At 43.1% G+C, this 60948-nt stretch overlaps 1 protein-coding gene across 5 annotated transcripts; it reads right to left on the reverse strand.

Annotated features, from left to right (window-relative positions):
- Positions 1-41461: 41461 nt before the first annotated feature.
- On the reverse strand, positions 41462-60730 carry TACC3 (transforming acidic coiled-coil containing protein 3). 5 transcript variants are annotated; one of them, XM_084285640.1, is made up of 16 exons: positions 60672-60730; positions 57098-57278; positions 56805-56950; positions 53341-54384; positions 52073-52166; positions 51436-51628; positions 50693-50745; positions 49702-49841; positions 49502-49613; positions 48635-48787; positions 45376-45452; positions 45252-45295; positions 44186-44346; positions 43270-43376; positions 42937-43057; positions 41462-41638 (listed from the first exon to the last, which is right to left on the reverse strand). In XM_084285640.1, exons 2-16 carry the CDS (start codon positions 57275-57277, stop codon positions 41570-41572), a joined length of 2694 nt encoding a protein of 897 aa, XP_084141766.1. In that variant the 5' UTR covers position 57278; positions 60672-60730; the 3' UTR covers positions 41462-41569. The 5 variants fall into 5 exon arrangements, with proteins under 5 accessions (XP_084141766.1, XP_084141767.1, XP_084141769.1 ...); XM_084285641.1 differs by lacking the exons at positions 57098-57278; positions 60672-60730 and adding an exon at positions 57035-57068; XM_084285643.1 differs by lacking the exons at positions 56805-56950; positions 60672-60730 and having other exon boundaries at positions 57098-57137.
- Positions 60731-60948: the final 218 nt, after the last annotated feature.

Below are 60948 nucleotides of genomic sequence, written 5' to 3' on the forward strand. Positions count from 1 at the left end.
CGTTGACATCAGCTTCTCGTTTCCCATCTTCTTTAATCTCCTGGCTGTATGCAAACTTTTCCTTGCAGTGCATAAAAATGAACAAGTCAACGAGTCTAAGGAATTGTTTGTAGAGGTGTTATCTAAAATATGAAATGCCTGGTAGCTTAGAATTTCACTGCCTATTCCAGAACACATATTTCCATGTAAAACAGCTACAAAACATCTTCTGGGCACTCACAGAGGAAGCACCAGTATGAGAAGAATTTCTGATCATTTCTTGTGCACTCTGATGTGGCCCCGTGGGTTCAGCTGAAGCAGGTAGATGAAGTTGCCAAGAAAAAAACTGTGCATTGACCACTTCCCCCTTGTGCTACTTGTCAGGGATACCAAGAAGACAAGCCCCAGCTGGTCATCCAACTCACTTAATGAGCCACAGAATCACACTATACAAAACCATTGCTCTGCATGTATTATTTTGGCTGATGAAATATCCACAAATCAGTTCAGAAAGTCTTGGAGAACAGAGCTGCAGCATTATCAATTCTTCTTCCACCAGCCTTTCTGTTGTCACAAGAAGAAGCACACAGGCAGGCCTTTTCACATGCCCCAAAGTGTCTGAGATGCTCATCAAAATGAGCCATTCATCCTCCCAGTGCTGCATGAAGACATCCCTGCTCCTTGGCTACTGCATAAACTTTCTGAATACAAGAACATGCATGCAATTACCAGCAGCTCTAAGGTTAGCATAAATCAAAGTGAGAAGTCAGCTGCCAGTGGCACTTCAGATGCAATGCCCACGTCTCGAATGGAGCTGAGCTAAAGCAATAACCCCATCCAAGTCCCTGAAAGGGCCATGGCTCGTAATGGGTTGGCACAAAGCGACATTATGCCACAAACTGCACCTGCTTCTAGAGCTACTGTAGCAGTAGCAAATAGAGATGCCACCTGGCAAGATGGCATTTCCTGAAGCCTGCAGTGATGAGGCAGAAAAAAAAAAAATCCCAACAAACAGATGGTGTCTGCAGAAATGGGAACTATATGGAAACAACAAAGGGCATTACAATGACGACAAACACACTGCTCTCAGCCCTCTCTAAACTGTCACGCACATCCTTAGTGGGTGGTACAGACAGGCCAAAATTCAGGTGCCTTCTCGCCCCAGAGAAAGGGATCTTGTTTTTCAAGTTCATTGCTCCTCAAACTGTATTAAAAAAAAAAAAAAAGAAAAAGAAAAAAAGAAAAAAAAAAAGAAAAAAAGATTAGAATCACAAAGACCCACTGAGCAGTGTCTGTCCCTGAGCATAAAGAGAGCAAAAAATAAACCCCAAGGACTGACAGTGCTAGAAACGGGCCATCTGCGAAGGGATGTAAATGTGACTGTGCCCCCCAGATCATGGCTTACAGGCTTGGAAAGCAGAAACATGCTGACTGAAAGCAAGCAATTAGTGCCAAGGAGAAAATAAAGTATGGGAATACAAGAAGTGGGGAGGTGGTCGAATTTGCAAGAGTAAAACAAAAGATTGTTTATACCGATGAATTCATTGCAAAACTTGGAAGTAACAAATAAACAGAGGTGCCTCTGCCATGGGATATTGATTCTGAGAGTGTCCAGCCTCTGTTGCAGCCATCAGTTACAGAATAAATGGTCTGAAAGGAGAATTACTTCCTGACCCACAATAGTTTTGCCCTGAAACAAAAGTTTATGTCCTTCCCATAGCACTTGTTTATCTAGTCTTTAAAGTGTTATGACTACAATGCTCAATAGTCCTGTCCTTATTTCCATATGGACAATTATTCCTTGAGTCATGACCCCTGAGATTTCACAATAAGGTCAAAACAATAACTGCATCTCAAGGATCTGAAAGAGCTTTACAAATGATGGAGAAGATCCTGCCTCCCCTGGCAGGAGATGTCCCAGGTTCATATTTATGGAGTTTCCAAAGTAGCAGACTCCTGGGACACTGAAGTTACCTCCCCATGGGAACAGGCAGGAGAAGGAGAGATGTAGCTCTCCAGATACCTAAGGAGCATCTGGAAAAATTCAAACATCTTAAACCATTCACACAAAAGTAATTATCTGCTCATAAATGGTGAGACATTCTAGAAATACCTGGACCGCCTCCCCGAGGAGTTTGCCCTACAAACATCTCAAAGGAAAAGCTGAAGTGGTCTCACTACTTCCAAGGGCGGCAGGCCACGCATTTGTGTTGTTGTTAGCTGCCCAGGATGGTCACTGTCCCTGCCTCAGGCAGAAGCTCTTTTCTCCCTGATATCCCTTCAGGGAGGTGCCACACACAAAACCTTTCTGCTCAGGATTCAGACAGACCAAAGTCAGCTACCACCTACAGCTTGGGCCACAGCCTGGGAGATACACTTCATACTTGTCCCGGTAGAAGAACCAACACTGACGTGTTGTTCTTCCCAGAAGGACACCAAAGCTTTCTGTATCAACTCAATATACACCCGCCTTCTGCCGAAGTTTCACAGCCTTCCGGAATAACAGCAGAGTGACAAGATCATATGTGATACACGAGTAAGTTTCCAGGGTTTAAGCTTCTCTTCAGGCAGGGATAAGCTTAAAGACATTTGCCCCCTTTTTGTCTCTGAAGAACATTGTGCCCCACTGCTGCTGTGTGACACCTCCAGGGGTCTCAGCTCAGTGCTGTGAGACCAGGGTGAGTGACCCAGCAAAAGACAAAGAATAAGAAAGTCAAGGAGATGGAGAAGCAGAAAGATAAAAAGAAGAGAACAAGAGGATTCAAACAAGAAACACTTGACAAAAAATCTATACAATTCATGGAGGGAAAAAATAATAAAACTTAAAAACAGAAGAGTCTTGGCACAAGGGCAAACATGAAATTATCACAGCCCCAAAAATGGATCCAGTCACAATGCCAGATGCAACACAGGATCCAGAACAGAGCTTTCCAGCTCCTATCTATTTCTGGGATAATCAGTACCATGGGGGAAAGGGAAATAGAAACACCATAAAGTTTATCTAAGGGATGGAAACACACCCAGCGTTTGACATGAGAAAAGAAAATGTGCTATCATCTAGCATGTGTACTGCAGGAATGGCCACAGGCCCAGGCGGGATCAAGGCCTCTTGCGCTGAACTGCGTGAGTGCACATGGAAAGGCTGAAGAGAAAATACTCTCTCACCATCTGCTCTGTCAGCATCTGAACTGAATATGCAAGGACCGGGGGCTTGTTTTTTTTTAAGTCCCGAACAACTCATGAAGGAGTGAAAAGCCTCCTCTGATCCATAAAACACAATTCAGCAAACATTTTTGTGTTTTCCCGCCTTTGATTGAAGCACATCACAGAACATGAAAAGCTGTAGCCTCAGCTGGTCTAAAACACTACTGAGCTCAGGTGAAACATACCACTTCACTACCACTGAATTAGGTTTCCAAAACATGCTGATCTGTTCCAAAGATGATGGAAGATAGCAAAAAGTGTCCTGTGAGTATGAAAGTATTTGGGACAAAGGCTGCAAAGAAAGGAAAGTTTGCACTTCTTGTAACCAAAACAACTGAGCTTGAAAGAGTGAGAAGAGAGAGGGGAAGAGGACCTGAGAAGAAAACCAGGTAGACCAGGATTTCAGGAGTGACTACTGACTGGATACCTTATTTCTAAAGACCTCACTTTAAATCAGACCAGGCCCATGTGTAAATAAGAGATTCACCACTGGGAGAAGCAGCAGGGGAGTAGATGGCAAACCTAAGAGTCGGCATAGCTGGTGTCTAAAAGTACCCAAGTGAACTAAAATTCACTGCATCTGCATTTCAATTCCCAGGCCAAGCTGTCTTGACTAACAGTATATCCTCTCTGAAGGAGACATTGACTCCCATTCTAGATGGCACACCTCCTACCTAAATTTAGACATCTATGACACAGCTGTCAGTTAATCAAGAAAAAATAGACTTTTTTTTTTTTTTAATTTGCAGTTAATGAAGAAAAGGAGACTTTCTTAGGAGATCAGTTTTAGGCAACTATTTCATGATATCCCACTCCTTATCAACTCTACTAACTGCACTGTTTCCATAGCCTGTAGCTCCAAAGTAGGCACCAACACTGTAAGTATCAGCAAGTGGCCAGATAAATTCCAGCCTGTATGTCTCTTTCTACTTCAAGGAGCCCAAGTTCCAGCCAGGACCTCAGTATACAGCAATATTAGGTAGGTCTGAACACCCTGAGGCACTGGAATCACAGTTACAAATTATTTCAGGGCTCAGCTCCTAACCTGCACCAGAGCTAAGAAACCACTGGGAATCAGGGACACATATGTCTCTGTGGATCAAAATTCCCTAGTTCTTGGAAATGTAACAGCAATGAACTCTACCCACCTTCCAAGGGTTTCAGTGGAGTTATTGTGGTTTCAGACTCCCTCTGACATCCACTGTTACTGTTCTGCTGACCTCAGTGGTCCTGGGATGCAGCCTACATTTGGGGCAGGATGAGAATTGGTACCATGGCCTTTTTCCCGTTCCCAAGAACCAGCCTATAATCAGAAACTGGCAAACCTCAGAAAGTCTGGCATGCCATCCAAAAAAGTTCATACGAAAACATCAGGGACAGGAACCAGGATCCAAATCTGCTGAGAGCAAACAGGGCTTCTTACCAGAGCAGGGCAGAATGTGCTAGCAACAATAGGCATTTTGTGGTGTTTCACTTCGAGCCCCAACTGGAGCCAAGGAGCACACACCATCTGCAGATGTAGTTTAGAATGCAATGAACCTTTTTTTTTTTTTTTTCCACATACCAGAGTAAAAGAAAAAAGGCTGGGAAAAGGCTCTGAGTTGTCACTTGTATCTATTCAAATATAGCTAGTCAGTCACTAATGACAACCTACATTGAGACATGTCCAAAACGCAAACCAGCCCTTTGATGGAGGTTTAAAAAAGTCTGAATAACAAGGTTTCTTTTCTTTCCTCTCCCCTTCTTTTTTTTCCCCTCAGTTCTTAGGGTCCCCAGATCAGAAGCAGGAGTGCCAAAATACGAGGGGAACTGCCCATCCTGCCAGGTTCCCTTGAAGCAATGAATGCTGTTATTCTTCATTTCCCCCAGTGTACTTTCACTGAGGTCTCTACTCGCTTAAATTTGTCACTGTCTGCTGGGGGTGCACACATGCACCTCCCCAGTTATCAAGACAACATGTTAGTTTGCCCATGTATTGGTAGTTACAGACAGTGGTGGGCAAACTTAAGAGAGGTATTAACTGCTAAAGCTGGAAACAGACATCAGCTTGCAGGGCACAAGGCCTTTCGTCTGCAGCTTACCTGGGACATTTTGATGGAATTTAAGTCTCTTCAGATCTGCCCTGAAAAGGCACCTGTGTGTCCCACAGCTTGCCAATATTTTTCAGTCTAGATAATCTAATAAAATCTCTTCGCCCTACAAACTCGTCTCTTCTTTTGACGCCAGATTATCACATTTCAGTCTCATAAGGACCTTCATTTTGGACGATAAAATCAGGGTCCTGGACAGTCTGGTGAAGAAAGCATCAAGTGATGCTTCTGCAAATGGACCCAGCAGTTTCCCACTGAAGTCAGAGAAAGCCATAACCTTCCCCTGCTGTGGGCAGAGAGTAAAGATCACCTTTAAACCCTGCCTGCAATTGGTAGTGAATGCAAGAAGTCAGGCAGAGGGGAATTGTGGGGTGGTCTTTGATGGCTGTTCAGCCACTGACTATTTCTGGTGTGATCATGTCAGAGTTTCCACCACTGTGGCTGTTTCCTCTAATTGTGTAAGGGAACACACACACATACAGCAGAGTCCTGCCAGGCTGATAAGATTAAGCAAATTTTTAAGCAGCACCATTCCAGGAGAGAAATTCAAATGTCCAAGTTTGCCTTTTACCCCTCACACCCTCCAAATGTGAGCAGGAAAACCAAAAAAAGAAAGCCTCAGGTACTTCTAATTATCGGTTTAAACCTTAGCACTGCAATAGCTAGGAAACACTGCAAAGCTGCTGTAAATACTCAGAACTAACTCAACGATTGAATGCAGGAGAATTCACTGAACCAGGCTGAGCCAAGAAAGAAATTATACCCTACATGACCTGCTGAAGAGTCATTTCATCCTTATCATTTTAATTCAATTCTTCCTTTTGATTAAACAGTTTATTTATTTATTTATTTATTTTCAGGATAAGGAGGAGATTTCAAATACCATTACTTGGAAATTTTCAAACAGTTATTGTCTTGCAAAGTCTCTCTCTGGACACCCAAGGATTGAATATAGCTCAGTACTGGAAAATGAACATTTGTAGATCCAGGAAAGTCCTATGGACTTGAAGGAAGGCCTGTGTGGACATCAGATCATTTGAAATCTGACTTCAGCAGGATGAGGATTAATCCCAGTGTTTTTTTCATGAGATCTGGAAACTTTTCTCCTCCACCTTTCCGTAGCTGTCATGATCTCATGCCGCAAAGATACTGCTGCATCCCATCAGACAGTTAAAACGGCAGTTGGGTAGCTACAATTAATAGTGATAATACAAATAATTCTGACAGACATCACATTACTCACAGATTCATAAAAACACCCCATATGCTGGAAAACAACTTTGCACCAGGCAGGCTAAGACTAAGAAATAGTGTCCATCTTTTTGCAGCAGCTGATCATTAATTCTGATACACTTGGAACATGTAGCCTGTTTCCATCATGATCAGGGTAATGGTCATGAGTTCAGACAAGCAGAGCTTTGGTATAAAAACAGAGGAGTCCTGACAATTCAGCGAGAGGTTTTTTCTTGCATTCTCTGTGCTTCTAAGTCTGTTGCTTTTTCTCCCCACTTATATTTAGCTCTCTTAAAAGAACTGCAGAATAAGCTTTATTTATATCCACAAAATAAATCCAGAGGGAGTCAAAGGGCTGATGAAGAAAACTGTATGAGGCTGCAAAGACAGCCAATCCCTTGAACATTGTGAATTCAAATCCAGAATCAACAAGTTTGTTAGCAGCAAGTGATGCATGGGCATGGCGTGAATGAACTCCAAAGAGTACAGTGGGACATCTATGTGTTAAGCACAGAGGATAATAAATCATAGCTGTATTTATATCATTAGGGTCATCCCAAAGGAATTCAGGACTACAGATTAACATATGGAGATATTTTCACCTTCCTAAGAAAGTAACTGCCTCAGCCTATGCTTTGTCAAGAGAGAATAACAGAATCACTAGGAGCAGAAGTAGAGCAAAAAAATTGCACCCAGGGAAAATTTGGCACAGAATCATAGAAAATGGCTGAAAACAATCCCAGGGCTCCCATCGCACCTTCTGTTGCCTCAAGATGAGATCTAAACCCATTCCCACAGATTCCCATAGCAGATCCCACAGCTAACACCATCAGTGCTTCCTTGCCTTTCTACTGTTTCTAATGTCCAAATCAATTTTCTCCTGTAATTTATGTTCACTGCACAGCTTCGTATGCATGCAAAGCTTTATTAAGAAAAACTTTAGATTTTCAACTCCGGAGTGTCAGCCAGCCAAAATCTGAATTATTATTCTTTTGTAGCTATAGGTTAAACTAAACATGGAATCTAACTATCTCCACTTGTCCTTAAGGGAATGGACATCTGGGGTCCCAGGCCTGTAGTGAGCAGTCAAGCAACTGGACAGCTCTTACTTCTCTTTATTCTGGCAAGAACCACTGCATGAACTTGAATAAATTACACCTTTGTCTGTATATCACATAAAACAAGAAGAAGTAAAGACCGACTCAGAAGTAAAAGGCTTCAGAATAATATTGCTGGGTTAGGGGGCAAGGTCCTGAGCAAATATATCCCAGGCCTGAAGGGGAAGATTGCAGCAGGATAGCAGAAAGGTGGGCAAAAGAGGTGCTGAAGCCTCTTCTGGGAGGCCAGGGACTTGTTCCAGTCCAGCCAAAATATGATAGAGCTCTCTCTGAGCTTTCTGCTCATATTTTCAGGGCCTCAGAAAATGGCAGATCAGTTCAGCTCAGCCCTCCCTAAAATGGCTGCCAGGTCCCCTGGTCGGGGTGGGGCCTGGCCTGACCCTTCGGAGTCCTTGTCAGGTTTTGGTTCTTTTTGGTAACTTGCATGGATTTAAAAGCACATTTTGATAACATGCCTGGCTTTCTTTTCTTTCAAGGGTCTGCTACAGGAATCTACCCTTTTTGCTGCTGCACTGGTTTAGCTCCCTCATGAACTCTGAACTCCTCAATTATGAAACCATAGACAATACAAAAGAGAGTATGAACTAATACATTTTTTTCTCCCTGCGTCTAGCAGTATTTTGGCTGCTCCAGCAGACATGTATTTGGACCAGCAGCTAATCCTCTTAATAATTTCTCACCACTTCATCTGCAGACTTGAACAAAGTGTCTGTCTGATCCCCGTGGTAGGATCTCTCAGTATGTGCACATCAGAGAGCCTGTGAAAACAGCAGCACAAAACGCTTAGCGTGCCCCCCCGGCTGAAAAAGAGAGCTAGAGAGATGTCCTGTGTCTCCACGAGAGCCTGCTGGTGGCAATTTCTAACCAGCTTAAAACTCTGCCTGTCTTTAGCACTGCTCCAGGGGTGCTGCGCCCAGCTGCAAGCCACTGTGAAAACATTCACCAGCCAGCGGGGAGCGACTTGTTGCTTCAGGGATTCTCTGTGTTGATAATTCATGCATAAACATTATTCATCCCTTTTGGCAATAGATGCCTAGCATGAAAGTCAAGGCAAAGGTTCACTTCGCCCGTCCAATCCAAACTTTCCACGTCCCTCCCACCCTTGTGTTTTGGCCTGTTCCTCTTCCCCCGAGCTGGAGATGCTGCTCCAGGGATGCGATAAGGCTTGAAATGGGGACAGACAGGAGGGACTCCTTAGCCCCTGGTTTGAAGTCTGCAGTGCCGAGAAGCAGTACCTGAGCCCACGTGGAGCATAAGTCCTGATGTGATCTCAGCCCATGGCCATGGTGAGAGAAGGGAGCCAAGAGGAAGGGTTTAGAAAGAAGTAAGGGAAGGCTGGAGCCACCTCTCCAGCTCTATTTGCCAGTGCTGGTGCTTCAGCCGATTCACCAGGTACAAGAGCACCTCTCTGCAGTCTCAGGGTCTCAGGTACCTCCTCCTGAAGTAGCTTCAGTTCATGGGTATGCATTACTCTCCAGTTCATTGCTTTCTTCTGCTTCATTCCATCTGTGAAAGCAATTTGAACAGTGTACAAATCAGGCTTCAGGCCACATTTTCCAGTATGTATTTATCAAGTCAGGTAAAATTTGGGTAGCAATCAGCAATTCAGAACACTTATTACTCAGCTTTCTTGCCATAGCTCCCTGTACAGAGAAGGTACTATGATTCTAAAGCTGCATCCTGTAGCTAGACAACTTAAATTTGGCCCTTCATCAACATTGTCTTGAAGACGTGGTCCCTTTATTCCATGAAATATGAAAGAAATTTTTGAGTTTCTCTATGGGGGCATTTTCTTCCTGACTTGGTCCCTTCCTTTCATCTAATGGACAAACAAAACTTCTGCTACCCATATCAGACATATTGGGGTTTGCATATATGACTGCTTCATCACCAAATGCCACCCTCCTCCATGCTTCCTTTCCTGCAGGTTTCCTGCCCTCATGCTGCTTCTAGCCACCTCCTGGGGATGGAATTTCCTTCCTGCTGAGATGTCTCAGGCCCCACAAACGGTGGCTGCTGCCAGCCAAGTCCTTCCCTAGGCATATAAGGGGTTGTCCCAGGGCCGCTAGCACTGGGTGTTTTCAAAACTCCAGTGAATTAGAAGATATAAGTATGTGCAATTGCTGCAATATTCTCCAAAATTTAGCAGATGGGAAACCAGAGTTTGAGGCCAGCATTGAAGTGAAATCGCAGCATCTCCACCTGACTTGGTTGTGCTGGGTTTGCATGTCAGGCACTGCCCTTCCACAGCACTGCAGCCTGACGTACCAACCAGGCAGCAAAACAGAGCAATCTGCACCTTTCACCTCGGCTGTCTGCTTTTCATTTTCCCCTTTAATCACAAGCAGATTTCGGCTATCAAGTGTGAAAGTTTAGCAGACCTAGAGCCCCCTGCAGAGGCGGAGATCTAAACTCAATTCACAATTCATTTTGTGCCTGCTGATATATCTGATCACTAGTTTAAAAAAGGGGATTTACTGGATGTTTTGCCCCCATAGAGAGAAAGGAGAAGGGAAGATTTACACTCACAGGAAGGTAGTGAAGCAAATACCAGCAGTACTATAGACAGTCTCCCCCTGACTCAGGAACAAAAAACCCCTTCTCTACGATAAAAATAAATACAAGAAAAATGTGAGTGGTTGCTGATACACCCAGCTCAGCACCAGCTGGCCTCTTCTTGTTTTCCTGCATTCTGCATGTGTACAGTGCCTTGCACCATGAACAAATTACAGCTTTTCTCCAGTTCCTGTGGGGTATCAACACCATAAATCCCACCAGCAGACGAAGTCAAGGAAGAAGCAGATGCAGGTTGACTCTGCAGGACAAGCCTGCTCCAGGGAGGGATTCACGTGGAGGTTTCTCATGGTGAAAACCAGGAACCCAGGAAGTGTTTCCAGCTGGAGGATGCATAGTTGGCGCAGCCTTTATGAGGCAGTGGGTGGCTTTTCAAAGCCAAATCTAACCTGGGGGATAATGCAGAGCTTTGCAGCCCTGCAGAAATACATGTACTTTTCCAGGTAGGACAGGCTCTCCTGGAGTTGTTTCCATCACTGTTCAGTCTGTCGGGATGGAGTGGTGTGAAGCATACATGGCAGGACAGGTCTGCTCTGAATCATGTACCAGAGCACAGCAGGGAAGCAAATGAAGCAGGGAGCAAATTCCTCAATGCCTGAGGAAGAAGTATATATGTTAGAAGACTTTTTCTTTTCTTGCCAAAAAAAAAAAAAAAATCTTTAACAATCATCAATGTCAGCTTTGCTTTCCTCACTCTTCTTTATTTCAATCAGTACATATAGCCCCAAACACTGTTGCACTGGGCATGTCTGTACACAGCAGAGGAAAATGCCTTTCCAGGGCAATTCCATGCATTTGATCATGACACCCTGCCATGCACACATAGCTGTGAGAGAGGGGGAACAGACACAGGGGCAAGCGACGATTTCCAGATCAGAACCCAAATCTGCCCACGGGGATGGGCTTGTATGAGCAGGGCTGTGGGGATTTCACCACCAGCCTCCCAACTGTCTGGTCCCCTTGGGAAAACCCTGCAGACAGCCACAGCTCCTGCTGCTTGTTTTCTCCCACTCTGCCTGGCAGCTTCCCGTGCACGTACCTCTTGATGTGTGCTCCCAAGGCTTTATTTGCCATATCAGCCACCCCCACCCTGGAGTCTGAATTTGCTGATGAGTTTTTTGTGCTCAACATACCAATATTTCACAACTTCCATCCAACTTAAAAGTCACCTCTCCATTCCTCATACTCATGCACTCTGTGTGTTGCTCTGATGCTCAAACTGCTTACTATTTTTGTGCCCAGCAAGCACACTGAAACCTGATTTCTTGTAGTCTCCAGAAAGTCATAGAAACAAACTTCTCTAAGAGCATATCTATGTGATCTCTTTTAATCCAGTCAACTCCTCTGCAATATGTCCATTCTCTGAAACGTTATGTAGCATCAATATTATCACTGCTAGCATTATTTCTCCAAAATTCAATCATGATGTGCAGGCTGGACCATGGCAGCAATGAGCTCAGGTGCACGTGAGGGTACTATTAGGGCCTGCAGCCTCGTTTGTGATCACTCACTTTTAAGATCTGCCCTCCTGGCCCCACCACACCTAAGATGGGTCTGAAATCTTTCCATGCACATTGAATTTTAGAGAAGTTTAACTATTTTGTGAAAAATTGGGCAACAGCTGAGAAATACAGTATTTCTGTACCCTTACATTGACAGAGCACTGTTAAGTAGCACATGTTGTACATGGTTAGTAACTCATGTTGTATTACGACTCCCCACATTTAATTTGAATGGGGATCAAGGGTGAAAAAAGTGCAATAACTTGGTAAGTCTCTACCTCAACTCATTTTGCCATGCAGTGGCAATAATCCCAAATGACTAAATATTTTTTACTACCTGACATTTCCTACGGCTAACTTCTCCTAAGATGCAAAGGCCTCAAAACAAGACATGTATAAACTCACCATTGATGTAGATGGGAAGGATTTTTGTAGGAAGCTAAAGTGGCAATGGGATAGGGATATTTATACTGAATTTTCTGCTTTTGCTAATAAAACTGCTGAGGCATCGTATCAGTTGCTGTCAAACCATGACTGCAGACATCACCGTAAGCCATCCACACCCCTGCCAGCAGAGGCTGTGACTTGCAGCAGGCATAGCCCCTGCAAAAAGGACTCCCTGGCTTGTTTCTGTGGCTCAGACACATTGTTCTCCTAACTGCTGCCCTAAATAACTTCTCTGCAGTGGCCAGCTTGATGGTGGTCGTAGCCACCTGAGGAGCAGCAGACCCATATCAATCTGCAGAGAAGGACTCGAAAGCAGCTGTGCCTTCTGGAGCCACCCCAATTCATTCAGAGGGCTGAACAGCCAAAACCACTTGCTCAAATTACCACAGTATTGGCTCACTAATCCCAAATTAGATACACAGGAAGCACAGCAATTTTCAAAAGAATCTGTTTCTGCAAGTGGATTCAGAGTCACTCGGGAACATCACCTCTCTGGACCCATGCTGGTGTGGGGCCATGGCCCCAGTGGATGTACAAAGAGCCTTGAGTTCATTCCCCTCTGTGTCTCCCCATGCTCACCACATTGTAAATATTGTGCTGATACCCTGCAGTTGTTATGAGCATGGGGCTTTGTTCTTGTATGTGATATTTTCCTTTCCAAAGACAAACATAATAAGCAGGTTCCTAATGTGCTGGAAATGCTAGGGATGGTCTGTGCTCAAGATAACAGTTCATTTGTGTTGAATGACAACCATCCTAAACTGCTCCAGCTGGGAAATGCTCATCGATGCTGGGAAACTGATGCTGGAAGAGTGGCAAAAGCAGGGGACCCATACAGCAGGGATCCACCCTGATTGCACAGGCCTCCCAAACTTTACCCCCTTCGGAGGCCACCCATAAACTCCAAACACACCAAAGATGCTAAGTGCCCTTGGCAGCTCTACATGGACCTGCTTAAGCAGGGGTTTCAACCAGATGACTTCCAGAGGTCCCTTCCAACCTCAACTGTTCTGGGATTCTGTGAAAAGGCAAATTCTGGAGAAAGAGCTGACATCATAACTCAGTAATATTTGTGTACACTGAAGGAGAGCAAAAATTATATTTTGGACCTCAGGTTAAGAATCTCAGGATGCAGATGGGCCAAGTCTTCCAAAAATGCCAGTTGCTTTGACTGGCGTCAAGCCCTTGCCAAATTCGGTAGCAATAAACTTTCTAGCCATGGTCAGTTAAGCTAGGGATGAAGAAAGGACAAGGAAGAGGAACACTAGCAGAGGAACACTAGCGCTGGTGAGCACCTTGCTGGCTAAAGGAAGCCTTCCTGCAAACTTAATTGAAATGTGAATTCTGCCACTGTGCAAGGCTTGAAATCTGAATGTTTCCTGACGTCCCACACTGCTATTAAAATAAACCGAAAAGGTTTCCAACAAAGCAGCACATTTTATATATGCCAGGAAGAAAATGAATAAAAAATGCATATCTTTGTTTCTCCTGACAGTATCCCATTGATGCAAAGCAGCAAGCAAACCACAGCAACAATCAGTGCTCTGCAAAGAGGTGCCCATAACTGAGCAAGGAGGAGGTTTTGCTCCCCACCCTTGGACTACCCTCACTAGAAATCTGGATTTCCATGTGAATCTCCCTCCCCACGATGGAGACATCTCAAGGCCTATTTGCGTGCAATGGCTCTTGAAGGGAATAAGCACTTTAAACTGGCCCTGGCACCATGGAAAAGAATCAGGAAACTTTAATTAAGGGAGCAAAAACAAGAAATCACCCACAAGACATTTTTGTATTTACTTTCACTAAGTGCAAAAATGAACTTCACAGGAATTTCATCCCACAGGAATTTCCAATATTTCAGTATTTGTTTCCGTTATGACTCGGGACAAAATGTTGAAATATCAAAATGTTTTTCGTAGAATAAATTGTTCTGGGAAGCAATATTTCATACGTCACTTTGACGTGCTTCAGGCTTGATCTTGCACCTGGATGAGCTGCTGAGAGGTCACCAGACACATGCCCTATGGTCCCAGCCTCCTTAGTAGACAAGCCTCAGCGCGTTTGAGACTTCCCACCCCAAAATGCATCAGCGGGTCCCATGGCAAAACACAGAAACACAACAAGGCAGAAGGCAGTAATTCATTATGGGGTATGTAGTCCAGCTACAGGCTTGGTCTATGTAGGAGAATTAGCCACCAGGTCTCCATCCTGTGTGAGCTGAGCATGCATAAATGTTGAACACAGCTGAGCCCAAATGTTTCATTTCAATATTGTTGGCTTGTTTATTTTTTTTTTTTGTCATAAAAAAATAGACAGTTCTCAGACAGCTGTAATAGTGTCTTGGTTTTTCAGCACGCCAAAGACATCCCTACCTCAACCTGCACAGCAGAACTCAGTCTGTCCATCTCTTCCCTCCATCACCATCTTCAGGGGACTAAGCTTCTAGCTTAATCTTGTCACTTAAGCTCTCTCCTTGCCCTGGATGTAGCTCTGTTAGAGCTCCTGCGCATAGATCAAATCTCCAGAGAGGATTCATCTCAGCATAAGCTGATTAAAAGAGAGGCATCCAGTCCACACTCACCCATGTGCTTTTCCATCATGAGGAGCAATGACATCCAGCAAAGGACGTTCATTCCTATGCACTACCTCGAGGTACCTCCTTTGAGGCACCCCATGGAGGCACCCTCAGCATCCAGGTTAGAGGGTTACATGAGGAGAAGTGCATCCCACCTAATGTCCGCAGCACTTTTTCTTGATAAATCTGTCCTCCTTTTGTGGTTGTTTGTCACAGCCCTGCCTCACAGAGGTTTCCAGGTATCAAGATGCAGAGCAGCAAGTGGGGCCAACATACAGCAATCCACTTTTTCAGAAAAAGAGAAAAATCTCAACTCAGAACAATAACAAAAAATCCTAGAGGTACAAGGGCCCCTGTGACTTTTTTGTATTAGTCTCAGTATCAGATTTCACATTACCTGGCAGAAAAGGATGGCAGAACTGATTGTGCCTCTTAATTTTTCTAACGTGTCTGGCCTAAGAACTGCTACTGTATATTTTCCACATCTGATATTTTCTCACATATTGTTTGGTGCTCTCCAGCCATTGCCTTTCTGGGAATTCAGGTGACCTGTGGGGTTGGGCAGGAATTTCCCAGCCAAACATCACTCTTCCAGACATTTTTGGTATCAAGATAAGTAAGTCCCACTTCACACACACACTCTTTTTACCTTTGAAACCTTAATTTCTCCTGGAGCAAGCGTGGACCAGGAGCTGGCCAGGACCACACACAGCTCTCCCAATATCCCAACCTGATGAAGAAGATGGGGATGGAGGAGGCAACCAGCACATTGTGCAGAAGGGAAGGAGATGAAATCCAGCCATTGACAGGAAAGGACCACGAAGCCTAAGCTCAGATGAAAAACCCTGAGGAAATGAGTGGAAGTTTTGACAGAGGAAGGACAAAGTCCCATGATCTGCATCCTAGAGCCATGCATGAGGTTTTCCTGCAGGCATGGGCCCTGTTTGGGGCAGAGCATGAAGGCTGGCATGCCCATTGCTTCCTCTCAGGCTACTTGCCGGTCTCTTTCTAGGCCAAAGTCTTTTGGGCAAGATACCTTATGCCAAAGCCACCTTACAAAAGTGGGCTCCTCACCGCTAGCTCAGTCCCAGGGCTGGTCCAAGCCCCTTGCAGAGCTCCTGGTGGGGTGGAGGGCTGTCCCCAGAGGTTGGCTGGAAATAAATCAGCGTTGCATTTGTGTGGGTTTCGTGGCAGGTGGAGTAATCACACCTCACTGAGTTTGTTCATTGGTTTCCACCATAACTCATGAGTCGACATGTCACAGGCTGCGAGGATGCATCTAGCCGACGGACAGAAATGGTGCATTGGGCTTAGTTCTTCCAATTTGCAATTGTTTTGTTCCAAAGACAGGCCTTCACCCAGCAAAAGGTGCTGCCTGCAGGCATAGCTCCTTCCTGCAGCCCACAGCCCTCCGTGCATCCCTTCCAACAGGCACTTTCTCCACTTATAAACAACTCTTGCTCTTCCCAGTATTTCCAGGATGCATGAAGATTTTCCTACACATCCTCCGTGGCCACAAACACACTGTGTATGTTGCAGGCTTAATAAACAAAGAGTATTTGTTAAGCTTTCCATCAGATCACTCCCACCGAGACACGGGACATTCTCAAGTCCAGTCAGTGGAAGCTTTTACTTAGGAAGAGACAGGGGAGGACATCTGCTGCAGCAAACCTCAGCTGATAGCAATTGGGAGAGCGCCTTTATCTCTTGTAATGGTATGCTAATTCAAACCAGAGCAGATTTCCTCGGATACCATGGTAGCAGGCTCAGATTGTTGTGAGAATCAGAATTGTTTGCAAGAGCCGATGCGCCTGACCAGACCTAAACTCTAGAAATGCTGTCACCTGGCCAAAAAGCACCTGACCTGCTGACAAAAGGGGGTTCAACTGGTCCCACTGCTCTGAGGCCTGCCCATTCGGATGTCCAATCCCATGTCAGCCCAGGACTTCACCTCTTTTTCCTTGCCGGAGTGCCAAGAACGCTCAGTCCTCCGCTCTGCAAAAGGCTGAAGCACATGCCTCTCTTCCCAGCCAAGCATCAAGGAAATGATGATTTCTCTGCCTTCCAGTAACTTTTTAATAATGTGCAACTTATCTAACTTGGGACAGATCCCGTCATTTTGCATCAGTGAAGATTTATCCCACAGCTGCCTGGTAGGAACAGATGAGGGGCTGCCGTGTCTCAGGAGTTATTTGCTGCCATTGGGACAACAGGGCCGAATGCTGCCCTCTCCTGAAGGAGAACAAGGGTGTATGTTTGTGGCATTGGGCTCAGGGGGGTTGGCTCCCAAAAAATCCCTTGTCTCAGTTTACTTGAATGAGCGAAGACACAAGAGAGTCAAAGGATGCTTCTCAACATGTGTCATTCCTCGGGGCTGTGGGAATCAGGATTTACAGATGTGATGTCCCCTCACCAACTCCAAAAAGAAATGTCCAAACACACCTACTTCTGTGCTAGTGGCATTTTTGCTAATTTTGCTAATGGCATTTTTCCTAAATGCCATTTCCCATCCATTTTTTCCTAAATGCCATTAGGAAAAGTATTTTCACGTGTTCATTTTCAGGATTGCCACTCTGCAGATGTGCAGTCTCCACCATTGTAGGGAGGGTTGGCCTGAAATGGGGAACACCTTGTTTGCAGAGGCAGCACTGGAAAGCAAGAGCATCAAAGTGAAGGAGGAATGGAGAGATCTGTCAGAAATACTTTTGTCCATTCAGGACAGCACCAATACCTCACAGCAATGAGTTCCACAGGTCAACGGCAGCATTTAGGAAAAAAAAAAAAAAAAAAAAAAAAAAAAAAAAAAAAAAAAACTGTTCCCACATAGTTATCACCTCAGAGTTCAAATTTTTTGGAGATGGCCATGGTGTTGCAGCTAAACAGAATAGGAGAACCCCTGACAACTTTAACACCAGAGCCTTTTGACTCTGATCTCTTTATCTGTGGTGTCTTCCTACATCACCCCCAAGGCTGAGGCTGTATACCAACACAGCATCTGGCTGCGGGTGGATTCACTCTCTCTGCAGCTTCAAAAACTAAAATAATAATAAAAAAAAATCCCAGTGCAGGCACAGAAGCACCAGAACTAATTTTCCGGCAGATGCAAGAGACCGTCAACTAATGTAGGAAATTAAATGTTTAAGGAAATTATAGAACAAAAATATAAACTCTTGAATGGGAGCCAAAAAACACAAATTCCATCATTTATCAAAAAAAAAGAAAAAGCTCTAAAATGAGCCTGAAACAGTGTGGGGACGACTGAATGAAAGGCTATATTCAGGCGGCAGCACTGTTTAGCTTACTTTTTGGACCTTTTCCCTTTATTGATGCTGTTGGGAGGCCCTCATTCCAAAACCTCTAATGCCGTCGTGTTCTAGGATGAGTTACTAAAAGCAACCGTTCTTCTGCATATGAAAACATTTGATTATTTGCATGTTCAGTGTCTTTAATGCCTCTTTTGTGCCTCTGTTTTAGGGGGTGAGGCAGATGAGGGATCTTGAATTTCAGCAGTATTCTGATATAAACTTCCTCCAAGAGAGGGAAGGCAAAGAAGAAAAAGTCTTTGCAAGCCTGAAACGGAGTCAAGGAGGGCTGGTTTTCTTGATTTACTTGAAGGGACTGATGAAGGTGTTTATTCAGGACTTGTGGAATCCTGCCAGGCCTTAAATAAGGACTCAGCCCCAAAGTTTCGGCATTACCTAGTGCTCCTCCTGCCACATGACACAGAAATGTCCGATCTGAACCACCCCAGACAGTTGCCGTAGTGGCATGAATACTGGGAACAGGCACAGGACCGATGACGGGCTCAGAGAGCTGCTCCATAAGCATCACAGAAAGCAGTGAGAGTGTATTAGGGGGAGCATTTAGGGGCAGAAAACCTTTTGGCAGGTCACAGCAGCCAAGTCCAATGCTTTGCCATGTCAGTTTGGTTTTCTCTCGCTTGGGCTAGAAAGTTATAGGGAAGCTGGAGGCACCTGGCCAGCTGCAGACATGTTAGCATACTAATGCTGGTAAATGCTGTCTAATTGACTTGTGAAACTCACTGCTGCAAGGCATCAGCGTGACTCCAGGTATGAGCGGATCGTGGCTCATTCCCTGGTAGGTTGGCTGGTGTTGAAACAGTTCCTGGCGTTGTGGGAGATGCTACCACTCTGCGAAAGCAGATTAGATCTCAGTTAAAAGTGCTGCCGAGCTCCACTGTGCAACTGCAAAGGGCTAAGAGCTCATAAATCACCAGTGGCCAGGGCTCAGCGGAGAAGTGGTAATTCATTTAGCCATGATAATTCAATTGCCAGTGATTTTCTTCCTCTAGCCAACAAATCTAGTAGGAATCCACAAGAGAATTGCTTGCATTTGTGGCTAACAAGATTAGTTGGTCATAATAGCCGGCATTAAACAAACAAAAAACAAGAGGTTTGGAAGAAATCAAAATCTTCAGGGCTTAAACCAATGGCTGGGGATTAGGAAGAAATTTCTCTGATGTTCAGTTATTCCTAATCTCTGGTGGCTTCTTACATCTCTTGCCAGAGCATCTACCCTTTGCCCAAAAAGTCCTGGCCTAGGCACAGCTCTGTCCTGCTCCACCATGGGCAGGGCTGGGTCTGCAGAGGACAGCCGAAGGAGATCGCTTTGTCCCCCCAGACACCCCGGTGGTCCTCGATCCCTCAGCGCTGTCTCTCTGCGTCCCCTTTTCAACACATCAGCTTTTGGCAGCAGAGCTCAGCATTTACCCGCCGAGGTGCTCCGAGAGCTCTGAGCTGCCTTGGTTTTCTCCGTGCTGACTTGCTCAAGTGGCGCTGCTTTTACTGGAGCTTTTATTGTCGGCAAATAGAGCCCAGCTCCGCTTTCCTGGGCCAGCAGCACCATCTACAGCCCGCTCCCACATCTGCAGCCTGCTTCTGCAGGGAATATCCTCCCTCCTTCCATCTGCAGTTGAGGAAAAAAAAAAAAAAAAGAAAAAGAAAGAAAAAAAAAGTCACAAATAATTTACTCGTGTTTGGGTAGAAAGAGAAGGTGACAGAGAGAACAACACCTCTGGGGCTGGAAAAGGTAACACGCAGCCATATACAGCTTGTGTAGTGTAATAAAAACGGGAAGGTAGGCGTAGTAGTGTTAGAGGCAAAAAGGATATGTTCCTGGCTAGACAAGTTATCTGCTGGTAGCTTGTTCCCAGGTAGTGCTGCATGTATCTGGAGGAGGAAGCTGGTCAGCCAGCGGGGGGTACAAGCCTTGTACAGTGCTTTCATCATGTGAAAAGGGGGCGGCAGCTTGGGCAACGTGACAAGAACGGCTGGTGATGGAGCCAGGACCACTGTGGATGCTGCTTCTGATTTCCTGGCCAACAGCCGGGTCATTGCTACTTCTCCAAAGGCAAATGAAGAGGGTCATGGGGTTCAGTGTCCTAAAAACATCCATCCAGTCCAGAACAAGAGTCCCTTACACCACGACAAGCGCTGGTGCCGTGCAGGGCTTCCAAAGGGCACTTAAGGAGCAAGTTTATATCCTATAGAAGAAAACCATATGAAATCACTCTAACATGCCACTGGAAGAGAGCAGGAGCAACCCAGGGCACAGCCTCTTGCAGATCTCTGCAATAGGAAGCAATCTGAACAATAAAGCTCGGGGACAATGCTAGCAAGCAGAGCATGCCCCATGCTCACAGAGGAAAGAAAAAAAAATAAAATTAAAAAAAGAAAAAAAAAATGCTTCCTTCTGTCTTTGGGTCTCAGGGGAAACTCTTCCTGATGCCCCAGCACTTTAAGCTCCCCAGGCTGGCCTTTGAGACAGCACTCAGCTGCTTAGAGGAGCCAGTGCTGAGAGCATGGGTTAGAGCAATGTCTTTCCCAGAATGAACTGGAAACAATTAGATCCTGAAAAATGGGTTAGCCAAAGCACTGGGGTTTGTATGGAAAAGGACAACCCTGCGTGGCCCCAGTGCTGCATGCCACCACTGAGGACAGCAGCTGGGGACATCTGCATCATGATGTACGCAGAATGGCAGGAGGAAGAGCTGGACACACACACAGATTAGTCCTAAACTAACCTATCCTGCCTCTTTTTGCAGCAAATCCATGTTTTGCTGTGTTGTTACAGGAGCCATGGACCAGTAAACCCAGGGGAACACATAAATTTCCCCCTTGTCTTCTCTTCCTTCCTCTCGGAAAGCAGGATCTGCTGTGCTGCCGACAGCTAAGTTAAACCCCACCAGTGCTCATTAGATGAAATTGTCTGGGACAGAGATTGTACCTTGTGGTTACACCCATATTAGTAACCTAGATGGGACCAAGAGACCAACACATGGTTCACGTGCCATCCCACAGCTGTCCACGGCCACCCATGCAGGAGCAGCAACCACCAGGTCCTGGAGCCACGACTGCAAAGCCAAAGCAGCGCTCCTGGAAGGAGGGAGCAGAGATTTCCCAGGAGATGCTGAAGTGCCAGGACCACGCATCTTTGATCTCATTCACTCTTTCTCTCCGAGTAACAAGGGACTATACAGGAATAAATCAGCATAGTAATGGTGATGCTAATTGCAGCTGAATCTGGGATGGACTAAAATTTACATTCTTTTAACACCCCAATTTAAAACACTTTTTTTTTTCCTTTTTTTTTTTCCTTTTTTTTTTTCCTTTTTTTTTTTTTTATGAGCGCAACTCTTATTTGAAAGATCAACCAGCCTTTCAATGCTTTTGAAATTTTGGTTAAAATATAAAGACAACTAACAGGACTGATCCTGATCTCTATATCACAGTATAATCAACACTACCTCCTTTGTTAACGTGGAGCCATTCTGAGTGACTGAGGTCAGAATAAGGCCCCGTATTCAAAAGTGTGCCCTTTTAACAAGAGGCAGAAAATACACTTCTGTTCCCATTTTTCCTTGGCTGAGCAACACTGCGCTGTTAAATAACTGGCATTTCAATGCCTGTGTGCAGTGACCACATTCCTGAGTGAGCAAAGAGCTATGAAGTATGTGAAACTGCTAACGCTACGTATCAGGATACATATACGTGTGCTGCTTTGTTACCACCGGGGTGAGACTTCCACTTTCTGTACCTGAGGACCTGTAGCTCTGTCTCAGGAGACAAGCTGGATGCAGTGTGTGCCATCTGTGGAAGACCTTTCTTTGATCTTTGCTTTGACCAAAACTAAAAGGGCTTCAGGATGTGTCTCTTATGCACAGGAGAGCACAGCCCAGATGCATCTGGGCTAACACATGAGTCCAGGTCACCGAGTGCCTTAAAAATATAATTAGAGTGCCCCAAGTGCTTAAGCTTTCCTGTTCTCACGTGCTCCTCTTGCTGATGGTTTTGGTGCAGGTGGAAGGTGTGCTTCACCCCAGGCAGAGGAGTCAGGGGAGATTGCCAGTTTTCCCACTCCTGTTTTCCCAGCTCTACTGCAGACACCATCACAGGGGATGCAGTTTGGAGAGGACACTGTAATGGAGATGTAAAAGAACTGAAACATTCTCTCACACCCATGCTGTTCTAATACATGGCCCAGAGCCTCGTCTTGCACCAGCTACCGTTGAAGACAGCAGCTGTGTAAAGATGGGCAGCATCCCCCCTCCTTGTCCATTCCCTTGTCAGTCTGTCCCACTGCCAGCAGCTTTTTTTCCCTTTTGTTGGTTGTGGTCACCAGTCTCCAAAGTGAGCACATACCAAGCCAGAGACCAGTCAAACCACCCGAGTCTCATCAGTCCATGCAGAATCTCAGATTTTGCATTGGTTTGGTGTTTTGTGAGCTTTAGATATTTCTGATTACAGAGAAGCAGTGATAGCCCTTAGGAAAATGTTTTAATTAAGGACACAGTACCCTCTCTTTCTACTCTCTTTCCACTAAATCGTCTGTAGGTCCCAAAAGTACCCCAGTCACAACCTCTTCAGCCTTTGCCTGAGGTCTCAGCCCTGAGGCCAGGAGCTGGTCTCATCAGCAACATCCAAAGTTACTCTCTCTCATCTCTGCAGAACACCTCTCCAAATCCCTCTTTCCCCCATCCACATGTGGTCTGTTCTTCACACCTGCCTGTATGCATCCCAGTCACTTCACACCTTCATCCAGCTTGAAATGTTTGCCTGGAAAATAAGCATTTTGGCAAGTTTCCTCATTATAGCCTATTCTCACTTCTTTCTGAGGCTTTGTTCAGGAGAGAGTAGAAAGCTCCAGGGGCTTCTTTCTGGAGTCCCAGCTTAAACCTGAAGAGGATTTAGCTGTGGCAAAGCCATAAGACTGCATTTTGATTTGGGAAATTGCTCTGCTCCTAATAGGAAGACTCAGAGACCAGGCCTGGAGGTGCACACGCTTGCCTCTATGCTGAACTTAATTTATGGTGTGTTGTCATATAAAGAGCTGTTAAATGGAGTGCTAATCTTCTCCTTTAAGGGGGAGCTATAACAACAGAGGGGTATGAACAGGCTCGTGCACTTGAATCAGCCAAGACACAACTCTCCAGGCCTTCTCCCCTGTAGTGAGGCAGGGTAAATGCTTATAGCACTGCTGATGGCAGTGGATGGAAATACATATTTTCTGATATGTTAGATATGCATGCATAGGAAAATTTGCTTTCAGTTTTATAATATACAGGTATGGGCAGAGTTTGGCCTTGCTTCTCTCGTAGAAACGTCATGGCTGGTTGGAAGCACCCAGGTGGGACTGGAGTGTCCCCAAGGACCCTAGAACAGTGATCCTCAGTGACACTGGTGCAGGTGTATGGGGACATGAGAAGGGAAAGGCTAGACCCCAGGAGGAGTGCTGGATGGCTCTGGATTCCCCCCCCCCAGCAGTCAAACTTCCTCCAAGAACCACATGGAAGGAAGTTTCAGATGATGATGGGAATCAACCCTGTCTTGGTGCATAGGATTTCAAAAACCAGTCTCTCTCCGAAAGAAGTGCCAAAGGAGGGGTGGTGCCAAGTTCTGGGTGAGGACGCAAGGCCACAGTGGCTTTTAGCACCAGGAGGGGTGCTTAGCAGTGATTCCCAGGTCCAGCAGCCACCTGCACAGCTGTGAAAAGATGTACTCGTGTACAAATCACTTGACTCGAGGCTGGAGGCCAGCAGGCTTCACCACCCTTCAACATTGGGCTGAAAGCATTTGGTTCCTAACATGTCACCAAAGAAAAGCATCAGCTGCTGCAAATACCGAGAAGAAAAACCTTACCTTTAATCGTGGCTTCAAAGAGCTCACCCAGTGACAGGCAGGGCTGGAGCCAAGCTCCATCCCACACTCAGCCCCAGCAGCTCGGGAGGTGCTCGTGATGCAGAGGTGCCCTGAGCAGAGAAAGGGCTGAGCTCCCCGAGCGAGTGGCCAGTGATGTAACTGGGCAAGCACGCAGTAAAGTAGCAAATAAGTGGATCAAAAGTAAATAGTAGATTTTATGTAGCTGTTATATTTATTCTGCTGAAGTGTTTGGATGCCAGATTGAGGGGAAAGGGAGGGGAAGAATTTCAATTTACTTAATGGGACCTGGCTCCAGTGTACACATCCTTTCAAGCCTTGTCAGTCACCGTTATAAAAGGGGTGGCAAGGTGGGTGAACGTGCCAGCTTTTCAGTCTGGCAGATTTGTGTTGGGTTCAAGGCCACTCACTGATTCCAGCACTCACTACTTTCACGTGCACCTTTAAACAGCCCCTGGGCTCTGTGCCCCACAAGTCGAGTGAGCAGGCGAGGCTGCCAGCTTGTGCTGAACAGCAAAACCATTGAGACATCACAGCGGGGCAGAAAGGTCCCCAAAACACCCAGCATGAACCCCAACCTGATTATTTCTTTAGAGTACAGAAGTTTTTAAATGCATCCAGAAATCTCCTGAGCCAAGATATAGACTTAGATAAATGGACAGTCTCTGCTTGGAGCAAAACCCTCTCCAGTGTGTCCAGCACTCCCTTTAGGGACAGGTCAAGCAGGGGACCAAAGCATGGATGGCAGACAATGGTTATATCCTGGCTGCAGTGATGGGAAGCATGTTCATGCAAGGGCAGTTTTTCCATAGGTCAGTTTTCATCATTTGGTATTCATGGGTTGGAAGTTTGGGATTCCTCATAGCCACAACTCTGCTTAGATGCTGTTTATAATGTTAATCAAAACAGACAAACGAACAAAATATGGTATCTGAGAATATTCTGGCTCTTTAGATCAAATTTGGATTAATGCCAGTGAAATGACCTTTCCACTGACAAATGGCACAACCTTCAACTTTTCATAGTTTTGGGGGAACTCATGTCCAGCTCATCATTTTTATATATAAGGAATTAGGGAGAAAATGCATTGTTTTTCTCTGTTTTATCTATCACATCATATTAACTAGTTAAAGAACACACAGATAATTACTGACATAGATTTGTAACCCACACTTTGTACTCAGATTATGTCACTATATCGTATTCCTTGCTAATTGATGACAATATTTTCAATCGTGATAACACAGAAATGAACCTTTATACAGTATATCTGGAGATTTTATTTCTCACTGAAACAAAGAGGTTAAAATCCCTGCTTCGAAATGTGACCTATTCACATCAGAGTCCTCAAAATCAGCAAAATCTACCAATTAGATGATCTTTGGATAAAACCTGAAAGTAATTGAGGCTTTAGCTGGATTTGGTAATCTTTGAGGTCCTTTCCAACCTAAATGATTCTGTGACCCAATGATTCTACCTCTGTCCCCTGTGACTATGATCTCTGATCAACCTGTGGTGTAAATCAGGGCTTCCTTTTAAGATTTCCACACAGTTATCATCTTACCAGAGACACACAGTAGGAGGCACAGGAATTATGTTATTTGAGCATACACATCCTATCCACCTCTCCTAAAGCATTAGTGACAATATACAAAAATACCACCCACACAAACCTGTGCTGGTAACTCTCTTCTACTGGCATGTCTGCAAGAAGAAGCACAATAAATACAAGCAGGCTCTCATTTACTACAAAAGAAGAGCTTTTAACCAACATTACTATGCAGCACACAGAAACAGTTGGTAGAGCTAAAGAGCCTGGAAAGTTTAGCCAGGCCCAAGTCCGCACAGTAAAGCATCACGAGATTTTAGTTTTGTTTAAACCTTAACCAAAGAGGTACAGAAGCAAGTGTCTAAATTATAGCACAGGCCAACAGAAATATGAAGGAAAAAATGTGAAAGTCATTGGAAACACGTCGAGAGTTGAAGGGCTTGCTGCCCAACACCAGCTATAAGAAATGATTTTTTCTACTTTGAAATGTGCTACAGAATGGTTCTGGAGCAGCCAGAGAAAACCTGTGGGCTTCCAGAAAGAAAATCAATGAGAGCAAATGTCTGAATTTTGCATTTACAATCTCTTGATAAAGTTTTCACCTCAGGTGCCGCCATCACCCTTCAGCTGGCGGATCTCCAGCCAGACTGACCACAGAGACACCAAGCTGGCCAGACATTTATGCCCTATCTTGCCTAAACAGCCTTCTGTCCTGATACGCAGGATCTTCTCCATGTCCATTGGAGGGGACCGTCTTGATCATTATTTTTTATTATTATTGTTGTTGTTGTTTTGTTGTTGTTGTTGTTACTATTATTATTTTATTGTAGCTTCTTTGGGCTTTCTGCAATACTGAGAGACTCCTGGACTGAGAGATCAAGATCCACCAAGATGCCACGTGCTTGGGATGAAGTGCATTCCCTGGATATCCCCCTGGCACTGTAAGGCAAGCCAGGAACCATTACTACCTCCTCCCACAATGGGGTAGCTGGTCAGTCCCCACCACTGCTCCATGCAGCTCCAACACCTGGTAGCTGCTGGCACATTCATCTGCCCCAACATTTTGGTGCAATACAGGATGAGAGGAAATGATGGCATTCCCTGAGGAACAGAAAATAGTTTCAGCCCTAGGTGAAGGTAGGTGAAGGTTTAAAAGAAGTTGCTGCTCAGGCACAGAAGGAAAAAAAAAAAAAAAAAAAAAAAAGGAGTCTGCTGAGCCATAAGCTACTAGCTCTGGTTCTTCTGCTCTGCTGATGTTCTGGTTTAACCCCACAGGCAGCTCAGCACCACACAGCTGTTTGCTCACTCCCCGGCTATGGGATGGGGGAGAGAACTGGAAAAAAAAAAAAAAAAAAAAAAAAAAGATAAAACTTGTGGGTTGAGATAAAGACAGTTTAATAGAACAGAAAAGGAATGGAAAATAATAATAATGATAAAAGAATATACAAAACAAGAAATGCACAATGCAGTTGCTCACCACTTGCTGACCAATGCCCAGCCCAGCCCTGAGCAGTGCCCTCCCAAGTGTTTTTGTTCAGAATTATGCCATACAGTACAAAACATCCCTTGGGCCAGCCTGGGCCAGCTGTCCTGACTCTGTCCCCTCCCAGCCTCCTTGCTGGCATGGTAGTATGAGAAACTGAAAAATCCTTGACTTAGTGTAAGCACTGCTCTGCAACAACAAAAACATCAGGGTGTTATCATCATTGTTCTCATGCAAAATCCAAAACACAGCACCACAGGAAGAAAATTAACTCTGTCACAGCTAAAAGCAGGACACCTGGCCAGGTTCAATAGACAAGAGGCATCATGGGCTGTGCTTCTGTTGGCTGGTGGTTGTGGACACTGGATGCTGCCTGCTTTGTCCTCGCTGGACCCTCTTGTTCTCTCGGTACCCAGACACTTGGTGAATCTCCTTGACCAGACCTGCCAGTTGTATTCACAACATAGGCTTACAGCAACGGAAACATCTCTGCCTCTTCAAAGAAATCCCAGTAGCATGTGAAGGTCTGGCCCAATGTTTTTTGGCTGCTTAGCAGATGCCATAAATAACTCAAACACATGCTTTAACAAAGTCTGGTCCTGTGGATTGCCAGACTAGGAGTCCTGCCATTGATCTGACAGAGAAGGGGACCAAATGCACACATAAACACGACAGATCTGAAGGCTGAGAGCAAAACCCAGCAAGTGATAGGGAAGAAAGGACCCCATCTCCTCACAGCTGGATCCCTGAAGTTTAAGCAAGGCTCAGTCCTAACCTGTGGGCACCCGGGAACAGGCCTTAAAAGCTGCTTAAGGCAGGGTCACAGCATGGCTATGGTGGTAAGGGACTTCTGGAGATGTCCTATCCAGGGCCCCAGCTCAAGCCAGGCCAGAGCAGGTTGCTCAGGACGCCACTGGCACCACAGGTTGTCTCACCAGCACAAGATGTTCACATATGGGGACCAAATCTCTCCCTTTCTGTCATCAAAATGTTCACTACCCCTGGAGAAGGGCCCGGTGCAAGGCCTGATCTGCAGGCCCACTTGGAGTAGTGCTGCTGGGCCTGGTACACGTGCAGAAAGTCAAAACATAACCCCAGCTGTAATCCTTGTCCTTACCACAGTTTTTACTCTTTCTTTGGGTTAAAATAAATAAATAAATAAAAATCTCCAGTGTAAAAAACATGAGTTACATCAGCATGTGATCTGTGAAACGTGCTGACAGAGGCTGGGCCAGAGCCACTCTGGAGCTGCGTTAGCAGGCAAACGATGTGGAAACCAAGCAAACCGGTGCCAGGACTCCTGACAGTGGTGGGTTTCCAGAGGAAAAAAAACACCTTCAGACCAATGTGGGAGCAAGCACAGAGTTTATAATGGAGCTGCTAATGGGATAAAGTGGAGGAAATGCAGACACAGCTGATTGTACTGTCTCGCTGTGAAGAAAAGCAGATGAATCGAGTGGGGCATGGCTGCTGAGAACAATATTCAATGTGAAGGCTGAGGAGTCATTTGATAAGTACTGGGATTCCAGCAACCAGAAGAATGTGGAGAAATACTATTGTTTGGGCATTGTTTTTTTTTTTTCCTTTTTTACTTGAAACCAAGGAATGGAGGACAAAGTAAAGAGTTCTGCTCCACAGCTGAGAACTTTGGCATCTGCACACAGACCGTGAAGCACAAACACTTCCTGGCTCGACAGAGAACTCTTTGTGGGACCCAAGATTTTCAGGAGGAATTACTGAGGGCAGCAGAGCTAGAACTCCAAACAGCAAGGCCAGCAGAAATGTCCAGGGAGCGGATGCTTTCTGCAGCCACTGAGCTGAACAAGTGCATGGCTTCAAGTGAAGGGAAGTTGGGAATCAGGACAGTGAGATGTGCTGGAGGATCATATATCACAGGGCAGTGATGTAGAAAAGAAAAAATAAATAAATAAAAAATGAGTACCTAAGTTCTGGATAACAGCTGAGGGAGGAAGAGAGATACTTTGTGTTCCCAAATAGCCTTTTCTTGCCAGAAGCTAGGCAAGGAAAAAGCAGTTTTATTGATGGAGGTGTTGGGGTTCTCCATTGCAATGGCAGGTGTGGAGCAGGTCTCCAGACTGGGTGGAATTAGATGGGATTAGAGGAGGTTTTCCTCCAGTCGTCTTCCCCATACATAAAGTGGTTTTGCCCCAGGAGAAGGATAACACTAGGGAGAGGTGATCCTCAACCATGGTCCCAGTGCTGTGCAGGGGGAACCTTGGGGTGGACGCAGAGCAGGAACAGGCTGACCCTGGAGCTCTGACACCCCTGGCATCCCGGGAACTGAGGGAAGACATTGTGCCCTAAAGAAAATGTAAATGTGAAGCATCTGAAGGCTGAAATGTGAAGCTCCCAGGCCTCAGGATGGTGGGCATCCCCATGAATGGGCCCCATCTGTTGGCTTCATGACCACGAAGTTGTATTAACTCCCTTCCATGCCAAATGTGAGACACAAATATCCTAAATGTCTCAGCCTCTGGTCCTCAAGCACCCCCAGAAAGCCACCTAAGGGGCTAGTGGTGGCTCCCATCACTCAGCTGGATCCCTTCTCAGCCAAGCCCACTCTAGGAGCATTCCCAAACCGTGTTTCACAGCAAACAGGGCCAGAATAACAAGAGCCAATTTCCCCAGCCTCCTGCCCTATATAGCATCACACCACGGATGGGCAGTAGCATTATTGTGGTTATCCTAACACAAGTGTGTGACCACTTAACCATGTCCTGTTCCTCGAGACGGTGGCACATCAGCCACGGTGTGTCAGGCTTAGGACCACAGTCCCTGGCATCACTCAGCCACTTGCTGGCAAATCTGAGGCAGCCCCATCACTGGATGGCAGAGAGCATTTTAAGGCATAATCAACTTTATTATTTGATAGTGACTTGTTATGCATGTACAAAAGTTTTTTGTTTGTTCCTGTTGTTGCAGTGTTTATTCCCCAAACTTTCAATAGTGGGCTTTTCATAAAGTGTTTCCCCAGCAGTGGGAACTACATATACAGCACAAAGCAAACACTTGCAAGATAAACATCCTTCACATCCCGTGCTGGTCCTAACCCCTTGGAGCTTGCCATTACCTCCCTTGGAGCAATTTAGCACAACTTAATCAAAGTTAAAAATGATACTGTGTGATTTTATTTTTTGTACTTGCTCAGCGAGCTTTTATTGGCAGTTGCTGCCAGGATCTGGGATCCTGCCAAATTCCCTGGTTATATTGCTCCAGTGTGGACAAACAAAGAAAGCCTATTTAAAGCTTCTTGGAGGCAAATAAGGTAAAAACATAACAAAATAAAACAACAATGTGTAATTATTTCTTTCCTTTATGAAGGGCCTCCTTTGGAGTCCTTTGAAATCTGTACCTTTCCACCTACGAAAGTCACCCAAGTGTATTATTTAATATTAATAGACATTCCTGAACCAGAATGCTACAACCAGAGGCACAAAATCCAGGGGAAAGAGGCTATCTGTATTTGCATTTCATATTAAACTCTCTGAGCCAAAATAACAACTTCAGCTCCTTGGCTTTCTTGGTAATGTTGGTTGCTTCACATCATGACTCAAAACAATTTTGTATTTAAATTAGTTAAGTGCAATTATATTAACTAAGAATTCTATATTAATTAAGAATTTAATGCAAATTATAGCAGATCTCAGTGCAAAATTGTGATGGGAAGGTTTTCTGGCCAGAGGGGAAGTGGAGAGGAGGAGAAAAAAGAGGGAGACGTGCAGATAGGATGGGAGAGGAAGAGAAGGAGATGTAGAAGGATAGGAGTACAGTGGGAACAGGAGAGAAGGAGGAGAAGATCTCTCCCTGTTGGACAATGATATTTGGCAGTATTTTGGAGCCAAAGCGCCTCCTGTCAACAACACACACAATGTACTTTTGAAAAAGCAGAAGCGTACATGTAGTTCCTTGGCAAATGGAAATAACCATCAACGTACAGACAAACAGGTTTTGGAGCATATGGTTTTTGAACGCATAAGAAACTCCAGCTTATTTGTTTTTTTTTCAGGTCACCTCCAATTTATTATGCAGAGTCAGTTGCTTTCTGGTGTGCACAATCCCAAGTCACAATAAGAATAAGGGAAAAAAAAAAAAAACAACAACAACTCTCTCCCAACAGAAAGGTCTGACAGCAAAAAAAGAGCTAAGAGCTGAGAAAAGCTTCTTTTTTCCTCACCAGTGGCTGCAAAAAAGAGATTAGTGGGAAAATAAAGTCCCCGTTTTGCTGCTCCCTCTCACTCAGCAAGTTTTGGTCTGAGAGAGCCTCTTAAAACTTTTTTTTACAAAGCTTGAAAATGTTAAGTCTAAGTTAAATTCAGGTCACTTGTAAGAATTTCTTGGGGAACGTCTGAATTTCCACCTGTAACAGAAAGCAGGGGCTGAGATTTTTGCCTTTCTTTCTAGACCACTTTATGCAAGTCAAAGCTAGAGTAAGTATTCACAGGGTGGCCAAGGCTGGCAGGGACCTCTGGGGCCTTCTGCTCTGAGCCTTGCCCCAGCAGGGCCACCCTGAGCAGGGGTCACAGTCTTTAATAAAGGTTTCTTTATTCCTTTATTTATTTCTTTATTTACTTCTGTGCAAGTTGTTGTCTCTTTGTTGCTTTTGTCAGGGTGGCTGTATCTTGGAATAGGATGGAGGGAAGGAATTGGGATTGGAAATTCACCTCATAAAGCTGATGGCTCATGTCAGCCCCATAGCCAGGTGGACCATCTTGAGCAAAAAGCCATGGTTGTGTCCTGCAGACCTTTAGCATGGCCCCGACTTACCAGTCTTTGAAAGTCACGGTCCTGAAAACCTACCAAATCCTTCCTGTAACTATCCCTCGCTCCTGCCGCCACTGATCTGTGGCCCTAATCCAAGAGGATCCCTTGTGCCACCTCCCTACTTTTCTTTGAGAACGATAGATCATTTCCCCACTGGTCTAAAAAGAAAGCTGAGAGTTGAAAGCAGTCCATTGATCCATCTGCAGAGCTGTGAAGAAGATGTAAAGGAAAGGCAGCTTGCTGTGACAGCAGCCTCCCACCCTGGAGCTGTCTCGTGCAGGAGGAAACAGCTGGGACAGAGGCCAGCTCTGGGCCAGAGGAAATGTCTGACTCCACTGCAGTGACACCTGTTAGCTTCCACCATATATATATGTATATATATATATTATTTATTTATTTATTTTTTTGTAAAGTTACCCCTGGAATCATAAGTTATATTACCAGGTACTGCAGGAAAGGGGGAATTGCAGCAAAATGCAGCTTGGTGGCAGGGATACCTCACAAGTCTGCTATCTCCCCACATGCAAAGTGTAGAGTAGGGGGGAGGAATAGCACTTGGGTCCTCATCATGAACAAATACCTCATTCCCACTGAAATCCGTGCAAATGACATGTCTAACAGCCTTAAGGAACTGGCTGTATAGGACCAGGACATTTCTAGCTTCCCGTGCATGACAGTCGTGCTGAAACGTGCCTTGGACCTGTTTATTACAATTATTACAATTATGAACAGCCAGCACAGAAACCTAGCTCCTGCCTGTTCCTTGCTGCAGATGGCGTGGATACGTGGCCTTGCAGTTTGTCGTCTTGTTTTGATGTTCCAAGGGAAGTAGCAACCCTCTTTTCACTTTTTCTTATTTGCAGACCTCTACTGGCAGTGCAAAGCAGGTGTGAACTACAAACTGGAGAATTAAAGCACACTTACACTATTTATTTATTGAGCCTCAACTTTTTGGGAACCACTCATGCTGGCTCTTTCTGCCCTCTGTCCCAGCAGACACCCTGCAGCATGCTGCCTCGAGCCCTGGAGTCTATCACCATCCTCTGCCATGAATTCACAGCCCAGGCCCCTCTTAGCACACTCGTAAGGACCTGGAGATGTGCTTGCTGCTACCAAAACGCTTCACAACCCTGCCTGAGCCATACCATAAAACCTGGATCTCGGTTTTGCCCATCCAGTTCATTTCTCCTATGATCGCTGGTAGGTTTCCAGCTTTTCATTTCGTATTTTACTCAATATTAATCAAACTACAACCCAAGCTGCTGTTCATTTTATTTACAAGAATCCACTATGTAATCATGGATCCACAGTTTTATCCATTTCTTCATCATCCTCTGGATTTCACAGCCACGTAGCACAGCAAAATGCAACTGAAAGATGCAGCCTGAATTAATTGCTTGGTTGCTTGCCAGGAGTATGAAGTTCCCATAAATTATATTTCTTACAAAGCTGAGAAACCAAATATCGCTGTAAGCAAAGCAAGCAATTAAGTGCACAACAGTTTCACACCTGGACAGGCAGCATAGGTACCTTAACTCCATGCCTACAGCAATCAAGCTGCTTTGCTCCCTGTCCACCCATGCGAATCAGCTGAAAAACACCTGGCAGCTCTGCAAAGTGCTATGCCACTGGTGGACTGGGACTCTTATTTAGCTTCGGGAACACTTCTCGGAGCTGGTAAGATCCTGAGCTGCGTCTTAGCATAGTGGAGAACATGCAAAACCCTCATCTGGAGGTTTGGAGCTTGGATCAGACAACAAGGAATGATGCTTAGAGAGATGTGTATGTATGTACTGACCCGTGGTCTTATTTATATTTTTGTATCTAAATAGGAAAGGACAAATATGCCACCAACATTTCCAGTTGCAGGGTTGGTTTTTTTTTTATCCTGCTCACATTAGGATGGATGCTTAGATTGGACCTAATCCCGAGTAATACAAAGCATCCTCCTCCTTCGGTCTCCATGGTCTGCCATTACCTAAAGCCCAAGCACAAGCTTTCCTGGGGTGCCTCGGATGGGATTTATGGTGGAAGAGGAGAGCAGCACTTGTAGGAACGAATTGCAGACGCCAAGCAGACAAACCAGCTCTGGGCTCTGCCTTGAATAATTGTCACTCGAAGACCTCAGGCACCAGAAAGAAGTTAACAACACTCCCTGCTCATATTGAGTCACCCCAAGTATTGAAATGTCACAAGTTTGAGCAATGGGTTTGTCAGTGCCAGCTAAATAAACAGTGGGTGATACAGCACCAGCTGCTGGGGGCTCTGCAACAACCAGACAGCCTCGCCCTAAGTCCTAGCATCAGCCACCACTTTGAGACTCTTTAAAAGCCTTCATTTTACAGAAAATACAGGGTGTTCCCATTTTTGTTTAGAAAAAGCACATTTTTTCATTGCCAGTTGCTCACCCAGTGCTACGAAACACAGCCCAGCTTTTTACCCCCACATCCCAGAGCTGCAGCCCCAGGTTTGGAGGTCATCTTGATTAAACCAAGACTCAAATAAAACTTAAGAGCTACTCACAAGTCAGCCCCTCGGCTGAAATGTATTGGCATAAATGGACACCAAGGGCCCTGGCATGATCTTTTCCCACTGAAAGGCTCTCCTCCAAAGCAACCCCATACAGCTTGCCCTGGGAAATAGGGACAGGCTGAGAGAAACACGAACTTTGCCACGGTGCCAGCTGTGAGATGGCTGACAGGGGAGATGTCTGTGGGGCTGGCAGGTTCAGAGGTACCACGATGTACGGCCAGACTCTGCTCATCACCCAGAACACTCGTCACAGACAACGTGAACAGTGCAACAAGAAGATCTGCTTTTTTTTAAAAAAAAAAAAAAAAAAAGTCACCTCCATTCAATAGTTAAACCCACAGCCAGTCCCCATGTCCTGGATTCCAGGCAGACCAGATCTCAGCTGGAGATTTCAGATTTGAGACCCAGATATAAGTTCCATTGTTTGGAAACAACTGCTGATCAAAACACTGTTTTGGAAAGGATTTTATTTGTTTACAGAAATCTCCCTAGAAACTCCAGCAGATATTTTTCTACCAGATGTGATGCTTCATTGTTAATTAGTTCATTTATCAGAACAACAGCTTTTCTATCACGAGATCTGGGTGGCTAAAATTCAGAGTGCTAGCTCCAGGCTGCCCCTCAGACGGAAAATATTAGTAACAGGCTCAGCTTTTGGAACTGAAAACCTCCCAGTGCATTGTGCAAAGCAGCAGCCCTCATCAATTTCCAGCTACCACTGTGCAAACGGAGGCATGGAGTACCAAAGCAGCTTTTCCAAGCGCACGCTACAACTCAGCACTTAGATCCCAGCACTCAAATTTAGCCCCCCATTGACTAAACCCCAGCTTTATTGCAAGATACAATTAGAAATGTTATTGATTTACTGCAAGAACCGATAAAAAATGTTATCGATTAATGCTATAGATTATATTCAATGACATTCTGCCTACAGGCTACAGGGGACACAGTGAACAGCAGCACTGAACAGGCCGGCAGCAAGATGCTACTGAGGTTGGGAGAACAGAAAGCAGCCAGCACACCTCCATGCCCTCAGCTTTGCTGAACACACTTCAGGAGCTAGGCTGAGGATCTATTTTTAGACCAACATTTACCTCTCTTCCAACCCAAACATAATTCTCCCTCATCACACTGACGATGCTTTCAAAGGGAATGACAAGTCGTGGCGCCACGCTTATAAATAAAACCATCAGCTGTTGGGCAAAGGCTCCTGCACAGCTCCTCAGCACAAGCCAGGATAACGCTTGTCACTCGCTTCCCAAATGCAGTCCCGGTGGGTTTGCTAATGGAAAGAACGGCAGGGGCTGGCTGGTTTAGGTGCCAGAGCCAGACAAGTGGTGGAACTTGCTGCATGATGGAACTTTACATAACTAAGTTCCCAAAAAATGTTCTCTTTTTCCTGTGTCTGCCATGCAATGCCTTTTTTTTTTTCCTCCTTAATAGTACCTGTTCTCTTAAACTAGGGACAAATCCATGTCCAGAAATTCAAGGAAAACATTTGGGTTCCCTTACTGCCTGACGCCCTCCTATACTCTAGGCTGCACAGCCCATTCCCACTATTTAATATGGACTCTTTGTTCCTTGTATCCAGAATCACCTTTCTGCAAGTTTTGTTCTCTTTTTGGCTAGCTACAAGGGAATAAGAGAAGCATCTTGAAGAACTGGTACAAAAGGGAGTTAACTGAATTTGAAAAGCTCAACATTTACTTATGGTAGAAGGAAAGAAATACAGGCTTTTGATTTGGGGAGAAAAAGGCAATGCAGAGAAACTATATTTCTTTGTAGATGAAATTGGACAAAAAAAAAAAATAAGACATCGAAACAAATTAAAAAGCATAACTGGCTTGAGGATACAATATAGCTCAACATGCTCCCAAGACAAATTGAAGAAAAGCATTGAATGGTTCATTAGACAGCTCCATGCCATCCTACCACATTTCTTCCACAAACATCTGAATTCCACCTTGCTGTTGCACAAGAGGGTTAGCCACCAGATCTGGGACTAGAGCAACACAGTAGTGGAAGGGCTCGAAGACCTTTCCCCCCAGTCTTGCACTGCAAGTCCAAGGGATTTAAAGAGATGCAGGGAGGAAGATTCACCAGATTTATGTCCCAAGCAGCTCTTTTCTTATGCCTAACAATGTATATGACACATGAGCACACTTGGTGCTCTGTTGCAACCCATGTTTGCTCCATCAAACTGTCACAGCTGCTTCTGGGACACTGGGATCATACACAAGCTGGGCTCCAGCTCCATCAGCGCTCTGGCAGGTGACACCAGCCAGGAGCCAGTCTCACAGCCTGGCTTCTCCTCTCTAGCACACCACGAGTCAGGAAGGACTCCAGAAGACAGATAAAGTTACACCACAACCCTCTTAAAACCAGCAGGATTTCACCACTGGGAAACTCTCTCCCAGCAGACTCAAAAAAATAAATCTAGAGTCTGACAGAGTTATGTTCCCAGTCTGCAAATGGCCACCGAGATGTTCAGGGAGTAAGACATCACTGGCAAAAGCCTGACAAGTGCTGAAAAGCAAATACCTGATGTAAACTGCTGTTACTTTTAATGATATGAGTGTCAGTAAAACTAGGAAGAAACTCACAGGAATTCCTTCACTCCTGGGCAGCATTTAGTTTGCCAGTACTAACTAGGCATACAGGAAAGAAAAAGACATCTAAGAAAGTAAATGCTGTGACCAATCCATTTTACAAGCTCAAAAAAAAAAATCACAGGAATCTTTCAAAGCCAAAGAAGGATCAGTTATGCCATGATCGAATGACTTCTGACAAGGCTGAGCTCCTCATTCAGCCAAATACAGCATGCTGAAGCTAAAAGCTTTCTAAATCTGTTTTCTGGTGGAAAAAGAGTATTAATTTCTATTTTCTGCTTTAAAATATTGTTTACTGGTTCAGGTAGCAAATCCTTGCTCCAAAATGAGGAAAACACAGATGTCCCATTATTTGTCTGGCTTTCTTCTGTGCAAATTACAGTGTTTGGTTTGTGTTTTTAAATGTGGGACAGAAGTGAATTACATCTGCTTTGGAGTTATCAGTTCCAGCCTTAGAAGTGAAGCTGGTACATTCAAGTGTCCATCTGAAGTCACAGCAACAGATTCAGCCCTGCATGGTTCAAGTTTCACACTGAGATGATTCTCCTGAAACTCTCCCACATTACACTATGGCATTTATTTAAACCAGAGCAGTGCAAAAAGGACTAGAAAGTCAGAATGCAACCCTCCAATTCTGGAATGAGTCTGGAGATGTGTATTAAATGCAGCAGGGTTTGAGCCATGACTTCATAACCTATGTCTCTAACTAGATGTGAGTCCAGGTAGTCTGTGCTTGGACCATGAAGAGTGTTCCCCTGAAATCAGGTTATGATGGAACAGGAGCTGACATGGCTGGAAAGGTGACTTTGGATATGCTAGACAAGGCTAAGCAGTTACATTTGCTTTGAAAACCTAACAGAAAAAGGAGTCCCATCACAGTCTGACTAACATCAGTGCAGATTGCCTGCACAGTAGCACAGCTGAGAAGAGTCCAAGAGCAGCTGCACACTCTTAAGACTTGAGTAATATGAAGAACCTGGGAAATGTCATGAAAAGGTGTTAAAAGCCCAGTCCCCTGAAAGACCTTACTATAAATACATGAGTGCAGTTAGCTCTCACAACAGATTCAGTACCTTTGATCCACCCTAATCAACTTCGAAATAAAAATATCTCATCCTGTATACTTGAACCAGAAACTGGCTGTCTGGAGCAAGAACTATCACACTGATTGTGCAGCACCTAGCAATTACTTGCATTTATATAAATATGTTATTTTAGTATGAATAAAGAAAAACAAGTGAGCACAGAGGCACCAGGCAGTACGCTATTTCCCTATTATCTGCTTGCTACTGGTAAATAGCAATAAGATAACAAACCAACCAGCTTGATGCATGTCTGAGGGTAGTGTACTCTAAGCTCATCCAACTGGAACACACAACTTCAGTACTGTGCACCCAGCCACCTATATTGCATGCTGTAAAAATGAATTCTTCTGACGGGGATTGTGCAGCACTAGAGGAATAATAGTTAAAAAAAAAAATGATGCTTTGAAATAAGGAAGGTGACACTTAAACACTCTTCAACTAGAAATTATGAAACATTAGACTTTCTCACAGACTGTGAGTGTTAAATTGAAGATATATACTGCACCTGTAGAGAAAAATAAGTTATCCCTTCTGAGCTGATTAAAATGCAAAGGTCAAAGCAGACCATACAAAGAAGCAAAAGGGAAAAAAAAGCCATGCACAAACTTGACAAGCAAAATGTAGTCATCCAGGCTGAAAGTTAAGGAATACTCAAGCGATAAGCTTTGGTAATTCACACATTCAAAAACTGCCCACTCATCCTCCTCAGTGCACAGGTATTCATAGCCATCTCTGAGTGATGATTGTCACATAGAGTTATCTTGTACAGAGGGAGATAACCAGCAAATAGAAGAGCCTCAGGCAGATTTCACAGCACAGTAGTCACAGATTGCAGTAGGACTGTGGTGTGCTATTTCTCAACATCTTACTGAAGTGCAGTTTCCATTATTCAATATCAATAGGCAATAAACAGCCACATGAAATGTGACTTTTGATGATACACGTGATAAGAGACCAAATGAAAATTGTATCTGGTGTGCTGCTCTCTTACTGGACTTGATCTGCATCCACCTCAGTCAGCAGACTGGGGACTAAGGTGTCTGCAATGTCCTTATATTCAAGCAAGGGAACAAGCAAGCTGAGAGGCTCCTCTCCTTCCTCCACTTCACAGCTCTCCTCCCTTTATCTGCCGAGATACTGGATCAGAGACGGTCTGCTTATGCAGCCCACCCAAAGCCATCCATGGACATTTCACCCTGATGGAACAAAGGAAGGTGAGGAGGTGCCAGTACTCCCTTGTGCAGCAGTTGCCTAAAGGCACACACAAAATGCCTACAACTCCCCCTATCCCACATCCATAGAGCAGAAGGGCAAAACTAGCAACAGAGACCCCGTCACCCAGCCAACTCTGAAGAACTTGATTATATTAATTGGTGGTATGATTACTACTTTGATAGCTGTAGCACTGAAGTTCCATGTAGTATTATCACTATGTATATACAGTCTGTTGGCATACATCACTTTGCAGCTCTTCATCCCTCCCAACAGGAACCTACTAGAACAATTGCCTTATTAGTATTAAGCACTAGTCAGAGATTATCTCCACTTCTGCAGTGTGCTGACACACAGCCCTGCCATTTACAGCCAATATTTGGAAGAGCAGCAGCTACATCTTGTGGGAAGATTTGCCATTGCAAGTTTATTTCTAATAATATGAGTTTGTAGAGTTATTAGTTCAAGTTCAGTTTTGCATTAAGGTAGTCAGTTACTCTGCCAAAGTGACCTGCCTTTTTTTTTTTTTTTTTTTTTTTACCCCTTTTTGTACTAGATGTAAAAAGTGAACCTTCACAGCACATCGATCCCCTGCAAACCAGTTTCTTCTAATCAGACACCCTTTCACCTTGGCCAGTTAGTCCATCTGGGCCAGCACACCACAGAGATGATCCAACACCAGAGAGAAAAGGACTACACTTTGTGGCTACACGCCTAATCTTATCTTAACATCAACCCACAGCCTCAGTATTCAATGAGGACTTCAAGAGAAATTAGTCTCCATAATTAAAAATATGAGCAAGAGTTCATATTCAACAGGCACCAAGTTTCTCAGCTCTGTTTAAGTCTACTACAAAGGGACACTCCAAGACACAGCTTGGAGCAATCCCTGTTATCTAAATTTGATAGCAAGGCTTTGTTTTTGTACAGTCTGTTCTGTGAATGATTTCTTCTCTGCCTCCATGTAGCACTTCCTGAGCTATAGATTAAAGAAAAAAATCTAGCAAAGCAATTTCTGCAGGAAGCAGGCATTCAATATCATTGCTACTGACTTCACATTGACATTCCCAGGTTAGTTCTGAAACTACAAAGTGAAAGAAAACTCAACACACCATGAGCTTTGAAGTGTTAGTTAACCCTAGAGTGGAACAGGTCTCGAGTATTCTAGCTACATACAGCTTCCTGTAAACATACCAATAATGATGAGTAGCTACCTAGCCAGAGTATACCACGGATTCTATGATTTAAGTACTGTTAGTCATTTTTCCTCCTGCCCCAAGCAAACTACCCTTAACAAATAAGGGAAGAGCTCCAAGTACAGCTACAAGCACACCCGGCAGCAACAACCCTTCTGAGAGAAAAATGCAGCTACTAGTTAGGCAAGTGAGGGAATGACCTCCCAGTAATATTAAATGAAAAACTATAGCTTACACAATGAGACAATCCTGTAGAAGGTCTGTCAGGTAATAACTTATCTGACATATCTACTTCTGTCCTAATTAAAACTGATTTCATTATGACCTGTGACCTGCAGCCTACTACATTCCTCAAAGCCTTTCTGTAAGAGTGGCATAGAGCTCTAGATGGCTGACTGGAAAGTCAATAGTATCAGACTAATGACTTGAAAAATATTACGGCAGTAGAGTAGCAAGCAAGTCTGTCCTGTTTTCCAGTCCCTTGGCATCTTAGCTCATCTGAAAACAAATCACTTCAGCTCATGTTTATATTTTTCTTTTAATAAAGAAAAGCTGAAGTTCCGAGTTGTTTTTCGTTTTTTTTTTTTACATCACTAAGTGAAAAAATTATCCCACAACTTCTTCCCCCCACCGCCAAGCCCTGCTTGGAAATAAAGTACAAAACACTCCTATACAATATTCTGCTCAGTATTCACTTTCAAGATCAGTAATTGGCCTGGTTTACTGCAAACAGCTATCAGGTCTTCTCAAGATTCACAACTGTCTCTTATTTAGAAGGAACATAAGTCACCATTGACAGGATGTGACACCTAGTCTGTTTAAAACTACAGTCCTCTAACTTTGTAAAGTTTTGACTGAAACGACACAGCAGGAAGTGAAAGACAGACATGGCCTTAATGCTGACCTTCATCAGCAGCTAGGTCATCACAGAATCTTGGTGTTCTCACACAGGGAAGAGACTGAGGGTAAGACAATTAGAAGTTTTTCCTTCCACTGACATATGTGAAAGTAGGCGATATATTGATACGTACCAGAAGAGAAAATTGAACTTCAGTATTTATAAACATATCGGTAAACTGACATTTCCAACAAGAGATAATAATATACGAGAGGAGTGCAAATGTGAAGTTTTATTTTTTTCCCCCAATACATAATTAAAAGACTGAATGAACACACGGGACAGGAAGTCAGAAAAACTAGAAATATTTACAAGAACAATTAAGCTATGCATTTTTTTCCATCTTCAAAATCAAGTCATCACAGATTTTTGTTAGTTCATCATTTTCTTTAGCCTGTTAAAGAAAAAAAGAAGAGTTACAGGTACGTGTAAGGTATACTACAGGTAGCAAGCTGAGTCACAATAAGCCACATTTCCCAACATGGAATAGAAAGTCCATTTATATGCTAGTGACTTACAGAAATTTACTCAAAAGGGACAGTCTACTTTGTAGATCTCATGTAGATCCCCTTAAGAGCCCCAGGAAGTGAAGCAGAATTAACTGTAATTTCTCTCTACTTCAACAGATTTCCATAGATCAATTTGTTTCTAAAAATTTTGGTAAACTTAGACTTTTCAGACTCAAGGTCATTTTGTTAGGTATACTGAAATTCAAGATGATAGCAATGGTTTGGATTTTAAACTTCACAAGACAGACATCTCCATGGGATGATGCTTCGGTACTTTTACCGACATGTGGTAGTAGTTTCCAGCTTGTGTTAATTGCTTGAGTGGTTAAACCATTTTAATAAGAGTTCCTAACATAAAATAAAAGAAAAATCTTAAACAGGAAAAAAATAGTTCTCTGCTAAATGACTCATCTCATCTTTCTAGTTATAGGCCTACTGTTTACTTATTTATTCAAACCTTAGCCATAACCGTGAAGACATAAATACAGGATATTTTTTCTTAACAGCAGGAATGAATCAGAATTATCTGTTTTTGAGTCTTCAGTGTTGGCAGAAGTACAACCACGATGCAGTAGAACTAAGAGCATGCACTTCCAGCAATATATGTTTCAACCCTCAAATATTTCTATTTATTTGTTCTAACAAAGGAGACTGATGTGGCTTTACAAAGCATTTCAAGACTTCATCCATGAAGTGTATTTGATCGCAGTGTTTCATAAAGATTAAGGGCCTGAACAATATTGAAAGAGTTCAGCCAATACAAAACAGCTTGACTAGTGCTAATGGCTTACAAATCATGTGTCTACAAACAAGCTGAATCAGACAGTTATTCAAGATCATTTCCAGATTCTGCTCTTGGATGTGTTTAAGTTTCAAAACACTAACTCCTTCAGTAGTTTAGAGAGCATCCTGAGACAGCAGCCTCAATTGGTCATTTCTGTGACCCATCTATGGGAACAAGCCCTTTTGCTCCAAAAAAAAAAAAAAAAAAATCTATATACAGATAAGGCACACATCAATTATGTCAAGACTCAATTTCAGTACTTATTTCCCAACACCTACCTGGACAGCAGTCACCTAAAACAGCAGTTATTAGGACTATTTCTAGTAGTGGTGCAAGGTATTTCTTCAGCTTGTCTAAGGCAGTAGATTAAAAAGACTCAATCACAGCATTTTGACTAACCTTTTGTTCAAGGCTCCTCTCTAAAGACTGGATCCTCATTTGTTCTTTGCGGAGGCTGGCTTGGAGCGCTGCAGTCTCCGATTTAGCTTTGCTTCGTACTTGGGCAATTTCCTCATTTGCTCTGGAATTGAAGCAAAATGGATGTTTCTATCACATTCAAACAGCACAGTATAACTGTTCATAGAATCACACTAGATTCTCATTCTTTAAAGATCAACCCCCCAAAATCAATACTTTAAGCCAGGTTTTGGCATAAGCAAAGCCCATTTGACAACAACTGGGAAAAACTGCATATTTCACTCTTAGTACTTGGCTTCTTGGCATGGTACTTACTGATGCAGCTTTTCTTCAGCATGTGCCTTTAGTGCCTGATATCTCTGTTCCTCTCTCTTAATTCTAGCCAGGTATTCTTCAGCATATTTTTTCAAAGCCTCTTCATTCTGCCCCAGGAAGAAGTTTAGTTGGCTTTTTATGTACTAGTTGGTAAAATGGAAAGACTTTGCACAAGTCAGCAACTTAACTACACCAAAGTGACAGTATTTACCAATCAGAGTAAGAGGAAAAATTGCCAAGTAACATAAGCTATGAAACAAGTGCCAAGTCTCCCTACTAATTCCAACTCCTAACTTCAGCAACTCACTGTCTCCAGGTGATGCTTTAACTCTGCGCTAAGGAAAGGGCTTTGGAAAGCAGGGCGGAGAGATGGAAAGAATGCAAGATGAAGTCCTGCATAGGTTTCTGCTGAATAAGTCTAAGCATTTTGTGTAAGAAACCATAGCTTATGATCATCATTAACTTCATTCTTCTAGTCTGAGTATGTTTGACTTCACCAGTTTAAGCTAGAGAACATTCAGTAAAGTATATCATTTTGACTTGTAATAGAAAATCCTCTTCAGTACCCATTCAATGCTACATAGGGGAAAACAAGCTGTCCTTATGCAACAAGTTGCTACAATAGATTTGTTCCTCATAATTAACAGAAAAACCAATATGCATACAATAAGAAACAGCTCATTTTTGTTTGAAAAGCCTTTGGCTTCTAACAGAAAGATCATTATCATACTTTAAGCCAGCCACTAAATATAATAGAACATTTTTAAATCTTTAAAGCAGACAACTTGTTTTACAGGCTGTGCCTCTACTAGCTAATTAATGGCTGCTCTAGAAATGCATAACTTATGATCTTCTCTAATAGGAAAGGAAGTCTTATTTATCTTGGAAGAATATTATTTGCATTATAGCATCTTACTTTATGGTAACCCTCCAGCACTTCTTTCTGTTTTTCAAATCTCTTAAAGAGTTCAGAAAAAGATTTCTCCATAGAATTCAGATCTGAAATAACTTGTTGCTTCTCTTCCATCATCCTCTGCATTTCTTTCTTTGAAAGCTCCTTTTGCTTCTGAGCATCCTCTAAAGAAATTGGAGGTAACAGGGTTACATTATTGATTGTTATTGAATTAGTATAAAGCTAGATCTATAATATGGACAAGTAACCCACCAGATAACACTGTGAAAAGATGTTTTCATAGCATAATGTCTCCTCCAAAAAGGAGGCTGTATCTTTACTTTTAGTAAAGTAGTAGTATTCTCTTAGTTTGCTACATATTCTCTTGTACTAACCCCAAGGCTATTAAAGATTGTGATTATCACAATAGTTGAATAACTGGAGAAGACTGGGATAACAAGACAAACTAGCCTGGCAAACCTTTCTAGGACAACTTTTCGCTAGCACGCCTGAGCTACATTTCCCATAGGCTTACTTTTAAAAAAAGCATACATACAAAAGACACAGCATACTCTTCAGTTTCCTGAAAAGGAACTACATTTAAGCAAGGCACAGATTTGGCTAATTCACTTCTCAGCTAGGACAATGTACCTATGTAACAAGAACTTCACTTAATGTGCTTCAAAGTTAGGAAGACAAACATGATGGAAGCAGAGGGCAGATCAGTCCAGCAAGATCTCCTACTGACATCCCATTGCTTAATTAAGGCCAGATAATGAACCGTTAAGAAAGCTGCAGACATCTGGATCTGCCAGTTTTAATAAACTGGTAGTTCACAGTCCACTGGAGTGTCAGAGGATGTTAGATGTGCTCATGCTTGCCTCCCAATGTCATTATCTACTAAATCAACACACAGCCATGTCTATGTGAATATTCATTGAAATGTTACCCTCTAAGTACCTTGTCTGAAACCTTATTCACCCTCAAAGCACTTGAAACATTAATGACATCAGAAGTGAAACAGTTCAGTTGGCAACCTTAGGCTAAGCACAGCCCCCAGAATAATTTCAAATGCAAATTCAGAACTTACCCATCATTTGGGTTATTGTACCTTCAAACTCAGCAACTATTTTTCTATAAAAAGAAAAGAAAGTTAGACTATAAGATGGAAGAAGCAGCTGCAGTAAATAAGCTGGCATAGAAGAGATACTTACCCCATTTCCTTGTATTCCATATGAAGCTTTTCATACTTCTTTTTCCATTCGAGAGTCTCCAACTGTTTCTCTTGAACCTTTCAGGGAAAAGTAAACATGTCTCTTTCACATGAAGTGATACAAGATTTGATACTAGGAATGGTCCAAAGGGTAGCTTAGTTATACTTAATTTTCCCCATTTCAAACTCTAACTGCCTAACAGGTTCAAAGTGAAACATTTCTTTACAAATTTGAGTCACGTAAGATGTACGTGAAAACTAGAATTCAAACTGCACAATTCTCAGCGTTACCAAATTCTCTCAGCTGGCAAGTCCACCATTTGCTTGCTCCTATCCATCCTACACATTGCTCATTGGCCAGTAATGCTCTCAGGTGACATATATTCCCTTTTTATTTACAAATCATAAAAAGTCAGTCACACATCTACTGATCATAACACAAGACAGACAGTAAATACTGAAAGACTAAGCTGGTCAAGATTAATTTGCTGTTTGGAGTCATCTTTATTCAATACTCAACTTACTCCCTAACATGTTTCCAAATTTAAGACACCTCAGTCATCTTAAAAATAAATGTAACTATTTCACATCAGTTTAATTAAAGCAGAGCTCACAGTAACAGCAAAGAGTGCTTTTACTGCTTAATACTAAATAGTTTGTGCAAACCCCAGGAATTCAGTTTTGTCCTGGAATTTCTATTACTAGCCATAATGTTGATAAGTTGACTGCACAGTGTGGGAGGCCTTGAACATCGAACAAGGCCCAAAACAGCTGTGAAATTTGAACAGAAAAAGGTAAGTGCACTTAATTATTGCTGTCTTCCTCTCAAAGTTGCATGGTACACTGCAGTATACTGTTTTTTGTTTTTTGTTTTTTTTTTAAGCAGTTTTAAGAGTAAATGCATTTTAAGTGTACTGTAGTATTTCAGATGGCAGGAAGCAAGTCATGAGTGAAAAAGAATATAAAATAAGGAGAATCTGAACATTTCAACTCAAGAGGTATGCCTGCAGAAGGCATCAATAATAGTTAAGCTAGAAATAAGTGTTAAAACAGCAGAAGCATGTTAAGATAGAAGCTTTCATTAGCAAACTCATCTGAAATGGTTCAGTAGACAAGCTTTCATGAAACGATATATTTGCTCAGGAGGAAAACACATTTTCTCTCCTTCTCATCTCAGCTTGAGGTGTTTCACAAAAATCGTAAATTCGATCCATCTTGCTTTCAGGTTAATACAGTAAACCCGAGCACTTCTATCCATTTTTAAGAGCCCCAATAGCCGGTATAACAGTCACACCTGCCTTGCTGCAACTATTTCTCCATGTTTAAAATGATGCTCTAATATCTCACTTCAAAGAATTATGTTCAAAATATTATAAGCTTTGCTCCCTGTTCTTCTAACTTCTTTGTTTCAGATCAGCGCACTAAGAGGTGACCCCTGCTGGAGCCACACATTTCCCATTTCATGTGTTAGACAACATACTGGGTAAAAGTTACTCCCAGAAAAGGTAGTATTTTTATACTCTAAAAAAGAAAAGAACTGTAAAGCAGCAATAGGCTGCAGGTCACCTTCACCAAGGGAATTTACTGGTTGCAATATTCACTTGGAATTTAGAATGCTTTTCTTCTGCAGTTAATTTTGAAGTGAAAACTAGCTTTATGGGAACTGGTGCTTCAGTCCTTCTCTTAAAATATTCAATATTCATGAATTCACATAATCCAAAAGCTATAATAAATTAAGTATCCAGATTTTTTAAAGTGAGTGAATACACTATTCTTTTGGCATCAGGGAGAAGGTGGGGTTTCAAAAGCAATTTCTGTAGTGATTTAGTTACAGAAGATAATGAGGGAAGTGCCTCAGGCATCAATACTTGGTCCAGTCCTATTTACCTTTTTCATTAACAATCTGGATGACTGGGGGTAGTGTGCACCCTCAATGAGTTCACAGATGAGGCAAAAGGGAGTGACCCATTCACCAGAGGGTCATGCTGTCATCTAGAAGGACCTCAACACACTAGAGACGTACGAACTCCTGCACCTCAGGAGGAACAAATGACACCAACACATGCTGGGAGGCACCCAACTAGAAGGCAGCTTTGCAGAAAAGGATCTAGGAATCCTGGTGGACATCAATTTGAAAACGAACCAGCAACACGCCCTTGCTCTTAAGAAGGCTAACTATTCTTGGATGCATCAGGCAAAGTATCAGCAGCAGGGAAAAAGGCAATCCTTCCTCTCGCAATCCTTCTCTAACTCGGCACTGGTGAGGCTGCACCTGGAGTGCTGGGTCTAGTTCTGGGTCCCCCAGCACTGAAAAGAGTCCAGAGGTCCACCAAAATAGTGAAAGGCCTGGAGCACCTATCCTACGAGGAGAGCTGAGACTGTTCAGCATGGAAAAAGAAGGAGCTCAGGGAGATTTCATCCATGTCTGTATATACCTGAAGGAAAGATGCAAAGAAGACCAAGCCAAGCTCTTTTCAGCAGTGCCCAGTGACAGGACAAGAAGCAACAGGCAAAAACTAGAACACAAAAGGTTCCCCCCGAACATCAGGAAACATTATTTTTACCATGCAGGTTGCCTGGAGAGGTTGTGGAGCTCCCCTCCTTGGAGGGCTTCAAAAGCCACCTGGACGTAGTCCTGGGCCACCTGCTCTGGGTGGCCCTGCCTTACCAAGAGTCAGACCACACAGCCTCCAGAGGGCCCTTCCAACCTCAGCCATTCTGTGAGTCAATGTTTAAAATCCCATTGACTCTTTCTGCCCCTCCCAACTAATGTTAGTCCAGAGGGAGCTCTGGATCTCCCCAGCACTTATTTTAGTTGCTGGACATACTGACATGCCTCCCTATTACACAAAAAAAAAGTTATCACCACACTGAATTGACATTACAGATTTATCTTGCTTTACTGGAATAGTTATATAAAATGCAGCCCCTCCTTCCCACTGGTAAGAATAGGTATTTCCTGGGTAGTTTAAAAAAAATATTTTGGTAACTGGTATCAAGCCCCAAATCTGATCAAGAATGCTTTTTAATATGCATCGGTTCTAAGGCAGAACCCAACTAAAAGTGAAGTTTCACATATTTCCTTAGATATCAGCTCTTCAGAGTTCTACACCTACTGTTCTTATCAAGAACACAACAAGCTTTTGGGGATGAGATGTTTATGTCAAGTATGACTGATAGAATTGCCAAGCGTGGAACTCTACAACACAATCTAAACAAAAATTATTTTCAAGGCTATGCAGAGTCAAGTGACACCATACCTCTCTTTTAACCAGTTCAACAGCTGCATCCATGTCTTTTTGGCTATATTTTAGTACATCTATAATAGCATCCACCGCAGCATCTGTGGAAGCAGCAGAATGGAGTGGAGAAATGTCACTAGTGAAGGAGTCTGGGATTAAGGAATCTGTGTCCTGTGAGGAGGTAAAAGCTGAGTTAAGTGATTCTGACTTTTTTATGCAATCATTAACTGTTGATAGATTATTCAGTGTAAATGAATATATCCCAATAAGAAGCCCCCCTAAATACCTCCATAACTTAATTACCATGGCTTTCTTATCTTGTAGGTATTTTATAAAGCTACATTGTTATCTGAGGTGTAACAGAGTGCTATCCTCCAATTATCTGCTGTGTTTCTGATGGTTATGACACCATACTATTCCCTATGAGCAAACAGAACACCTTTTCAGGATACTGTGTGCAGATCTGTTCATATAAGGGTGTTCATTGCTCTGAAGCTTACACTGTATGGCATCAAGTTTAATCAAAAAGTGCTTTTCATCTCAGCACTGCAATTAAAATAGAAGTTTGTCTTATTTTTGTGGCTTCAGCTGTATGAAAAAAGATTGCTTGATTAAAGCAGTTTTTAAAAACAGTTCAAATTCTCCTAGACCATGTGCAATGCCATCAGTTTCCACAAAAAAAGATTTGTAATACAAGAAAATTAAGTCCATCCAAAAGTTCAGCTTTGATATGAGTAGTTAACCAACCTTTCTAGGACAACAATTAAAATAAGCCTCAAATATTCTGCAATCTTTAAAAGCTGTGTAAGTCTTAACTCCAGATTCTGGCTGATCGCTTCCCCAAAATAAAGACATGAAACCCAGTATCACTCCAGACATCCTTACAGAAGTTGTAAATGTTCCTAGAAGATCTAGCCCTTTTGGTTTCTCTTCATTTTGAAGACTCACTGCAGGCTTTTCAGCTTCCTCAAGCAGTTTGCTTAGATCAGAAACAGGGCTAAAAACAAACAAACACAACATAATATTCCAGCACTGCCTTTCCTTATACCACCACATACTACAGTCTGGATTAAATCAATACCTACCCATACTGTGGTGGAGCAGTTGCAGTCATGATACTTGTACTTGTCTCAATAGTGCCAAAAATTGGTTTTCTTGGACTGTCTCTCAGCAGAGGGTCAAACTTCAAATACAGAGATTGTTTCCTCAAAGCAGACTCTTTGAACTGAGGGGAAGAGGCATAAACTGGTAGATTTGCTGCTTCATAGAATAACACACACGCAAACCCCCACACAAATAACCCTCTGGAGAGAGGGTGAGCCTATTCTTCTGTGGCCAGAGTATTGTTCTCAGGAGAAAAATACATAAGCTTGTGGGCACCGAGTTCTGAAGTCCTTATGTAACATCAAGTGAACAGTCCTCTGCTCACAGATAGAGCCAAAAGGACAAACTTTTACTAACTATTCAAAACCAGCAAAGACACTGAAAGATGGTACTGTAAACTGAATGCATAGTCTTGTCTTTTGTTTTTACTCACATAAAAATAAGGACAAACACAGTATGACTAAAAACCAAGTTTAATTTCAGTATATTCACTCTATACTCAAAGCCACTCCCACTCCAGCCCAAAGCGGGAGAAAACAACAACTGAGCTGAACTGATTGAAACATGACATAGCCAATTCAGAGTCAGATTTCCTGAAACATTTCCTGAAACAGCCCATGAAACGGAAGGGCTTAAAAAAATCTTTTCAAAACAATGATCCTGCACTTTCAAAGCATGCTGTTCTTGCCATTTTGGCAGAGAGGGGAAATGTCATCCATCCGAACTTCACCACTGTAAGAAAAATGGCAAACTCTGCAAACTGGAAGCATAGGACACCTGATTCTTTGCAGAATTGTTTATAACTATATTTCCTCCTCCTCACCATGCCTTATTGACACTCTCCTATGAAATAAACCTGTATTTCTGCAAGCAAGTTCAAAGTCAAGTTACTTCACAAAAACATTTAAGGCTTCATGGCTTCCCTTTCACCCAGCCAGGGAGGCAAACAAAGCATTTCAATACAATACTTACTGATGAAGTTCCAAACTGCTCCAGATAGTCTATTTCATTGCCCATTCCTAGAACTGGAAAAGAAGTGATATGATATGATAATATTGCATCTTCATTGCTATCTCACAGTGAAGCATCTACAGCTATGCTGGTGTATACAGGCAATAAGTTTGTGCTCCTATCTCATGAGCTCATTTTCCATCTACTAAAAGATATTGCACTTTTATCTCAAAAAGAAATAAAATGAAAATCAGGCAAAGAGTTCTAAAATGTATGAATGACCATCCATATAGCAATAAGCAGCGACTATTCAAAAAGTGCTGAGGGCTTGCAGTTACCCTCAAGACTCACAATTACAGGTAGTTGTATAGCTCCAGTGTTCTCCCTTTAGAAACCCCTTAATACCAGAAGTGATTTTAAGGGCAGAGGTTTTCTTCTTAAAAAACGAAAAGCTGCCACTGAAGCCCCAAATAAATTATTTCTACACAAGCCCAAGTTTCATCTTCACAAGCAGCTGATGGCTGATAGCCAGCTATTTCAATTTAGCTTAACCTATTAATACAGAAAAAGTTAGAAGTAAGCTCAGGTACATTTCCCACCCTGCTAGTTATTGTGTTGGGCTTTTTTTCCCCCCAACAATCCTTCCAGAAGAAGGAAATGGAAGATAATAACAGCTAAAATCAGTACTAAAACTGAAAAGAAATACATGCACAGAAGTTACTATAACAATATCTTTCCATTTTACTGTGAAGGAGTATCCTTACCTTCTGCTGATGGTCTGAAGAACTCTTCAGTTTCAGTGCTTGCTGTCTGCTCATCTGCTGTTATTTCAGTTTTGTGTGAGCTAGGTTTGGTTTCTTCTGCAGGCGTTGACCTTTTCCCACTGTCAGCAGAAACTAAATTATCTTGAGATGGGGTATTAGCTGGAGACACTTTAGATGGGTTTATTTGCTTCTCCTGAAAAGAAAAGAACAATCCTTTTTATTGTTTAAAACAACAATTTAAATGCAATATGAAAGTCACTAATAATCAAATTGGTTTGGCACAAATTAGCTGTGCAACCAGGATAATAAGCCTCAGTAATTCAGACAGGGAAAATAAACAGTACCAACACTAAGTACAGGAGTCACTTTTTAAGAATCCACACCCTTGTGTTTGTCCTCGTACGCAACTGCTGATCAAAAATGATACCACATACCAAGACACCAATTGTCTGTCTCTGATGTTACCTTCAAAAGACAAGTCGACACAGTTTACATTTACTCTAGAACTGCTGAAGCTTCATAAAAAAAACTATTTCTTGGTTAAATTATCAAACATGGGTCTGACAAGGTTAAGTTGCAAAGAACTTTGTTCCAAGGAACAACTTGGTAAAAGCTGGCTATCTTTTCTATACCTTACCATTGCCGGTGCTTCTGGAAGTTCAGCTTCTTGAACTCCTGGCGTTTCTTGCATTCTTGGCTTGTCTTCTACCACATTCTGTTTGCCGATCTCCCTTGGTGGGAAGAGGAGGGAAAAGTCAAAATCCCAGTCACAGACAGTTCTGAATTTTATCTATGAGATATACTGAAGCACTGAATAAATAAGCTTATTTGAGCGCTTCTACTGCAAAGTACGGGAAGCTTCAAGGAAGATGAGGATGTAAATTCTCCGTCTTGCCTGGTCACAACTTAAATGACAAAGCTCTACCTCCACCAGAAGCAGTGCTATGTGGGAAGCAGAAAAATCACAACAGTATTACTTGTTCCTGTTCACTTAACACCCTTCTCATTTCCATTTGAGCAGCCCAACATTTTTAAACTAAAGATAGGCTTTTGTTTAATTAAGAGCAGAATTACAAGCAGGCTGCTCTTTCCACCAAAATAACACTGTGATTCTTGGTGTAAGCCATAGAACTTCATTAGAGAGGTCCAATACTTCAGTTAATGCTGACAGCATAACTTTCCCCTTTGGTAAATAGTAGCTGATTACAGTACACTGGGAGAGCAAACATTTCTGTTAAATCAGCATCTCCTGGCAGTCTCCTTCAGGTTTGTTCCTGGCTGCCTATTGTAATGCTGACATTTTAATAGTTACACTTCCAAGAAAAGGCAACACATCATCTCCCATTCCCAAGTAGGAGAAGCTTGCTTCATCTGGTGCCAAAAAAAATAGAACTTTCATAACCAGCATTTTTATGGGAGATAGCATTCAGATACCAAGAAAATGCAAGGCAGAAACAGCACCTCTGAGTTCAGCCAAGACACTAAGTATAGAACAGAACTGCCTAGTTCTTCCATGTAGTACCTGATATGCAACACTGCCTACTTACCTGTTTACTGAAAGATAATAGTTACCTGATATTTCACACTTCACTTTCATCTTGGAGTAGGTAAAGAGCTACTTGACCAAGGCATTAATGCTCTTCCCATGTAAGTCTGCTCCCTTCCCTTCCTCCAAATTTAAAGATACATTTTGCCAAGAGCTAGCCATGGTTTCTCCAGTAAAATCTTAGCTGCTGCAACATGTTGTGTTAAAGGTTACCATGTGCAATATAAGCAAGCCAGCCTTGGAGGAAGAAAGTCAAGGAGGTGTAGGAGTCTAATTATTATTAGATAGATACCATTTAACTACTTTTTCCTCACACGAGTTCAAGGCCCTTCTACTTTCAGTTATACAGATTTACTTACGGGCTTCTGGGTTCTTTTTCCTCAAGAATTTCACCAGTAATTGGTCTGTTATCCTGCTCCACTGGAAGAGGCTCCTTTCTTGGCGAGGTGTGATCCAGCTCCTCCTGCAGGTCAGCTTTCTGAGAGCTAGGTTCAGAGCACTTGGGTGAGGTGGAAATTTTAGAGCCTCCTCCAAAGGGATTGAAGTTTGGATCATCAAGTTTGTCCCAGTCAAACTTATAAGATGCTTTTGGAACAGGAATTTCATCTTCCACATTACTTTTATTTTGTACTTCAGTATTCTCTGGCTTTGTTTTGGTAGTCGGAATTTTTTTGGAAGGTGGTTTAATACCAGGCCTTTTACCTAGTTTCTTCGGCGGTGGTTTTCTAGCACTGGTATTATCAAAGTCAAATTCCAGTTTTACTGGTCCGGCTTTGGGGACACCAGGCTTTTCTGAGGGTTCCCTTTTAGAGACAGCAGGTTCTTCCAGAGGCTTCAACTCTTCTGCAGAAGCTTTTTCTGCTACTGAAACATTCTGAAGCTTTGATTCCCCAGTTTTAGAAGAATCAGTTATATCAGAGCTACGAGGACCCAGATTGCCAGATTTACCAGCTTGGTTTACTTCTGTGGAAGTTGACTCCTGCACAGAGTCACTGATAGTTTGTTTTGGGGACAGCTTGGGTTTGTTAGACTCCAACTCTGTCAAAACAGATTCTTTTCCAGCAAAAAAAGTATTCTCCTCTTCACTTGGGTGCTCAGTACTTGCTATAGCTGAAGAAGCTGTACTATCCAGTGGAAGAGAATTACTACCTTTTTCAGAAGTTTTCCCAGAGCTGCTAGATACTCTTACAGGAGATTTTTGCAGATTTCCAGGAGAGTTCTGAAGCTGCATTGAACTCTGAAAGGGATTGATGTCATTTAAGTTATCAAAATCAATGTTGTAGGAACCTCGGCTCTTCACTGGCATCTCATCATCTGGGAAAGGAGCAGCACTGACTTTCTCTGGCATTTGCGTATTTATCTCTGTATTACTTGCTTCAGCTTCAGTCTTTTGAAGACTCGTGCTGCATTAAAAAAGGTCAAATCACACATGATATAGCCATTTTTTAGATATCTCTTTAAATATGATGTGAAATGCTATTTGCTTAAGTAGCTTTCTTCAGATAATAAAAATTGGTGGTATAATGAGAGCAGCTGATAGCAAAAGAATGCCCTAAAAGCAAAAATCCAGATGCTACCTAAGTAGTCTAAAATCATGAGCTAGCACACACAAACTACATGAAAAATCAATCTTTGAAGGTACTTAGTATTCTTAAGCCATCAGTTCTACACACAGCTACCTTACGCCAGTCACCTCTGATGACCTGTACTCACTACAACTTACAGACATTTCTCTGTCACTAAGCAGTGTGAAATACACGTTGCTTAGGAAGTTATTAACAACAAGGAGTCTGAGAAAAGGCACAACAAGTGGTGCATTTTTGTGTAATTTCATCCATGAGTCATGACCAAGTCACAAGACAGACTAAACTAAATTATGATTCAGGTTCTCCCATTCTAGTCAATGCTCTGTCTGGTCACCAACAGATTTCCCCCCCCTTACCCCCGGTGCAAGTATCCACCAGGATATCATCTGCAGAGGCCTTTATGTCAAAAACAGATCCTACATTTCAGGCACTCTGAACTCAATACAACACAAGAGCTGAAGAGCAAAGCAGTATACAAGCAAATACTTCTCCAGTAAGTAAAACATAAGACTCTCCAGCAGAAGAAACAGGTTAAAGAATGAGTTTGTGTACTCACTACTGGTTGGTAGTCTACAAGTCATTGCTCTCCACGTTAGTTCCCCAAACTTAACTTCTGAGGCTTTGCCTCAGACTACAGAGAGTTAAGCCATTACTTCCTGAAACAGGATTTCCTCCCATTGTTTCGTCCCTGCTCAAAGTAGCTATTTCTATGTGCCATTCATATCTGCTGTAGAGCAGGACATGATTAAAAGCCTGTCAATAAAAATACCACTTTGATAAGCCTGAAAGCAAAGGCAGGAGATAGAGTTCAGGAAGTTCTTCTCACCGGGTTGGAGCGCCTCTTCCCTGCTATAGTTCAGCCCCAGACTTGTTCAACTGCTCAGGCCCCTCCCATTCTCCTTCAGTGCTTAACCTAATAAATGCCAGCCCAGAGCAAGACACCTGCTTGAAACTTTGCTTAATTTATTCAGAAACTAGTCAAAAGTGACCTCTTTCAGCAAGACCCACTCCTTTAGCTTGTTTGCTGCAAGCAGATTCTTATATTTTAAATGTAGAAAAGATATGCACAGCCAAAGTGGTATCTTGACACACACTCATCCCCCTAACTAAAGCCAGTTTGGTGCTAGCCTTTTTAACTGAACTGAGCCATGTATGTACCAAATCTTCATTTAAGCAATAAGTTTGAGGCATAAACACAATTAAGTTACTTAAGAATTGAGGTGGTTTGCTCAGATGTACTTTTCTCAACTGGAGTTTACATACAAATTAACGGCTGAAGCAAACCTAAATGTTTAATGAACATGTAAGCATTCAATCTTTCTCTCTTCTCCCTGTCCCAAACACAAGAATTGGGATCAAATGAATACTATAGGGTAGCTGAAAACAAAAGGATGTACTTCCTCACAGAAGACAAAAGTTAAGATCTGAGACTTCTTGTCACTGGGCACTGTAGACACCAGATGTTTGCAGAAGTTTAAGAAGGGGCTGAAAAATTCAGTAAGAAAAATATGCATTGAGGCTTGCCTATTTAGATATTTTATCATTATACCATTATAACAACACTTGTAGTAAAGGAGAGGTTACAAAACCCTAAACTGTAACACTGCAGACCTTGTGCTCTTCTCTAGACAGGTGCCACCAGGCTCCTTAAGACCCAGGCTGCTAGACTGTTCTTACTTGGAATTGACATGATATTCCCTGTGTTATTAGATTTCCTTTAATCTTAACACTCACTGGCTCAAGGTGGCAATTCAAGCTAACCCTCCAGAAAACGTATCCTAAGGAGAAAGCCTAAAGAGATAAAGCAGTACCTAACATAAAGATGGAGTTTTAAGGCTTGATTAACTTCAGAATAGTCATAGCCTCGCATGAAAACCTTACCGTAGGAAGCAGTTTCACATTCTCTGCCTAAAGTACTTTTCTCTTAAATTATTTATGCTTACTAGTAAATACACTAAGAAATATATCTTATTATAGTCATCTGAAGGAAATCAGTTAATAAAGGAATTAAAAATGTAGTTCAATATTCAATATTACAAACCACAAGAAAGCTTTCTTAAAAGTAGTAACAGTTATCTTTGAAAGAAGTTTGTGTATCAAGTCAGCATTATTTTTACTGTTTCCATCTCGTTACAAAATATTATATTACAGTTTAAATATACAGGCTTAAAAAGGGGAAAATTAGCTTGCAGATGTCCCCCATTGCTAATGCTGCTAGCAGTGAATACTCTACTTACTCAATACTGACGGGTGCAGATAAAAGATCATCCTGAAAGGCTTCACTGCAATCATCAAGTGTGAAAGTAGACTCAAGTTTGTCCGTCATGGTAGGACTCAAGATTTTTCGAGTCTGAGGATCTCTTAGAGGAGTTTGAAAGGTTACCTTTAAGAAAGGGACAGGGGTGAGCAGGGGGAAGGAAAAAAAGAACATGAACACCAGAACATCTTCAAGCTCCAAACAGCATACGTGTTCAGTAGTGTAGATCATAGGAGGAAGAAGAACATAACCAATATGAAAGCAAAACTCTACCTTCATAGCTTTTGCCACGCTTTTTGGTGGCAAGTTTTCTTTCTGGGACAGGCGCAGAATGGAAGGTCTTCCTGTAGGTTCCGGTGGTGCGAAGCAAAAACCACAGTCTTCCGCTGTTAGGTCATCACTGATGTTTTCTCCATTTTCTCCATTTTCTGCATTTAAAATCTGCAGACTCATTCTAGGATATCAACACATACAACATCACTGCATGAATGAGAGGGTGTGGTCAGCCAGATGCACTTTCAGATAACTGAAGTTGGAAGCCTCACACTGGCTAGCAAAAAAGAAAAAAAAAAGCTTCAAAAGCAGCCTTAAAAGCATTCAAAATCCTGACATGAAAAGGTACCTCGAGACTATGAAAGCATCTAAATGCAGCATTTGTCCAGCCCCTCTGCTTTTGCTAGTGGTCTAGGCAGTTAATTGCTAATATTATGCTTTCCAGTTAACATACTACCCTACTAATTAAGCTGCCCATACTTTAGAAGGAGCTCTATCATTTGCAAGTTTCTTCATTCTCAGCCCCTTAAAACCAGCAGTGACATGCAGTCATGTCTCTTGTAATAGGGCATCCAGCTAAGCAAAATTACAGCTTTTGCAAGGGGCAGATGACAATCATTCCTCTATTTTATTCACATGGTCTCATTTCTACATTGTATATCAGCAAAACACAAATGTGTTTAGTTAGGGTGTGTTTAGGATCAGAGTCCTGAATACAATTATTCAGCTTTTTCCAGCACTGTCTGAACACATGCTGCTTTTGTGAAGCACATATACTTAAGAATCCTTTGTTGTATAGACATTACTAGTATGTAAATCTAAAAAAAAAGTAATAAATAGATATTTATGAAATATTGCTTTTAAGACATGCACAAAGCTTCACTAGACCATACAGACTTGTCTAATTTTACTAATATTTAAAATGTGAAAGACTTGAAACTAAAATTTCCACAACATCTAAGATCAAAGATGAAAATAAGCTAAAAATACAAAAAGAACACTTCAAGTATCCCAGGCAAGCCAACATGTTCTATGTACTTGAACTCAGTCTACTTCTAATTCCCATTGGAGTCTCCTCTGTTTTTAAACGTTAAAGCAACAATGCTCAGTGTTGCTACTGAGCAAACAGAAACAACCAAAAAGGACCAGAGCACAAGAGGCATTTTAAGCAAGATCTAGGCATAACCATTGTCCACCAAGGATAGCTCAGCTATCTGCCAGGCCTCTGACAAAGTGATTTCTTTCATAGGAATTGAAATTAGAAGGCATCAGACAGCACTTATGCAAGATAACCAGGATCATCAAGCAGTGATGTTGGCTTTCTGCACTGGATAACCATTCCAAGTTATCTCAAAAGCTTGATTTGAACAAACAGCTGACCATCAGCTTCTTTCTTCACCCTCCATCATGCAGTCAACAAAATTAGCAGAGGGAGACTCCAAATGATCATTTTAATTTTCGTAAAGAGGTAACAAGAACACTCACACTGAAAGCTTTGTCACATTTTCAATCTCATTGCCCTTGTATGCAGAGACTTAAATATGGAAATTTGAATATTCATCTCCCCACTCTTACAATAATCCTTATGGGAAAGTCTGTTTCCTACTCTCCAGTAAGCTCAGCTTCTTTGTCTGAGAGACTGACAACAGCAGGGTGTTAATCAGCAATAGAATGCAAACAACAGATATGGAAGCAATGCCAAGTACGCCTCTATTTGCTATTTCTTCATTCCTTCTTTAGCTCTCACCACACTCATACTTTAGCCCAAGTTATTTTACATAAAATATTTTTACATTAACCTGTAAAACTTGAAGTAAAGCACTTCAGTGCAAGCTAAAATTGGGATAGCAATTCTTTAGTTATTTTGTGCAATCAATTTAGAAACAAAGCCTAAGATGTGATGAAGTTGGCAGCACCTTTAAAACAAGCTCCTTAAGCATGGGATGCTCACCTGGAGACTTCAGGCTTGTTATTCAGCTACACATGCACCAGATTCAGATCACTAAAATGGCTAACAAATTGACCCCATATACATGTGTGTATTTTTGTCCAGACTTTTAGATATTAAGTCTAGAAGTCAAATTCTGCATTTATTTAAAATATTTAAGTAAGAAAAAATGACATCGTTGCTTGAAGTGGTCAGTAGCCAATTCATGCAAGTAGGGGTTGTGAAAGACAAGTTTTCCCCCACTATGGCCACTCAAAAATCCCAAAATGAAACTGCTTCATGTTTCTGAAGAATATTTATTTATGTACAAGCAGCAGTCTTCCATTCCATATTTGAGAACATAAGTCTGGTGACAACAAGTGAATCCAATTCATAAATTGAGGGCTTCCTAGCAGCTACCTGTTAGTTACTACCAGTCACAGGGGCACAACACCCAATACACCAGTGTGGTCTCAAATGCCTGCACTGAACATGCAAAGCAAAAGCAATTTTTTCCTATTTATTTATCCTTTTGAAGCCCTCCAGCAGCTAAGATGCAGAGCACTCAACCCAGACAGAGTGACACATTACAACCAACATTCACACCTGGTATTTTGGGCTGGTTTTCACATGTTAACTGCAGCTCACACATCACTAAGTGACCCAAGGCACATGCTGCTGTGTTTCCCCAGAGCTGACAGCTGTCTTTTCACAGAATGGTTGAGGTTAGAAGGGACCTCCAGAGATCATTAGTCCACCCTTGCTCAAGCAGGATCACATAAAGCATGCTGCACAGGACCACATCCAGGCCGGTTCTAAGCATCTCCAAAGAAAGAGACTCCACAACCTCTCTGGGCAGCCCGTTCCAGTGCTCTATCATCCAAACCAGAAAGAAGCTCTCCCTCATACGGCAATGAAGCCTCCTGTGGTTCAATTTACACCCGTTAACCCCTGTTCTATCACTGGCCACCACTGAGAAGAGCTTGGCCCCATCCTCTTCACATGGCCCCCTCAGGTACTTGTAGAGATTGATGAGATCCCTTCTCAGTACCCTCTTCTCTAGGCTAACAGGCCCAGCTCGCTTTGACTTTCCTCAATAAGTCTTTCCTTTCTACCACAAACACCTCAGCCCAGCACCAGCAATGACTTTTCCCGTTAACAGCGCCCTTCACAGTCATAGCCTGCCTCTGACCACAGAGGCCACCCGACTCCCAAACCGTTTGAGGGAGAATTCGCATCAGCCCCAGCCCAGAACAGCCGTGGCGGGCAGCAGCCAGCCCCCTCGTCCTCCCTTTTTTATGGGGGACCAAAAAGCGGCCTCAGCGACCTAAAAACGCGCATCTCTGTTGACCGAGGCCCCCCCAGCTCCCTGGGGACCCCAATCCCACAGAGCCGAACCTGAACCCCCTCCCCTCACCCCCACACCCCAGAGACCCCCCTACATCGCCCCCAAGACCCAAGGACGACCGCAAGGACGACCCCAAGCCCTTCCCGAGCCCCCCGCCGCCCCCTGAGTCCTGCCTCTGGGCCCCAACCCCACAGAACCCCTCATAAGACCCCCACAAAACCCTCCCAACCCCCCGAAAAACCACAAAGGGGCCCCCAAGCGCCCCCCAAAGCACACCAAGGAACCCCCTCAGCCCTTACCTGCCGGCAGCGACCCGGGCCCGAGCCCCCTCAGCGCGTCCAGCGGGACCCAGCAGGCACCAACCCCCCTCCGCCACAGCCACCACCACCTCCGCCGCCTCAGGATTTCAAATTTCAACGGCGGCTCCAACCGGCGAATGGGAAGCGGCATTCACAACGCTTTAGCCAATAGGAAAAGAGCGCTGCCAGGTGGGGCGGGGATAGAGGGGCGGTGCGCCAATAGGGCGCCTCGGAAGGGGGTGTTGCCGCGTGAGGCATGCTGGGAATTGTAGTTTTG

The sequence above is a fragment of the Netta rufina genome (genome assembly GCF_964035555.1).
Source record: "Netta rufina genome assembly, chromosome: 4".
NCBI classification, from domain to species: Eukaryota; Metazoa; Chordata; class Aves; order Anseriformes; family Anatidae; genus Netta; species Netta rufina.

Excerpts from the sequence above, each read along its gene's own strand:
- TACC3 (XM_084285640.1), bottom strand. The coding sequence starts at position 57,277 with ATGAGTCTGCAGATTTTAAATGCAGAAAATGGAGAAAATGGAGAAAAC. Across the intron at positions 56,951-57,097 it reads GCGTGGCAAAAGCTATGAAG|GTAACCTTTCAAACTCCTCT; the intron begins GTAGAGTTTTGC and ends CCTTTCTTAAAG. Across the intron at positions 49,614-49,701 it reads ACTGCTCCACCACAGTATGG|CCCTGTTTCTGATCTAAGCA; the intron begins GTAGGTATTGAT and ends GTTTGTTTTTAG.